General features: G+C 37.4%; 1 long non-coding RNA gene across 1 annotated transcript; it reads right to left on the reverse strand.

Annotated features, from left to right (window-relative positions):
* Positions 1-21,360: 21,360 nt before the first annotated feature.
* Positions 21,361-23,209, reverse strand: LOC139686282 (uncharacterized). The gene is made up of 3 exons (XR_011700357.1): positions 23,139-23,209; positions 22,324-22,525; positions 21,361-21,414 (listed from the first exon to the last, which is right to left on the reverse strand). It is a non-coding gene; the product is annotated as an uncharacterized lncRNA (long non-coding RNA).
* Positions 23,210-72,089: the final 48,880 nt, after the last annotated feature.

Below are 72,089 nucleotides of genomic sequence, written 5' to 3' on the forward strand. Positions count from 1 at the left end.
AGGGAGGAGCCCTGTGTTATACATCACTCCCCACTCCCTTAGGTGCAGCTGTTTTTAAGAGGAGGCCACGTTCAGGGTGTCACCAATCATGATCCTGGGAAAGGTGAGATACGGAGGCTAGGGCAAGTTGCTAGCCTCTTACAGGTTTTGACAGTAGATCGAACTTCCGTAGATTATTTGGGTCAGTGTGAATCATTCACCCATTTCATTAGTTTGTTATATCAAATTACTTAATGTGCCAATTAGTAGTTAAGTTTTGCACTTGCAACAGAGGAAAACAATACCTTTGGCAAATTGCATGTTGAATCTCTAACAATTATTAAAAATTATCCTGAATCAGATGGAAAGCAAACAGAAAACCATGGAACATCCTCCATTTGGAATGCGGTCATCACTTTCTTGCCATACTTTGCTAATAGGAATATTAAAAAGGGAAGAGAAAGTATCATGCTTGAGACAGAAAAGTTTGAGTGACAGTGTAAGTATAACTCTTTTAATATTAATTATGAATTAACATTTCCCTTATCCATTCTGTTGTCATAACTGCTCTAATGTTTTCCTAACTTCTGTTGAAAATAGAGCCATATGTAATCCTTAATAATCATTTTACAATCTTATTTTATCTTCCCTTCAAAGTTGGTTAGAAAGTATACATAACCGTTCATGGTCCAGCTAGATGATTCCATTTGGACATTTACTTTGCAGCTACATTTTATTATGGGATGCCATTAAATTTTAACTATCGCCAAATATAATAGGCAGAGAAATTTAATTGTTGCACATTATTAATATAATTTCTCTGAATAGTTGTCAATCAGAATTATAAAATTTTTTTTGGATTTTGTAACTTTTCAAATGCCTCTAATTTAGGATTAAGTAGATCGTGTTGTAAACCATCGTTCAAACTCTTGAATGGCATCATTTTTTGGTATAATATCAATCTTTTTTATAGTTATGGAAATAAGAAAAAGTCTTTTGGGCTATGATTGGGTGAATAGGCTGATTTTGGCAAAATTTCTGATCCCCATCATATTGATTGCTGGTTGCACCTTGTTTGCTTCTTAGAAGGAATCGATAGTCTTTGAACCCAGCTTTCTGACAACTTTGACATAAATAGTAATTTTTCTCACACAGTCATTACTATTTCATAACAATTTATGTGATTCCACTTTGCTCCAATGGAATGAAGTCATCAATTTTCTTAAAGTTGGCTTTATCTTCGATATTAATAATAATGTATTTACACTTAGTACTGGTAAGTTTTTGTCAGAATGAGTAGCAAAAAAAATGAAATTAAGAATATTCAAGTACGATGGCGTCTTTTCTTTTCCTTGCAATACATATTCCTTGTATTGTAACAGGGCATTTTTATAATCAATAAACATATTGGGGAACATATAATGTACTTAACTAAACAAATCCACTTCTATTTATTGAAAATATTTCTACCATACAGATGCTGCCTAAGAAAGTGATGAACTCAGGAAAGACTACTCCAAATTATATGGGACTCAATGTTGAACCCGTAATTGGAGATACTGCAACTAATTAATCATATCCCCTGACAAGGAATGGTAAATCAAGGAGTGAGGGGGCAGTGGAAAAATCTCATTATGAGTGGCTGAATACATCCCAGAAGATAGCCTCCGATCTGACTTCCTCTCAAGACACAGACTCCCATTCTACGACATTTCGGAAAAGACAAAGAAAATCACTTTTCAATTGTCTAAGTAGTTTTATATTTTGCTGCATGAGACAAGATGTTGAATCGGAAGTCTCTCTTGATGTCCAATTCAGTAAAGACATTAAAAAAAGCAATGAGTTGTTAAACAAAGGACAAGAGTTGCAAGATACAAACCTCCTGTACTCAACGTCAGTGCCATTTCTACGGTCAGCATCAACAGTTTGGTAGCTACTGAAATTTTCAGTACATGCAGGATTAGAATTTATTGAAGTCTGTTGAGTTCATAATTCAAAAAGAAAAAAATGATAGCTTCTGTATTTTATTTTTGCAAAATTATTTATTCAATTTTACTTCCTTGATAAAAATTTCAAAATTAACTTAAATATTTATAATTATACCAATTATTGTACTTATTTAAACATAGATATATATATCCCTTTATATACTTCATCTTCTATGAACACATGCTTTTTTTATGAGCAATTAAGACATAAATCTTCAAAGGAATCTGAACAAATTACTTATCTTCTGAATTAAAGGATAAGGAGATTCATAATTGTCCTTTCATGAGTAAGGCTAAGGTGACCTTGATGACTCTTACTTTGATGTTACAGATTTCATAAACAGGGAAGTACTTAGTTTCCAATTGGTATTGGATAACAACAAATTTCCAGGAGGAGTGAGTATTATTAAAACTATACTCACTTCAATTTCGGTCTTCAAATAATTCTGTGCACAACCTATAAATAGTAATAGGGTAGTCCACAGGGTTGAACATTTGATTACTAGTCATATAAGCCCAGATTCAAATTGATCTCGATCCCCACTAGAGGTGCTTTGTGGAGGGCACTTTGAGTGAGTACGCCGCCCGTCGGATGGGACGTTAAGCTGCGGACCCCATGGTGCCTTTTGTAAAGAGCAGTCTAATGCCGACGCCGGGTTTCTCTCCATCCTTCGTCCTTTCCTATCCATCCCCTATGGCGCAAATGACCTTAGCTGTCGGTCGCCTCCCCTCAAAACTACTACAACTTCAAATTGATAGGCGTTTTGGCAGCTACAATGGTACTAAATTCAGGGCCCAAACTCTTCCTAGAAAATCATCAGAGGCCTTTCTTGCTTCATAATGAAGCAAGGAAGACCTCTGATGCCCATACTTGTAGATCAGAAACAATGCAGGAGAGCTTGAGGTAGGCTCCTTCTTTAGTCATCAAACTGAACTTGTAGGCTGATGAATGTAATTTCTATTTTTTCCTCAATGTTTGAGTTTTGTAGTGAGTAACGGTTAAATTGGTTACCACTCTTATTTCAATTCAATTATAACAATGGAATATTTTGTTTTTTTGAATAGTAAATGAGTTACTTTCTTCATGGAAGCCCTTCATAGTGAGGGGTCTGAAATTCATAAATTGAACAGCATCGAATCCAAAGAAGTTTCCTAGTTGATTACACTGACAATTAGACTGGATTAAATTTGGCATCTCATATGAAGTTCCAGTTTTTAAATTTTTCCCTTCAACAGAAGAGGTACCAACAAAAATCACTCAAATATCTTCATCTTACGGGTGAGCACCTGAAGCCTCTGGGTGGTCCCAGAAGTACCAACCCCACAAAGAAAACATAATTATTTTGGAAAGAAATATATTTATTTTTCAACATAATCGCCTTTCACCTCTATACACTTTTTGCAGCAATGTTCAATAAGTTTGATACACATTTTATAATGAATGAGAACTGTCTAGATCCTCAAAATAGCCATTAAGTGCCGACATTAAGTCTTATGGGTTTGAGATCATATATAAATATATATTGTCGATCAACTGATTGACGGAGCACAACAGTATTGCATTCTTCTCTCGTCCAATTGGGAGAAATTCACCAAGCTCGAAAATAGGGCGTCATCGTGAGAAGAGCCTTCGAATATTCTGAATATTTTAAGAAATGGAAGAGTGACATTATCCTGTTATCAGGGAGCAGTTGCCACAGAAAGCATCTTGTGTGTATTTGAAAGTGGCGCCGCTCCAGCAGAGGAAACCTTAACCAGCAGAGAGAAAATTGAAATGCTTCGATTTTAAAAGAAAATTTAAGACTATATTCAATTAATATAATAAAGGGGTAACGGTCAAATGATGCCTTTTAAGACATACGAATGCCTTCCTTGAACTAATTATATACAAAAAACAGCAGTCGATAATTTGTGGAATATTGAAATTAAATGAGAACTAGGCACATCACGATGTCTAACTAATTATGAAACGTCAATTTTACCAGTTTAAGAAAGTTTAACTCTTACTTAAAATGCATTCAGACTGTTAGCTCTGCCCTCACTCTCAGTATGAATGATATTCTTATAATGTCTTAAGAAACACTCGGATTTTTTACCCCTTTTACTTCATTAAACATATGACTTTTACTTCATTAAACGACGTCACGTCTTCACCGCCCACTTTTTCCTTGTCCTTTCTCTCCAATATTACATTTTGTTTGTTACTGAGTTGACATATTTATTGACTCGCCCGTTTTACATGACTTTATACTGTGGAATTACTCTTACATTGAAACATGTTCGTGGTTTTATTTTTTTCACAAGGTTCCCCGAGGCCTCAACTTCACCCAGCAACCCTTTTCTTACCTCTACCTGACCGTTTTGACATCCATACTTCCTTTTACTTCTTTTTCTCTTCCACACATAATGTACCAATCTTTTTATATTTCAAAATGGAACGGAAGACTTTCTATGCAACAATTCAGTGTGTAAAATCAGTTGCTATGACCGAGAGCGTGGATATCTCGATGTTTGGCAGAGTAGTCAGTTGAGCCATCGAAGCGTTCTTGTTAGCTCTGAAATGTTTGGGGCTTGAAATTAGAGATATGTTGTTATTAAATACGAATACAAGGTCGCAGGCATTCACAGTTTTTACTGGGGATGCGGGCATAATCATAAAAAAGGGCCGTGGAGCAATGTTTTTTCCACTTGCGAGCGATGTTGATATGCTCGCATTTCTTTGGATGGATGTTGAGTTTCCAGGTGTCCATCCACCCCTCCATCAACTCCAGCTGTTCTTGGACGTTGTCCGCTTCAGTGTCGGGGCAGAAATATTGGGATGCTATGACTGCAGCGTCGGCGTGGAGATAGGATTGGGTTTTAGGATGGGATGAAAAAATCTTTTATATTTATGTTAAAACGGATTGGGGATAGAACGCTATTGGTTCGAAAAGTCGGAGGATTTGGTGGGTAGTGGAAGTTTTTCTCCTGATGCCTGTTTGTTCCGGCCGCAGGATATTTTGGGCGGTGGGTTCCTTTTCGAGCCGATACGGCATGATACGTATTAGGACTTTCCTATACAGGAGAGGAGGCTGATTGGTCTTGGATTTCCGTGGTCTTTGGAATCTTTACCGGGTTTAGATAATACTATAATTTTTTGCTGTTTCCAGGCGGCGGAGAAGTAGCAGAGGGAAAGGTATGAGTTTAGGATAGACAGGAGGTGATCGATGAAGAATTTGGGGAGGTTTTTGAGGTGGTTGTAGGACATGCGGTCAGGGCCGGGAACGGATTTGGCTTTGCAGTTGTTTATGATGGCCTTTTGGTCAAACAAGTTGGCCAGTGGGATAGCGGGAGGGGGTCTTAGTGCAATAGATTGGAAGTTTTGTGTTGCGGGGGAGTCAAGGTGGGATGGGTTTGGGTTAGGGAACACCGATTCTAGGATATCAGCAAAAATTTAACACTTTTCTTGGTCAGATTAGGTTATTTGACCGTTATGGAGCAGAGGAGCTTGTGACGTGGTTCTTTTACGGAGTAATCGGGCGAGCGGCCAAACCGAGTTGTCCTCGTGAGACAGGGAGCTTTTTGTCCCTGAGGGATTGCTTTTCACCGGAAGAATTAGGAATTGTCAAATAGCTCAATTTGATAAAAAAAACCCATCAAATCCGCGGGTCCAGTAAAAATACATGCTAGGGTAATAAAACATTAAGCTCCTATCATCGCCGTATTTCGTAACGACTGTATTTTCTATAGGGTGTGTTGTAGGATTCCTATTTACGTGCTATACCTCCTTAGGAAAGCCTAAGCCAAAGGATGTAATAAGCTACATTTACAAATATTTGGTCACTTCTCTTTTTCTCCAGTTTGCCGAATAATTTATTTTAAAAAATCAATCACTTACTTCGGATTTAACTCATCTAAGTAAGAATTAAACTTCCTTAATCTGATAAATAAACGAAAGTACTAACTTTGTCGTTCCACACGAAAACGATTTATTCACACGACCCGGGCTTTGAAGTAAAACTTCATCATCAGGTGAGCTCTCTATCAGAAACCCTAATTGTCTGGGCATTTGCCCTTCCTTTTTTTTACGCTGCTTCGGTGTGACAACGTCCACCCCTTCAGCGATAGTGAGTGTGCAATTTGCACCGGGAAACAATGACGAACGAAAGTGTAAGTGGCGAACGTGTACCTTTCCAGTGTTAGTGAAGGATAAATTGAAAACAAAAGACCACTAGTGGGTTGGCAATTGGCCATAACCTAATGAGAAGGACTATACCGAGATGAATTAAATAACCTTATACTATGAACGGGAACATTTTTCCCTTGTCATCGTCAACATGACGGAAACTACAACTAAGTCTTAAAGTTAAACTTATTATTATTAGTTCTGGTCTATAATCTCATTTTTTTTTCTGTTTTTTGTATGTTTTTTTTTGTTGTAATTTTTTTTTTTAATTATTATACGTGTATATATTTTTTATCATTTTTTTTTTCTTTTCATTTTTCATTATTTTTTTTTTTTTTTCTCTCTAAATTTCACATGAACAATACAATAACTTGACAAGACACTCACATATTATTTACGAAGCAGGAACCCTTGTTCGATTACATTAGTATACATTGCTAATATTTTAAGAGAATAAAAGTAATAGGAAAGAATTCGGTTTTGCTACCGAAATATAATTTCCTTTGGTAGTCTGTAGCTCGGACGGCGTTTTCTATGTAGGGAGTAATCCCATATGTTTTTTGTAAGTGTGTTATGTGGAAGGGACCTCTCGAGTCGTTTAGCTTGCGCTCGAATGAAGTCGTGTACTTTGGGTATTTTGTGTGCGTTTCTGATCTCTTGTATTGGGACTAGGTAACTTTGGTTTGTGAGGTAGCGAAGTGTTTTGTTCTGGAATGTTTCTAAGCGATTTCTGTCTGTTTTTGTCGCGTTCCCGAAAATTTCGCAACCGTACAGCATCCTGGGACGAACATACGAAATGTAAAGTCTAATTTTTTCCCGGTGCGTTAGGCGCGATTTGGTGCACAAGAGTGGGGATAGGAGTGATCTTGTGCCCCTTCCTATTTGTAAGGCATGCTGTACGTGCGTGGCCCATGACAGTCTGTAATCAAAATGTATCCCTAAGAATTTGTGTGAGGATTTCGTCGGAATACGTACGGATTGAAAGGTTAGAGGTTTTTTGGGGAAATAGCTTCGTTTCCTCCGAAAGTCGACAACAACACTTTTCTCAGCATTAATTGTGACTTTCGAGTCGACGGTCCACTTTTCAAGTAAAGACAGGTGGTTTTGTATCTTTCAGAAGGCACAAGTGCCGCTCCAAGATCTTGCCGCGATAGCAGTATCGTCGGCGAACATGAAAGTGAGGGTTTGTGGAGAAGAAGGAAGATCATTGACGTAGCAGTTGAATAGAATAGGAGATAATATGGCGCCTTGTGGCACTCCACAATTTATCTGTTTCCTGGCTGACAGAGCTCCGTTTTCGGCGACATGTATAGCTCGTGAAGCGAGAAAACTTTGAAACATCTTGATGAGATGTAGTGGTACCCCAATGTTCATTAACTTCAGTATCAGTCCATCATGCCAGACTTGGTCGAATGCCTTGGCCACATCCAAGAACAACACCGCAATGTGCTGGTTGTTCTGCATGCCGTGGCTGATATACTCTGCTAGCCTGAGCATTTGTAGGGAGGTGGATTGTCCTTCCCGGAACCCCATTTGCTCCGGTCGTATTACGTCTTTGGTCCGTAGGAAGAGGTCTAGACGGGCTTTCAAGATTGATTCAAACAGTTTGGATATACAGGAAAGTAAAGATATAGGTCTGCGGTTAAGAGGAATTGTCGGGTCTTTGCCTGGTTTGGTAAGCAGGCAAAGTTTTGCTATTTTCCAGGAGTCCGGAAAGTAGCATGAGGAAAGACAGTTATTAAATAAGCCCAGCAAATGACGAACGGCCAGCAGAGGCGCGTTCTTTAAATGCCTGTTTGAAATGTCGTCAATACCCGGGGCTTTTTTCGGGTTCAAGTATTTAATGGTCATTCTTAGCTCCGTCTCTGTAACTGGTTGGAAGGGCGGAGCCGGAAGAAAGCTTAAGCTACTTACAGCAGCCTCGGCTTCCCCGTCCTCCACAGTTCTTGGCCAGTCGGTTTTGAGAGTCATAGTTTCTTGGAACTCGTTGGCGAGGATTTCTGCCTTGTCGTTTGCGTCAAAATACAAGTTGTTATTATGCCTGATGGGCTGGTCTGGGCGGCCTTTTTTGGTCAGTTGCTTAGCAACCTTCCAAAGGGAACCGTCGTCAAAGGATAGGTTGTCGAGTTTATTTCTCCACTGATCATTAAACCGATTTTTGATCTCGCGTTTGACGCAGGACGCGAAAAAGTTATAGCGCCGTTTATAGACGCCATCCCTGGTTCGCGCCCATTGTCTGCGAGCCTTGTTGCGCTGCCTTATGAGCAATAGGATGTCGTCAGGTAGGGCGTTTGAAGGGGGAGGTGGTTGAGGATACGGGAGCGATGCAAGTGCATGCGCGTCCCGCATTGCCTCTGTGATCGCAAGGACATGAGTGTCAATGTCCTGCCGGACTGAGGAAAGTGGAATGGGGATTGCTGATAAGGCGTCTTCTGTAAGGGTGGCGAACTGTTTCCAGTTCGTTCTAACAGGGGTGGATGGAGGGTGCTCAAAAGGGACAGTCGCAATGTCGGCTTTAATCGGGTAATGATCACTGGAGAGATCGGGTAGTACCGTGGGAGTCGTCATAACTGGTAGGTTTTTAGTAAGGCAGAAATCGAGGATGTCCTCCCCTCCACTATAGTCAATGTGCGTCGCCGTTAGTGGCACTTCGACGTCTAGCATGATGGAGTTTACAATGTTGTGCAAACGCCGGCCATTACTATTCGCGGACCGGCACCCCCATTCTAAGTGTTTTGAATTCCAGTCACCGATGGCTACGACGCGTCTGTCAGTCGGGAATAAGGGACGAAATTCGTCAGAAACAATGGGCTTACCGGGAGGTTGGTAAGCTGAAAAGATGTCGATGTCACCTATGGGCGTTGGGAGTCGTATTCCGACGAATTCTAATGTACTAAGGGCGTGTGCTTTCAGTGCATTGTGTTTTATTGAGGATTTTACTGCGATAAGCACGCCTCCACCTCGAGAGTTCGGGCGGTCTCGCCGATATGTGGTATAGTTTGGTATTGTGAATGTGTGACTTGGTTTCAGATGTGTCTCCTGAAGGGCGACTACATCGAAATTGCCAGAGCTTATAAAATTTTTGAATTCCCGTTGGCGGCCGAGTATGCCGTTGCAATTCCAACTGAGAAGGCAAATGTTACGGAGCTTACTAGTCATTAAGCTCGTGCAACTCGCATAATTGTTGGAGCATAAAGATTTTCTTCTCCGTTTTTGTCTTTAAGAGACTTAGTTGGTGGTGCATGGACATAAAGTATCCAAACAGTGACTGTTCGTTGTGTGCGGAATTTGAAGCCGGAAGGTTTGGTAGGTGATTTGAAGAATAAGAAGAGGAAAGTGGAATAGCGCCGCGGGGCATTAGGGGGTTGATCACATGGGGAGGAGGGATTCTGGGTGGAGGTAAGGAAGGAAATGGGTTGGTGGCGGCTAAAGATGTTTGGTCCTGCAAAGGACCTTGGGCACGGGCTGCCCAAGCATTCCCTGCAGGAGCCGGGGCAGGTATGTATGTTTTCCCTTGGGCTGATCCTCGGGAGATTGTGTCGCGCTTTTCACGCGCCAATAGTCGTTGGTTTTCCCATTTATAAACGGGGCAACCGCGATAATTGGCAGGGTGGTCCATTTCGCAATTTACGCACCTCGCGGGCGTAGAGCGATCTCTTTTTTCACATTCGGTGGTTAGGTGTGGTCCGGCACACTTAACACGTCGGGGCCGAATGTTACAGTAATTTTTGGTGTGCCCGAAGCCCTGGCATTTGTGACACTGAATCACGCCCTTAGGTTTGGTGAATTTTGTGATATTCACCCGCATGGCCATTAAGTATTCTACTTTCAGAAGGTCGCCTGGTTGTGAGTCGTTAGTCAATATTACGTGGTACACTGGGATCAGCCTTTGGGTCCCAGTGGTTTTACCATTCTCCCTGTCCTTGTTGGTCGGTTTTGTTGTTGTCAGTTGGACAACACTTTTTGTTATATAGCCTAGGTGCTTTAGTTCCTCCTCCAATTCTGAGGCTTTCACGTCTCCCACCAGGTTTCTGATACAGAATTCCTTTAGCCTGTCAGCTGGGAGCTGATAGGAGGAGAATTCCATTTCTTTAGCTTTTAGAATTTCTCTAGTCTTGCGGTAATCGTCTGCGTTGGCGCAGGATATAGCCACAGTATTAAGACCCCTGAGGATGCATTTGGGAGGACTGATAAGGTTTGTTGTTAATTCCTTCGCCAGATTGACCCATCCTTTAACATTGTGGACTGTGATAGCCGGGATTTTAGGGGATTTTGGGGCTGACGGCTGTGTCTCCATCACCTCAGCCGTAGTTTCAATTGGCGTGAATCTATTCGATTGGGGGATTTCCGGGGAAGAAATTACCCGGCGTCTTTTAATTGGAGTTCCCTTCTTTCTGGAGACGACAGTGAAGCCATCGTCTCCCTGGCCATGCGGTGTTTGCGTAGGAAGGCCTGAGTTGTGTTTAACGGCAAGAGGGTGGTTTAAAATAGTGGTCGCTGAGGAGGTGGACGTTGTAGCTGCCGTGGCTTCTTTAGAATCACCAACGGCCAAAGAGTCGACTAATGAGTTTGATGTTTTGGACACTGACGATGTGTTTATCAAGATTTGACGCTTTCGCAGGGCGCCTATAGCTGCGGCTGCAGCAGGAGAAGGTGAAGCGAGATTTATCTGATTTGAATTGTTTATGTTAGCTTCTGTAGAGGTCACTGAAGCAGCAGTTTCAGGTTTTTGAAGGTGCTCTGCCATGTTAATTTCTGAATTGTCGCTATTGGCGTCCGCGGATTCCAATCTCAATGGTTTAGGACCGAATGAATAAACAGGCTTGAACATTCCCTGAAGCGGAAGGGCTGATGGTGCTTTATTTTCCCCGTGATTTGGTGGTTTTGTCACCGCCGGGAGAGACGAATCAGCCATTTCGGGCTTACTTTGCCGGGCGCTATGATGCCCCGAAATGGTACGATAGCCCGGATAGGGCTAAATGCGTTTTTCCGCGCTCATAAGCCGGAACACTGATTTTACACTTTTAATAACTTAGTTTAGGGGAACCCTAGCGTGGCATTTGCAGCCCTTCTTATATATACAGCCAGGGCGGGGGTGGGGTGGAGATAATCAGGAAGGTTTGGGAGGGGTAAAGTCAGGATTGGTTTGCGTGCTGGAGGGGAGGGCAGTTTGGCGTCCTCTCCGCGATGTTGATGGAATGTGGAGCGGGAGGGAGAAGTCTACATTGTAGAGCTCTCGTGAGTCAGGGGATTAGAGAGGGTTAGATTAAGGGGAGGGGGCGGTGTCATCGGCCACCGTGAGGATTGGGACTTTAAGGAGAGGAGAGTGGGAGGCATACAGAAATTCGTTAACAATATTTTCATTTAAACAAACACTATTTAAAATTTTTAAATGTTCTAAGGCGTCTAATTTATAGCCTTTGCTTTCAACATGTAAAATTTCGAAATCAAAATCACTTTTATGGTTATTATCAATCAAATGCTTTGCGAATTGAGAGTTCATCTTTTTATTTCTTGCACATGCTTGATGCTCCTTCACTCGTTCTTGGAATTTCCTCCCTGTCTGTCCTATGTATATTGCCCCGCAATCGCACTTTAGCTTATATACTCCACTCTTTTCCTTGTATGGGACTCTGTCCTTTGTGTGGGAGAGCAGGCCCCTGAGGCTTGATTTGTTATAATGGGCTATCTTAATTCTACATTTTGGAAGTTTCTGACATACTTTTTGTGAAAAATCGTCTAAATAAAGGATTCTGCGCCACTTGGCTGCGGGGTCCTGTGGCGGTTCAGTACTGTAAATATCCATCAATGCCATTTTATTCGGTTTTTTGCGGTATAGTTTCTCTACTAGCTCCTCATCGTAGCCGTTGTTTCTTGCAATCAATTTAATCGTGGTAAGTTCTTTTTTGACGTTGTTTTGCGACATTGGGACGCTCACCAACCGGTGTATCATTGAATGGAAGGCGGAGAGTTTTTGCGAGAAGCAATGTCTTGACTTGAAATGGATAACTTGATCTGTGTATGAGTTTTTCCGAAAGATAGAGAAATCAAGCCGGTTGCTTAATTTTGAAATTTTTAAATAAAGAAAATTCAGTGTATTATTTTCTTCTACTTCAAAGGTGAATTTTAGTTTTTCGTTCAAAGAATTTAAATGTGTAAGAAATAGCTGAATTTGCCTTTTGGAGCCTCTCCACACACAATACACATCGTCCACATATCGATACCAACACAACACATTATTTTTTAGTTCGTTACACGAGGAGAACAAGTTCTTTTCGAAATGGTTCAGGTAAATGTCGGCCAGAATCGGTGATAGAGGGCAACACATAGCTAGGCCATTGGGCTGTTTGAAATATTTTCCGTTAAATTTAAAATAATTTTGCGAAGCACATGTCTGTAGCAGTTGGATTAGTTCACAGATAACTGGGTAAGGCACAGAATTCTGGATAAGTTTGGTTTCTGCAATGTCTATAGCTTCTTTAAGCGGCCCTCTGGTGAAGAGGTTGGATACATCAAAGGACACTAGGAAGCACTTGTTGGGGATAGTAACTTTGGAAACACGGTTGATAGTGTCCTAGTCCTAGTTGATGAGGAAAGGTGGAGGCTACCTCAAGCTCTCCTTCATTGTTTCTGAATCTACAAATATGGGCATCAGAGGCCTTCCTTGCTTCATTATGAAGCTAAAAAGGCCTCTGATAATTTTCTAGGAAGAGTTTTGGCCCTGAATTTAGTACCATTGTAGCTGCCAAAGCGACTATCAATTTTAATCTTGGCTTATATGACTAGTAATCAAATGTTCAACCCTGTGGACTGCCCTATTACTATTTATAGATTGTGCACAGAATTATTTGAAGACCGAAATTGAAGTAAGTATAGTTTTAATAATACTCACTCCTCCTGGAAATTTGTTGTTATCCAGTACCAATTGGTAACTAAGTACTTCCCTGTTTATGAAATCTGTAACAACACAGACAGAGTCATCAATGTCACCTTAGCCTTACTCATGAAAGGACAATTATGAATCTCTTTATCCTTTAATTCAGAAGATAAGTAATTTGTTCAGATTCCTTGAAAGATTTATGTCTTAATTGCTCATAAAAAAGCATGTGTTCATAAAAGATGAAGTATATAAAGGGATATATATATATATATATATATATATGTTTAAATAAGTACAATAATTGGTCTAATTATAAATATTCAAGTAAATTTTCAAATTTTTTATCAAGGAAGTTAAATTGAATAAATAATTTTGAAAAAATAAAATACAGACTATACCATTTTTTTTTCTTTTTGAAGTATGAGCTTATAGACTTCAATTAATTCACATCCTGAATATTCTGAAAATTTCAGCAGCTACCAAACTGTTGATGCTGACCGTAGAAGTGGCGCTGGAGTTGAGTACAGGAGGTTTGTATCTTGCAACTCTTGTCCTTTGTTTAAAAACTCATTGCTTTTTTTAATGTCTTTACTCAATTGGACATCAAGAGAGACTTCCGATTTAACATCTTGTCTCATGCAGCATGATATAAAACTTCTTAAACAATTGAAAATTGATTTTCTTTGTCTTTTCCAAAATGTCGTACAATGGGAGTCTGTGTCTTGAGAGGAAGTCAGATGGGAGGCTATCTTCTGGGATGTATTCAGCCACTCATAATGAGATTTTTCCACTGCCCCCTCACTCCTGGATTTACCATTCCTTGTCAGGGAATATGATTTATTAGTTGCAGTATCTCCAATTACGGGTTCAACATTGAGTCCCATATAATTTGGAGTGGTCTTTCCTGAGTTCATCAGTTTCTTAGGCAGCATCTATATGGTAGAAATATTTTCAACAAAGAGAGGTGGATTTGTTTAGTTAAGTGCATTAAATATTCCACAAGATGTTTATTGATAATAAGAAAGCCCTGTTATAATACAAGTAATGTGTATGCAAGGAAAAGAAAAGATGCCATTGTACATGAATATTCTTAATTTTAATTTTTTTTGCTACTGATTCTGACTTAAACTAATAACATATATTTATATAAAAGGAAGAGAAAAAAAGGATCCTTCCCTCTTTTCCTTGAGAAAAATGGCTTGTACCACTGAAAATTTAAATACGGGTGGGTTTCATTTCCTTATCTTGTGTTTTACATTCCCTGGTATTAAGTATACGTACATTATTATTAATAAGGAAGATAAAGTAAACCTTAAGAAAATGAGTGCCTTTATCCCGTTGGACCAAAGGAGAACCACATAAATTATTATAAAAAAGTAATGGCTGCGTGAGAAATATGACTGTTTATGTCAGAGTGGTCAGAAAGCTGGGTTCAAAGACTATCAATTCCTTTTCAGATGCAAACAAGGTGCACCAGCAATAATTATGATTGGGATGAGATATTTATCCAAAAATACCCTGTTCTCCCAATCATAGCCCTAAGGACTTTTTCTTATTTCCATAAAAAAAAAGACTGGTATTTTATCAAAAAATGATGCCATTCAAGAGTTTGAACAATGGTTTACAACACTATCTACTTAATCCTAATTTGGAGGCATTTGAAAAGTTACGAAACACAAAAAATTTTTATAATTCTGAATGACAACTATTTAGAGAAACTCTATTAATAATGTGCTACAATTAAATACCCTCTCTATTATATTTGGCGATAGTTAAAATTTTACGGCACCCCCTGGTAAAATGTAGCTGCAAAGTAAAAGTTCAAATGGAATCATCTAGCTGGACCATGAACGGTTATGTATACTTTCTAACCAACTTTGAAGGGAAGATAAAATAAGATTGTAAACTGATTATTAAGGATTACATATGGCTCTATTTTCAACAGAAGTTAGGAAAACATTTGAGCAGTTATGACAACAGAATGGATAAGGGAAATGTTAATTCATTATTAATATTAAAAGAGTTATACTTACACTGTCACTCAAACTTTTCGATCTCAAGCATGATACTTTCCTTCCCTTTTTAATATTCCTATTAGAAAGGTTTGGAGAGAAAGTGATGACCGCATTCCAAATGGAGGATCTTCCATGGTTTTCTGTTTGCTTTCCATCTGATTCAGGATAATATTTAATAATTGTTAGAGATTCCACACACAATTTGCAAAAGGTATTGTTTTACTCTGTTGCAAGTGCAAAACTTAACTACTAATTGGCACATTAAGTAATTTGATATAACAAACAAATGAAATGGGTGAATGATTCACACTGACCCAAATAACCTACGGAAGTTCGATCTACTGTCAAAACCTGTAAGAGGCTAGCAACTTGCCCTAGCCTCCGTATCTCACCTTTCCCAGGATCATGATTGGTGACACACTGAACGTGGCCTCCTCTTAAGAACAGCCGCACCTAAGGGAGTGGGGAGTGATGTATAACACAGGGCTTCTCCCTTTAGTACTCAGCCTCCCCAGCCTTCAACCCTGGTCGTTAAATGAGCCGGAATATAGAATGAAAATTTAATAAATAAAATTGATGGAATAAGTTCTCAAATATTAAAGTTCATTTAATGAAGAGGATAAAGGTAATATTTGATTCATGCTTTCATAGTTTTCTGGTGGAAATTTCTTGAAATAAAATATCAAAAGGAATAAATTTTATTGTCTGAACTTGGTCAATTCAAAGATATTTATCAAATAATTGGTGGCACTCTAATAAATTTCAGTTACAGCAAATCTCTTCATGAAGCTTAATAGTTTTGGAAGAAGCAAAATAACTCCTGTCTAAGTTGGAGTTATTAGTTGGGGCAGGGAACGTAATTGCTGGAAAGGAAGTTTGATAATTTTTCTGCCGTTCTAAATGTTGAAGCTGAGGATAGAAAATTAGGAAAATACTTTTGCTGGAGAAGAAATGGACCACAGAAAAAAATATTTAAAAAATAGGGTTGATTTTTTTAATTTAAAAAATCACCAAAAATTACATAAATAAGAAACAAATATTATAGTTACTTAATTAAAGTTATTACAAAGTAATTATTTTCCATAAAGAAAAATTAGGTAAATACAGCATTAAACACAGAGCTGAAGATTTGAAAAAAGTTATTGATTGAAATTCAATACCCATTCTACCCTCTTTGGCAATTAATAAATGTGGGAGTAGAAAATTATAGATGGAAATCAATAGGATTGTGGTTAAGAAACTGGAGGAGTAATGGGATCAGAAGATATGTTTAAAACATCCTAGAAACACCAAAAAATGCTTAAAACAGCAGTCAAATTGAACTTTCAAATAAGAGATGAGACTCATTTCAAATTATGACAGCCTCCCAGAGAAAGCTTTCGATATTAGCATGAATAATGCAGAGAGACATCGGAAGATGAAAAACGGGCTTGAAGTCTATTGGGAGTCGCCCTTTGCTAATGATATTAACGACGAGATTGAAATTGCAAACCAAATAAGGAGTTAACTTAGAGTAAGGGTCAAACTTAGAGATCTCTCAAGGAGGCATTAATAATAATTTGAAAGGGCAATGAGGAAGACATTCATTGGTAATGATGCAAACAATAAATTTTGATGCTGATAATAAAAGCAAAAGTTTTGAACTCTAGAATTTGATTAATTCCTTCCTCTTTATATTCCTTAAATGTCAACTCATAATTTAATGACAACTATTAGAGTTCTACACCGACACAGGAGCGGTCTCTCTATGGGATGGCACTTGCATTTGTTCAAAATAGGATCCTGAATTCTCAGAATCGACATGGGAGTGTTGTTTAACCATGGAACTTTCTGAATGGAATCCATAAATCAATCTGATGTTAGCATTCGGAGCTTGCAAAAATAAAAATTGAAACGATGCATTTCTACGTCTCTTATATGACAGAGAGTTTTCATTTATCTTAAAATTTACCAACTTGGATAGTACCTAGGTTATTTTCTTTAGCTCATTTCTTTTATTTCTATCCATTGCTGTGACGATTTCTCCTAATAACATAAGATTTAATAATTGGTGCTTAACATTGGCTGTTGAAAGAAAGCCACTGCTATCATTTATCAATTATGCCAAATTAACCTTTGAATGATTAATAGCAAAGCTGATCGATATAACTATAGCAGTGAACCTTATTTAAAATGAGTACATTTTGACAAACTTACCTTACTTGTTCACTTTTATATTCGACTGAGACGAATATGAACTTTGAAGATATGGAACCTTGAAATATGTAAGCTGTTGGTAAATACCAATTATATAAACACTTCGAAAGCTCTTCCCAACGTTAGTATTAAGATAGATGGCCTTTGAAGTATTTAAGTTGTAGGCAAAAAACAAATACATAAACACCTCACTCACTCTTCCCGCCGTTAGTGTTCCACAAATTCTTAAGAAAACCATGGAAACCAACAATGAGAGAAAATTTATTCATTTTGCGTCATTCTCCAACCTTCTACAATGGCCCTTTAGTCTTTCGCCCTAAGTTCTAAGTTGAGTAAATTCATCAATTCGGCGTTAAAAACTTCTAACTCGGCAGAAATAAGTATATTTCACCTAGACAGACTGAAATTCCCCTCTTCAGCGATTCATAATAAACAAGCACACATGAAAACTGACGTTTTCACTTCATTGCATTTAAAAAATAACAAAATTAGACTAGGAATCTATGATTTAGCTATACTACGTCCATATCATAACCATTCTGTAAAAGGTCTTTTAGAAAGTTATATGGAACGGACGCAGTAGACAGTCATTGCCAAATGGCTGGTATTCATTGCAGGTATTTGGACCGGAATTGTTTCAGCTATATAGTTTCATTTTCTCTGCTTGAAATAGAGACCACGACGAGAGGAAAACTTATAAATTATTCTCTTGATAAACTTCAAAATACGAGTATATTTTTTAATGCCGCCTTTCCTATCAAGTAGTGGAGCTGCACACCCGAACGACTGAAGAGACTGGAAAGTCCAACCTTTCCACAGTTTTGAAGCGGGCTCACCGACGATTGCTTACATCGTTAGCAACATGGCAGTTATGTAACGGTTTGCGAAGGACAGAGATGGGAACCCAGGCAACCATATATTGATTCATGGTACCTTTTAGACCATCGAAAGGGAGCAGGGCAGGGGGGATCATATGCTTGACTTCTTTGTCGCAAGCCAGTAACGAGTGGTCTACCTAGCAATGAAAACACAAGAATTTCGGATAAAAATGTATTTTATTTTAACAATAACATACTTTCAGCTCTATTCGCATTTCCCAGCGGTTTTCAATGTGTGAGATAACCTTTTTGTTATGTAACTTTCTTGCTCCTCAAAATAGCTATTAACTGCCGGCATCACTTCTTCAAGGTCGGAAAATCTTTGAACACCGAGCCATTTTTTTTTTAATTTTGCGGAGAGACAATAATCCAAGGGGGCTAAACCTGGCGAATAGGGTGCATAAGGTAGCAATTGAAACTATATATCATGAATTTTTGCCATTGCAATTACGGATTTGTGAACCGGAATATTGTCTTGATGAAAGACGACTTTCTTTTTAGCCAGTGGCGGAGGGATCTGACGAACACTGCAGTGCCCCGCTCGTCTGACGTATTCCCGGCAAAATGTTTCGCCTGACACGAAGAGCCTCCGTCTTTTTCGAACGCAATGGAGTAGTCCCAAGGGTAAAAGATTTGTCTACTGGCCAGATTAGCCCAGTTTTAAATTTAGTTGATAGTGTTGATAGCTGAAATGGTGCTATTTTCTAGGCCCCAGATCTCTCTAGGAAACAACATGATAAGCTGGGAAAGCACCTGATTCTCATACTTGTAGTTGTTTTTAAAACGCACTGCAGGACAATATAAATAGCTTGCCCTTAAACCAAATTGACCACTGTAATTTTTACTATTTATTTTAATATGCAACTCTTTCAGAGAATATAAATCATTGGCCGGGATTCAAAGCCGGATCCTTAGATGTGCTTCAGTCAATTAAGCCACCGATGGGTCCCATTGCACTACGAGAAGGTACGATTTTTATGCTCCGAAATTTTTGCACTGCAATGCACATTTTATGTTTAAGCAAGATATTCAATGGTTAAATGGTTCATAACACATTTTATTCCAAGTATAACAGATGAAAGACTGGTTTCTCGGATAGGAAATGAAGGTCTTCCTCCTTGGATATCGTACGTACTAAGGTGTCTGAATTAAATGAATTGCACAATATCAAATACAGAGGAGCTTTTTATTAGGAAATTATTAATGAAAAGAATGAATGAACTCAATGAATTTTCGTAAGAAGGACATGTACGTAACATTTTTATTAAAAAGAAGATTTTCTCTGTAGCAGAAGTTCCAGCACACCGATTAGAATGCCCCTTTAACAGCTTCATCTTTGGAGAGGGTCCAAGGAACATCAGATGATCAATGGGGAATGCATGTGTGATGCATAGTGACGATATCATTTATAATATTGGATTTTATTATGAGAGTATTAAAAAATGCGAAACGGACATAATAGTGTTCGCATATATATATATATATATATATATATGTATTCATTTTTTTTATCCGAACGATTTCCGACAATAAGATTAAAGCATTATCGAATTCTCATGTGCTAATATATTACATATTTGTCATAGAATAGTTGGCCACATCTCTTATTGACCAAGGTGAGTGTGGTGGGTGAACAATAAAAGAGCCAAGATAAAGAATATTGAGAATTCAATCGGCAGGAAGAGTAGATATCCAAATTTTCATATTTACTCTGAACAGCCAGTGTTAAATATTTAATTTTGAGTAACATTCTTTTACAGATAAGCTCAATCTAGATGGACATTAATGCGATAGTCATTTGAATTAGGAATCTCAAGAGATTTTGCACCACGATCCTGCATCATATTGAAAGGAAACAGAAAAATAAAAAATATTCCATTGGCAAATACAAGCTTAACTTCTTCAGGTACGCTGGTGAAAGGGATAATAGAGATGACGGAGAAAGAATCACATTGCTTCAACTCTTTTTAAAATTGAGGGGAAGTCAAACATCCAATTCTTTTAAAATTAATTACGAAACAAAACTTTTCTTTTGGCCATATTCATGATAGATAAGATTACTAAGGAGAAGGTTAAGAAATAATTCATTCTTATTGTTAAATGTTATTATCTACGTAATAATACCCTGTCACCCACCGCAGCTGTGGCTCTCTGAATACCATGGAGAAAAAATAGAATAAACAATAGACAATTAAGGTAATAGTCATAAGTAGGATACGAGTTGCCCATCCCCCCTTTTTCCGGGGATGCACGGATTTCGGTAAAAATTGATACAGATGTCTTTGGATATATTTCGATTGATTTTCGTTGGGGAGGGGAGACTGAATGCCCTCCCATAAGTAGATGAAAAGGCCGTTTTAGACGGAGGAATATATTCAGAAAATGATCCAAACGATAAATTACTTACAAAAGCATTTTAGGGTAAAGATTACCTAATACGAACCAAATTCGAAAAAAAATTCTAATAACGAGGATTTATTTTAAAATACTGTTGGATACTTCTTGAATTGATCATTTTTATACATTTGCATAATTTAAGCGATCTTACGCATGAATGGTTTGGTTTGGAAGAAATTTGAAATGAAATTTGTCATCGGGTAGGAATGGTTTGTAAATGAACCAACGTTGAGAAGAAATGGAAAGAGCCATGAACAGTGAGGGCATATAAGGAAGATTAAGTCAAACTGGGTAGATTACACCACGCGGGAATAATGGTAGGGGATGTCAACATAAGAGAATAATGGGGAGAGGATGAAAGAGTAATGACACTGAAATAATGGAACTCAAAATAAAATAAAAGCCAAAAGAGCTAAGCGTTTGGTATAACAAAGTATATTGAAACTTTTTCGAAAAACGTACATTATTTTATAATGTACTTTTCTGAAAGCCCTAAATTATTTTAATTAATTCTCATAGTTAATATCAATCCTAATACATTGCACTGTTTGACCAGTGATTGATACTTGTTGTCCTTTTCCACTGAGGTCAATAGTGCGAAATAGCTCCCCAACGGACGTAATGAGGTAACAATTTATTGTTTCGTGTAATCCGTAGCTTGGAGTTAATCCATTGTGAAATTTCACGTAGGTTCCGTGTTATCAACAATATAAGCCGATGATTCATTATTGGTGCGTGTGTTCTAACATAATTGAATGGTAGTGGGCATATTTACAAACAAAATACATCGAATATTTTACACATGAAACGCGTATAAAATGAAATTTACAAGATAAAAAAGTGAATACAAAATCTTCTTAGTCTCCTCTTCACCCCATCCATGGAGGCCTCTGTGCGTATCGTCGGTGCGCCCCTCCTAAAATGACGTCATAACTACAGTTACTATCGAGTCATATTGCCAAATGATATCTTTTTGCACATGGAAGGTCACACATGAGTTTTCACATGAATCACTTTGAGGCCTAAAGGTTAGATATCTATATTTGAAATATATTTTGCACCAATTCATTCTTCATTTCATAGAATTTGACATATTTATGCATAACACATGATATTCTGTCGGAAATATTATTACGGAAATATTTCAAAATTATGATATTCTTCATCATAAACAATGAAAATAGAGAAAGCTCCCTGACAGTTGAAAACAAAGAAACGTGGAAAAAGTCAAATGGTGTATTTCCTTTATTCTGATAATTCCGATAAGCCTAGGCATAAAAAAACAACATAAATCAGAAAAATTCCCAGTGCTTCATTAGGATGTGAGAACATGAACGCACGCAATGTTTGTTGCCCTGCTTGCCCAGTGTCCATTATGGCGTTTGGAAATCATTTGACCAAACCAACATTTTTACATTTAGACGTAGAAGGAAGGAAGACATTTTCTTATTTTCTCTCTTTCTGAGAATCTGAATGTTTAATAAAATTAAATTGAAGAAGATCGAAATAATTAATATCTAAATTCCTCTTGATTTCAGAAAAATTCAGCCTCAATTAAAAAGTAAATGTCCAGTACTTTAAAATGGGGAAATATATTTCGTAAGAATACGTTAACGAGGTAACCATGCGTCTGAGCTCTAAAAAGTGGACTTAGCATAGTAAAATATATATTATACGATTATTTTTCAACCTAAACAAGACGTACCTGTATATGAATAAAATAATAGAAAAAGCTTTCCTTATATCAATATTAAATAAAAGATGCTAAAATATAATCAGGAAAATCCTGCATCTAGGGACGGCAAAATATTGTCTATATACTCACATACTGTAACGTGATTAAGCGAGTCCCTCGTTTCTTCTTTCCTCATTCGACGTATTGCTGGCTGACGACCATCGACCGCAATTGCATAATTACTACACCTATTCATGCTTCGCTGCTTTTGATAAGGTCCACTCTCAATTACACTGTGGTCTTGGTCCCTTATATCTTATACCGTAGACTTTGTTGCTCCATATATGGCAGACTGTAATTAAGGAAAAAGGAAAATACTAGAAATGTATTGAATATAAGCGGTTCCTTCGAACTAAACTCGCTCAAACGCAACAGCATTTTAATAACGATAGAACTTCGAACCCTAACAAAACGTGGCGGAAGAGAAACAATCGTTCCCTTAGAGCCAAACACACGAACGTAACAGGTATGAACAAAAAATTATGGTGATACCATTAATCTAAATCATAAACTATTTAAATCCCTAATGGTCCATGCTGGTGACCTTGAGTGCCAAAATCAAGTTATAAAAGATGGAAAATTTTTGAACTAAGACACATATTGTTGACACCAAAAAAAACTTTTGTATACTAGGACTTACTCATATTTTTAAGATATAAAAATAAGCGAATCTAAACTATTCCACGGAATTAATATGTGATTCATGTGTTACTTCTTAACAAGACAAACGAAATGCCAATTCAACGAGTGTACTTTCAATATAAGAAGAGACATATGAACAGCATGTTAGCAAAGGCTTTCGCAATGGAAACATACATAGCAAATTGTAAAAATTGAACTAGTTAACTGCAAAATTTATCATGAAATTAACGTTGGAAAAAGTATAACAAGAAAAAAATACTTACATTTGAAAGCGAGATGAAAGTGATGACTCCTATTTTCTTCTTTCTTCATAAGACGTCCAAGTTGGTCCATATTATCTTCGTCTGTAAGAGAACGGATTACTTCAAACAAAATATACACTTTGTGCAAGAGGTTCCAAAGATCAAAACTCCGTCAACCATTACGGAATTGGCTGCAAGACCAAATGTCGCAAGCCAATCCAAGTGATAGAGGAAGGAAAACCCATCATTCGGAGCCACAAACACAATAAATTTAATTCTAAACTCGGAAATATGCCTAACTTTAATCGAGATTCATTCCGACCCTAATGGTCCAAATCTAAACCTATCACTAGTGCTCTTCTTGACGCAGAAGCATTCTTGATTAGTTGGTATCCATGCTCCACATCAATGCGTCCTTTTATTTTCTTCTTTCTTCATGAGACCTCCAAGTTGGTCCATGTCTTCTTAGTCTGTAAGAGAACGGATTAGTTTATACAAAATATACACTTAGTGTCAGTGATTCCAAAGATCAAAACTCCATCAACCGTCACGGAATTGGCAGGACGACCAAATTTCGCAAACCAATCCACGCGATAGAGGATGAAGAACCGATTATTCGGATCGACAAAAACAATAAATTTAATTCTAAACGCGGAAATACGCCTAACCTTAATCGAGATTAATTCCGTCCCTAATGGGCCAAATCTAAATTTTACATTTCCCCGCCTATGTATTCGTGGTGTTTCTTGTCTTCTTTCTTCTTCGGATGTCTTGATACCTTTAAGAGAGCGGATTATGGCATACAAACATAAAAAGTAGCACATACAATAAGCAAAATAAACCGTTTCCTAATCATGGCTATTCTATACCCTAAAATACCATTTTTCATTGATCAATGTTTTTGTTACCATTGGGCATTTTGTTAACAGTGCACTGTTTTTTTTAAGGGTGAATTTTTTGTACCTTTATTGGTATACCTTTTTGACCCTTTATCCCACGGATCCGTGGATTTCTATATTAAAAGCACTTTGCTTTTTTAACATTGCTTAAATACTTTTCTTTACCGTTCATCTTTTTATTCCTTTTAGATGAAAGCAGTGTTATCACCGTTATACCTTAATTGGCCTTTCACTCATCAATTCCACAACAATGCATTGCAATGGAATGCATCTTTGCCATTCTTCTAAAATGGCAAGTCCGTTGCTCATAGGTACACATGCTAGCACAGAACGCATCCTGTTATGTGGCGTTTGAACTCCATTGGTTATTTCAATTAGTTTTTCTTGTGTCCTTTTTTTCTCATTAGAATCCATTTTTTTCGTCCTGCAACATATCAGGAAAAAATTTTTTAAGTTTATAGTTTTATTGATTTTACAGGTTTCTGATCCAATCAAAAATTGCAAAATACTATACAATGCTCATATCTTCTCCGTTTCGAAGTAGCATTCGATTATTTTCAGAGATTAATTTAAAATTTTACCATAAAAATAGGAGGTTAGCCGTTATATGTCCGAGTTGTAAATATCCACAAAGTGAGCACTTTTGAAGAGACCTTAAATAGTTAAGTTAGCAGTTTTGGCGATCGAAAAGAAAATGAAACTATCAGGTACGTTGCGTCTCCCAATCTGTTGCCCTATATCATACTATACAATTGTAAGTGACATGTAGATGATGTTTGATGGATGCCGTAAAAAACTGATATTCTTCATCTTAGATATGGATTGAGGGATCTTAATTGTATGGTAAATATGAGGTGCAATCTGAGTGCTTAATTTAAATTCATTGTGTAAAAATGTCAAATTGAGCCCAAAACTAGTAAAAGCTTTAGGGGAAAAAAACCCAAAACGTTCGTAGCGAAAAATTTTAGGAATAGGAGTAGTTCCCTCACGAATGCCCTCTGCGTGACGTATAACGAAAAAAAAAGGGTAGGCTTGATTGAACACTTAGGCTTGGCCCTCACTCACGGCCTCTCATGGATGAGACACTCATGCAAGTAAATAGGTGGACAGCCCAGCAAGTAATTGATATTATGAGAAGCCTTTCGGCGTAACACGACGAGGCAGCTCAATGGCAGGGTTAGGTGAAACAATTGAACCTCATTTATAACAAGGCGTCAGAATTTGAGATTGCAAAGTATGCATCATTGTGGATGATCCTATTGAATATGGGCCCAAGCTTTTTCAATATTTAAAAAAAAGGTCCATTTGATTAAGGACATGAAGGCAAAAAATAAAAATGCAAACTTAAATTTAAAGACCCCTAACGGGAATAAGTCACACTACAAACAAGAAAAATGCTGGACAAATCAGATTACAAACTTCGGCTTATCATTGACCACAACGCCGCCATCAATCATTGGCGTCAAAAACAAACTCGATCGACGCACCAAACTTATGACACGAATACGGGCTTAAGTTTAAACATCGAAATCCCAAACGTTCCACGCGTTATTTATTATTAAACTGTGGAACTCCCAAAAGTTCAATTTCTCGCAGTGGCTCGATACAGAGTATATACTACCTTGATACAAAAGTTCCCGGAATAACCACCGTGTGGCGCTCCCATCGTTCCGATTTGAGTTCTGTTTTTTTTTTGTTAAGTTGGTGCATCTGTTGTTGATATTCCCTTTAAATCTTAGTGTCATAACTTGACATTTGCAAAAGTTACGTAGCCAAGAGTACATCTATCTCTGTGTGTGTTGGCGATTTTTTACAATTTCAGAAATGGATTTAAATTTGCAACAACGAACTTGTATTAAATTTTGCGTAAAAAACGGATTTAGTGGCGCACGGACGTTGGAAATGTTGGAAAAGTGTTTCGGCAACGATTCTCTAAAAAAAACGGTCGTTTACCAGTGGCACGAGCGGTTCAGAAGTGGTCGTGAGTCAATCGAAGATGATGAACGCAGTGGCAGACCATCGACATCGAAAGTCGGTGAAAACATTGATAAAGTAAAAGAAATGTTGGTCAATAACCATCAGATAAATAGTGGAGGACTTGAACATTGCCTATGGATCCGCCCAAGACATTGTGGTTAATGATTTGGGTTTCCGTCGTGTAGCAGCAAAGTACCTCAATTTCATGCAAAAAAGAGACCGTGTTGACGTCGCAAAAGACATGATTTGCGAGGCTGAATCCGATCCCACATTCATCAAAAGGATCATTACTGGAGACGAGACGTGGGTTTATGAGTACGACACGCAATCCAGACATCAGGCAAGTGAATGGCGTTCACCAAATGAGCCGAGACCAAAAAAACCACGTCGTTTTCAGTCAAAAAAGAAGGCAATGCTGACGGTTTTCATGGATTACAACGGTGTAGTGCATCATGAATTTTTGCCAGAAGGCCAGACAGTAAACAAAGAGTATTATTTGGGCGTTATGAGACGTTTGCGTGAAGCAATTCGCCGAAAGAGACCAGAAATGTGGGCAGAAAACTCGTGGATTTTGCACCATGATAACGCACCGTCGCACAGTGCTATCATTATTCGTAATTTTTTGACGAAAAATGCAACAAATACCATCCAACAGCCACCGAATTCACCTGATTTGGCTCCCTGTGACTTCTTTCTGTTCAATCGAGTTAAAAAACCATTACGGGGAACGTGTTTTAGCAGCCGAGAGGAAGTAATGGAAAAATCGCAGGAAGCACTGATGGACATACCGAAAACCGAATATAAAAAATGTTTCGAGGATTGGATCAAGCGCTGGCATAAGTGTGTTGCAGTCGATGGGGATTACTTTGAAGGGGACAATATAGATTTAGATGAATAAACTTGTATTTTTAATTTTCTGAATAAATTCCGGGAACTTTTTGATCAAGGTAGTATATGTTCGCAGGTGGATCCACAGATACATCTGGCATCAAAAACCATTGAATTTTCCTTGTTAATTTTCAACACGTAAATCACCCTCATTATGAGATTACTTCACCCTTCGACTTTGAGAAACTATTCCATAGCGTCCGTATTTCCATCGCTCTGGATTACTTAGTCGATTGGGTAGGAATCAAGCAGCTGACTCATGTCGTTATCGAGGAATACATCACCCTCGCAAAAATGCGCAGTGGCTCAACATACTTCAAGGTCAACAAAAAAGTGTCAACTTACGGTACAGCGATGAGGGATTCCTTCATCGCCAATGTTTTATTCCAGGAATTGAAAAACGAATGTCCGGCCTTTTTCAATTATTTCCTTTAGGAAAAGAGGAAAAGTGATTTCCATAAATGTATATTAATACGTTTCTCCATTCGTCACAGAATTAGAACACGAATCTTAAAGCCGAAGTAAAAAGATGTGATGGTTGAATTATAGACAAACTGTTCACAGCCGTAAGAAAAAGTTTCAAAAAAACAATTTACTCTCATACAATTGAACAAGACAGCAAAGAAACAATTAATTACCTATTCTTTTAAACCTGAGATTACAAAAGGATTTTATAATGTGTATTTACAAAATTAGACGCTTATATCAGATTCCGAAACCAAAACGGAATTCAAAACTTATCAGGAAAGCCGAAAAACTGCAAAAACCGACTCTAATGCGCCAAACAAATTTGACGACAATCATTTCAAGGAATCACTTTAAGGAAGAAAAATTTCTGGGAGATGTATTAGGTAGGGGGAGAGTAAAGATTGGGCGAGGAAGAGAGGGAAGCTTAAATATGGCCTTCCATGGCAGAGGTCAATCCGACGTGGACGTCTTTAACACCGATCATTGTATGCATTGAAAATATATTCACAAATAAAATATTTTAAGATAATACAAAAATGTCTCAACTTACAATTATTCCTATTCGCAGGATTCTCCGAAGTTCCATTACCTAGGGAACCTTATTGCATTCCTTCACTTCCAGATATTTCCCTCTCGCACTCGCACACACAGCAGTGTCAATCCATGAAATCTTCATCCACACACACATACACAGACCCTGAAAAAGATTTTAAAAAGTTAGATAAAATAAAAACACTCCAGAATGCGCGTGACAAAGTTGACCATTTTGATAATATAATTTTATTTCAAAAAAATGCTGAACCTCTCATTTTTACGTTGAACGTTAAACCTGGTTTTTTGCAATAAAAACTATATCCAGTTACGTTTTCAATTAAAATAATTTTAAATTAAAGGGTATAGAGGAGGAAATTTCGTAATGTGTCGTTTGCCTAAAATTAATCGCTTAAAGTGAAGCTACGAGTGTTCGAAACATGGAATTCGACGATACTAATTGAGCAATTTTCCCTTAGAGTTATTTGAACCCCGGCCTGAGGCAGAGAGAGAGACTCATAGTGAAATAGGGCGCACCTCTTAGACCTTAAAAACCTTGACTTTTCTCTTGGAACGCGTACGCTCAATTAATTTGAATCTGCACCGCTTTCTTTCGACAGACTTACACACGAATTGGATTCCAGTTCTTTTAAAAATTAATTAATAATTTGGAATAACCTTTGAATGAGTATGGAAGCATAATGCAATGAGATGTGACAAGTACATCTATGGAAAACAGTACCGACTTTCAACAATCTCGAGTGGAAGAAGCGCAAATGCAGCGGGCCAACTGCAGATGACTGAATGCCATAAAATACTTGGTTAAAGTGAATTTAGGAGTAAAAAATAGACAGATTTTTGTTCCCTGGCGTCAAAAGAAGAAATCCACAATCTCAGTGAAGGAAATTCGTAACGACTCATTTAATCGCGTGCCACGATCTCTCCGTCTTCTCGGAATTAATTATATTTTGAAATCAATCGGAATGGCTCTATTTCCCGTTTCATTGTAAATTATGATGTAATTACACTTCCCGCTGGTAAACATCGAACTGATAAGTTCATAGCAATCGCACGGAAAATCAGTCGACACTTGTGTTCCATAATTACGAGGGAATTGACATATCTATCTCTGTCACAGTAATAATTAAATAATTACCTCGAACCCAACGAAATGCACCATTTTTCACAAGCACGAGTTATTACATGAAACAACCAATAATAATGAAAAAAGGCGCGAATATCAGACAAGTAATCACTCACCTCCGTCCAGCACGACGACACATGACCAACTGAACGGATTAGTTAATCGAAGGAATAGCAGGGGGCCAAAACCGTTGGATGACGTCATGCTTGAAATTTGAAAATGGTCCGTTAAGTTAGAGTATTTAAAGTAAAATAAATATACATAACAATTTCCTTTTAAATGTTGGTAATGTAATTTTAAAACAATTTTCTCTTCCTTAATTATTATTTTTTTAATTCATTTTCATTTTTTTAGTATTTTAAGTAACAACCCTAGTATGAACTATTACCACAAGATGGCGCAAAGGGAAATAGATAACCATTTGCACATGCAATCTCAGGACGTTGATTACGACACGGCGAAGGGGCGTAATTGCACAAAGACACGTACCCGAGAAATATCGGATTACATATTAGTTTCGCGGTCCATCCTTCACTTCTACCGGCAATAATGCTTACTGTCCTCTCTCCTAAGAAGAAGCATTATTATTATTTCCTCTTGAAATCATCTCGGTTGTTTAATATTTTGCAGAGATCATGCACATTACAATAAGGCGATCCACCTCGGTTTAAAACACAATCACATGGAATTCGGAACTGCCTCTTGGCGGGGCCCATCGTCGCAATGTGGATGTTATGAAATATTTTGATTGAATATAGACTGATATTTTGAAGGGCACTTTATGTTTAAATATCACTCTTTTCCATGATCGAACCAATCGTCTCCAAGTAATAATATGACATCGTCCCATGCCAGCTTTCAATCACTGCCCGTCTACGATTTGCATTCACACCGACCACTGTTAAATTTAACATTATATCGGATAATATTGTTACGGTTAATCCGGGGAAAAGGCGAAAATATTAACAAAGCACTGCTTGACAGACGTTCCTTCGAATAACAAGAGCAGGACCGTAGAGACCCTTCCAGCTGAAATTCGTGGGAGTGACTAAACGGACACTTAACATTGAACGAAGCAGGTCAAAATTCTCTCGCTCTTAGCACATAGTTTGAGTTGTAAACGGGTAAATGTCGCCATTTTACCGACACGATTTTAAGGAAACCTGGGCGCAGTAGAATTTCCTGAAAGACGTAATTTTCCCTTGCCAGCCTGAAATGTGTTCAACGGGACCTGAATAAATGCTCTTTTGGTGACTGCGAACACCTTAATTAAAACTGTTTTCTCATGGGTGCGTTCGTATGCTCTCGTGCATGTTAATGCTTGCTTGTTTTTCGTCCCTGGTGTTATCTATGTTTTTAATGCGAGAAGTACATTGGGTAATTTGTGTTTCATGAGGGGGGAAGAAATCCATAGCGCACAGTACTTAGAGCACAAAGGTGAGTTGCTTAAAGCACAATCTGGCCTCTTGTTATTTCAATGAACTTGAAAGAAATAAAACCATAAAATATCCTAAACATGGTGTTTGGAAGTGCCTTGACGTTTGTAATTATACCCATATCAGTTTTCTGAGTGATGCGCGCGGGATGATATACTTGGAAAATTGTCAAGCTAAGAAAGTGCCTTTGCCGCAGAAGGAGGGAGGGAAACAACTGAGAATAAAGTCCCAAGAAAAGAGGCAATTGAATTGGCTTGACATTCCGAGAATGGAAGGATGCATGCATTCACCCGAGAAGACGAGGACGGGAGATAGACGGAAACATCAGCTTGTTATGATTTTTCAAAGAGAGACCTTCGCACGCTCTTCTCTCAATCAATGCAGTACACCCTTGACCTTGTATAATGATTGGACTCCGTTAAGTGTTTTAATGGAAGGAGGCGGTCACTTTCCTGGTCGTAATTATGTATCGTACACATCGGTGTTATTTCATGAAAGTAAGCCCACTTACTGGTACCAGGGTGTCTATCGTTATTTGAAGTAAGGAATTCCGGCACCGGTATTATTTTTACGCCCGTATTTCAATATTCCCTGAGATACCACCGCTGCCAAATCATCCATTTGTCCCTAAAGAAGCGAATTTCCTCATTTGTCACTCATCCCCCCGCAAAATAGTTATTATTGCATTATAACCCATACATGATGTCTACTACACAATAATTTATTTTTCACTATCATAAAAATCGTTCTTGCATTTCACTCCTTCGATCTTACCTTATTAATTTCACGTTCTCATTTGGTTATTTAAAGTCGATCGGCTCATTTTCTGGTACTGCTCATGTGTACTTTAGAATGCATTGCCTTTATTGGTTATAACCTAGGGATTGGGCTTTTCTCGATTGTTAACATTATGCTATTGGTTGTATAACCTATTAAACATACTTAGTTTATCCATACTAATTACACTGTGTGTACTTTTCCGCAAATTATGATTTTCGTTCGTTTTTTTTCATTTATTTTAATAAATTCTTTTTCAAGTTGTCCGAGTTAATCTGAAGTTCTCCTTAAGATGAAGCCACTGAACCGCTCAAGGTCTTTTTACTCGTATTTTAAACGAAAGGCATGTCTCTTTCCTTTCCTCAGGACTCTTCCAATTTTTAGTTCTATCATTTCATCTGCGCGGGTGCCACACTTCGTGAATACAAAACATATATTGCCCTCCTTTGTCGAACTCAAAATAATACCCTAGGCACAAAATGCATCCTCAATATCTTTTATCCCCTTTATCGAATCATGTAAATGCAAAACAGGGTTTCAGTAAGCCATAAAACTGAGGAAAGTTTCACTTTAGCGTAAGCCAGCATAAAATAAGAGACACAGTTTAGGATACGAGGGAATTAATATTCAAAGGATGCATTCAAATGGGTGAGGTAGTAACAGTTAGACGAGGGTAATTGAAGGCCCGCCCCTTTTCTCATCCCGAGATAAGCCCATTTGACTCCCACCCACACTTGCCCCATTCAATCGCGGAATTTCATTTCAGGTCGCCCAGTAACAGCAACGAAGGAGGACCACCGCGCCCCTACTCCCTCTCTCCCCCCACCCACCATATTTGCCTCCTCTACCTCTGTTTGGCTGGTAGTATTTCACGGTTTAATGGACGCATTCACAGTTTTAATTTTAATCGCCATGAGGTGCATTTCTCGCCCAGGGAAGAAATCCATTCCCTACGTTATTTGTGAAAGTTTAACGCCGCGTGCTCAGGGCCTCCTTTCGGTTTCCGATGAAACTGCTCATATCATCGAAGGTATCAAACCGGTGCCCCCGTTCCTGGACTGAAGGGCCTGAGTGGTCGCGCGAAGAAAGTCGTAATACAGTATGCACGGAAAATACCATGGATTGTCATTTTTGACCTAAATTATAATTTAATTTTCGTTGCCGCATAGTAATTCATTAATATGCTACATGTCTTATTGTTTAATAAGTTCTCATGTTCGTCTTCAGAAGAAAATTGTCCCGTCATCACGACCGATCTGAGGGCAGGAAAGAACATCGTGGTTGGACGCTGGGTCGGTTGTACCTTGCAGAACGAAATGTAACTGATCATACGTACTATTATTTTGTTCTTATTTTTTAAAATTCATCGTAAAATAACCATGAATATAATATTCCTTACTAGAGACATAGATCATTTTTTCATTTAGAGATATTTTGGAATATGAATTTTTTTCAATTTATTTACATTTTGCATATTTAATTATAGGCCATACTGCAGAGATACATCGGAAGATGAAAAACGGGCTTAAAGTCTATTGGGAGTTGGCCTTCGCGAATGAAATTAACGAAGATATTGAAATTGCAAACCAAATAAGGAGTTAACTTAAAGTAGGGGTCAATCTTAGCAGAACTCTCAAGGAGGCAGTAATAATAAATTGAAGCGGCAATGAGGAAGACATTCATTGGTAGTAATGCAAACCATAAATTTTGATCCTGATAATAAAAGCGAAAATTTTGAACTCTAGAATTTGATTAATTCCTTCCTCGTTATATTCCTTAAATGTCAACTTATACTTTTATGGCAACCGTAGAGTTCTACACCGAAACAGTAGAGATCTCTCTATGGGATGGCACTTGCATTTGTTCAAAATAGGTTCCTGAATTCCCAGAGTCAACATGGGAGTGTTGTTTAACCATGGAACTTGCTGAATGGAATCCATAAATCAATCTGATGTTAGCATTCGGAGCTTGCAAAAATAAAAATTGGAAAGATGTACTTCTACCTCTCTTATATGACAGAGAGAATTTTCATTTATCTTAAAATTAACCAACTTGGATAGTACCTAGGTTATTTTCTTTAGCTCATTTCTTTTATTTCTAGGTATTACTGGGACGATTTATCGTAATAACGTAAGATTTAATAATAGGTGCTTATCTTTGCCCTTTGAAAGAAATTACTACTATCATTTATCAATTATACAAAATAACTCTGGAATGATTAATAGCAAAGCTGATCGAGATAACTATAGCAGTGAACCTTATTTAAAATGAGTACGTTTTGACAAACTTACCCTACTTGTTCACTTTTATATTCGACTGAGACGAATATGGACTTTGAAGATGGCCTTGAAATATGTAAGCTGTTGGTAAATACCAATTATATAAACACTTCGAAAGCTCTTCCCTACGTTAGTATTAAGATAGATGGCCTTTGAAGTATTTAAGTTGTAGGCAAAAAACAAATACATAAACACCTCACTCACTCTTCCCGTCGTTAGTGTTCCGAAAATTCTTATGAAAACCATGGAAACCAACAATGAGAGAAAACATATTCATTTCGCGTCATTCTCCAACCTTCTACAATGGTCCTTTAGTCTTAAGCCCTAAGTTCTAAGTTGAGTTAATTCATCAATTCGGGGTTAAACACTTCTAATTCGGCAGAAATAAGTATATTTCACCCAGACGGACTGAAATTCACCTCTTCAGCGATTATTAATCGATCAAATGCCATTTGAAAATGCAACATTTCAGGAACAAGACTAATCTCGGGACCATAGACCCGTATTAAAACGGTATAAATTAACATAAGAAACAAGCACGCATAAAAACATTGGATGAAAAATGACGTTTTCACTTCATTGCATTTGAAAAATAATAAAATTAGACTAGGAATCTATGATTTAGCTATACTACGTCCATATCATAAAGATTCTGTAAAAGGTCTTCACAGAAAGTTATATGGTACGGACGCAGTAGAAAGTCATTGCCAAATGGTTGGTATTTATTGCAAGTATTTGGACCGGAAGTATTTCAGCTACATAGCTTCATTTTCTCTGCTTGAAAGAGTGACCACGACGAGAGGAAAACTTATAAATTATTCTCTTGATAAACTTCAAAATATATTTTTTTAATGCCGCCTTTTCTGTCACGACGTGGAGTTGCACACCCGAACGACTGAAGAGAGCGGAACGTCCAACCTTGTCCACTGTCTTGACGCGGGCTCACCGACGATTGCTTACATCGTTAGCAACAGGGCAGTTATGTAACGGTTTGCGAAGGACGGAGATGGGAACCCAAGCAACCATACATTGATTCATGGTACTCTTTAAACCACCGAAAGGGTGCATGGCAAGGGCATCACATGCTTGACATCTTTTGTCGCAAGCTAGTACGAAGATAAACCTAGGAATAGTCTACCAAGCAAAGAAAACACAAGAATTTTGGATAAAAATAAAAACGCCTCATTGCTCTATACGCGCCTCTTTCCCTGCGGTATTCAATATGTGTGATAATCTTTTTATAATAAGAACTTTCTTGCTCCTCAAAATAGGTATTAACTGCCGACATCACTTCTTCGCGGTTGGAAAATCTTTGAACACCGAGCCAATTTTAAAATTTGCGGAGAGAAAATAATCCAATGGGACTAAATCTAGCGAATAGGGTCCATAAGGTAGCAATTAAAACTTTAATTCATGAATTTTGGCCATTGCAATTACGGAATTGTGAGCTGGAATATTGCCTTGATGAAAGAACACTTTCTTTTTAGCCAGTGGCGGAGGGCTCTGACGAAGACGGTAGTGCCTCGATCGTCTGACGCATTCCCGGCAAATGGTTTCGCCGGACACGAAGAGCCTCGGTCTTTTGCGAACGCAATGGGGTAGTCCAAAGGGTACAAGATTTGTCTACTGGCCAGATTAGCCCAGTTTTAAATTTGGTCGATAGTGTTGATAGCTGAAATGGTGCTATTTGCTAGGCCCCAGATCTATCCAGGAAAAAAACGTGTGAAGCCGGGAAAGCACCTGATGCTCATACATGTAGCTGTTTTTGAAACGCACTGCAGGACAATATCTATAGCTTGCCCTGAAACCAAATTGACCACTATATTTTTTACTATTTATTTTATTATGCAACTATTTCAGAGTATAGAAAGCATTCACCGGGATTCAAACCCGGATCCTTAGATGTGCTTTAGTCGGTTAAGCTACCCCTTGCACTACGAGATTTTATGATTTTTATGCTCCGAAATTTTTGTACTGCAATACACATTTAGCGGACGTCTCCGTTAAAAGTTACTGTTTTTGCATCTCCCGTAGTTTCTTGGAATTTTCCTTTTATGCTTATGCTAGATATGCAATGGTTCAATGGGTCAAAACACATTTTATTTTAAGTGGAACAAATGAAAGACTGGTTTCTCGGATAGGAAATTAATGACTTCCTCCTTGGATATCGTACGTATTAAGGTGTCTGAATTGCTTAATATCAAATGAAGAGGAGCTTTTTATTAGATAATTATTAATGAAAAGAATGAATAAACTCAATGAATTTTCGTATGCCTAAGAAGTGCATGTACGTAACTTTTTTATTAAAAAGAAGATTTTCTCTGTAGCAGAAGTTCCAGCACACCGATTAGAATGCCCCTTTAACAGCATCATCTTAGGAGTGGGTCCAAGGAAATGCAGATGTTCAATGGGGAATGCATGTGAGATGCATAGTGACGATAGCATTTAAAGTATTGGATTTTATTATGAGAGCATTAACAAAATGCAAAACGGACAAAATAGTGTTCGCATATACATATACATTTTTTTTATCCGAACGACCTCCGATAATCAGATTAAAGCATTATCTAATTCTAATGTGCTAATACACTACATTTTTCTAATAGAACAGTTGGCCAAATCTACATTCCCAATGTGAGTGTGGTTCGTGAACAATAATAGAGCCAAGACAAAAAAAATTGAGAATTCAATCGGCAAGAACGGTAGATATCCAAGATTTCAGCCCATCATAATTACTCTGAAAAGCCAGTGTTACATATTTCATTTTGAGATCAAGTTACCTCAAATGAGGTGGACAAGATGAAACAGATAAGCTCAATCTAGATGGACATTAATTAGGTAGTCATTTGAATGAGGAATCTCAAGAGATTTTGCACCATGATCCTGCATCATATTGAAAGGAAACAGAAAAATAAAAAAATATTCCATCGGCAAATGCAATTCTTCAGATACGCTGGTGATAGAGATAATAGAGAGGACAGAGAAAGAATTACATTGCTTCAACTCTTTTTAAACTTGAGAGGAAGTCAAATTTCCATTTCTTTTAAATTTAATAACGAAACAAAACTTTTCTTTCGGCCATTTTCATAATAGATAAGATTAGTAAGGAGAAGGTTAATAAATAATTCATTTTTATTGTTGAATGTTATTATCTGTGTCAGAATACCCTTTCGCACACCGTAGCTGTGACTTGGGGAATACCATGGAGAAAAAATAGAATTAACAATAGAATATTAAGGTAATAGTCATAAGTAGGATACGAGTTGCCCATCCCCCCTTTTACTAGGGTTGCATGGATCTCGGTCAAAATTGATACAGTTGTCTTTGGATAAATTTCTTCGGTGGATTTTTGTTGGGGAGGGGAGATATAATACCCTCAGATAAGTGGATGAAATGGCAGTTTGAGACGGAGGAATAGTTTCAGAAAATGACCCAAACGATAAAATGCTAACAAAAGCATGCTGGGGTGGAAATTACCCAGTACGAATCGAATTCGATAAAAAAATTCGAATAACGAGCATTTATTTTAAAATACTGTTGGATACTTCTTGAATTGATCATTTTTATACATTTGCATAAGTTCTTAAAAAGCGATCTAACGCATGAATGGATTGGTTTGAAAGAAATTTGAAATACGTCTGTTATCGCGTAGGAAAGATTTGTAAATGATCCAATGGTGATAAGAAATGGAAAGTGCCATGAATAGTGAGGGCATATAAGGAAGATTAAGTCAAACTGGGTAGGTTACACCACGCGGGACTAATGGTGGGGGATGACAGCAGAAGAGAATAATAGGGAGAGGATGGAAGAGTATAGACACTGAAATAATGGAACTCGAAATAGAATAAAAGCCAAAAGAGTTCAGCGGTTGGTAAAAAAAATCCATTTAAACCTATCCAATAAATTGTACATGATTTTTAAATGTAATTTTCTGAAAGCCTTTTAATATTTTAATTAATCTTCAAAGTTACTATCAATCCTACTACATTGCACTGTTACACTAGTGATTGATAGTTGCAGTCCTTTTCCATTGAGGTCAATAGTGCGAAGTAGCTGCCCGGCGGACGCAATAAGGTCAACATTTTCTCGTCCTACCCGACGGAAAGCTAGTCCCCTTGGAGTGCTCGGGTTTTTTTGTGAGTAGGTATCACCTTGCATCGTTACTGCAGTTTCGTGCTGTGTGAAGAGTTCTCTTCTGGAGGTGTGAGGTTCAGTATTCGTACGGTACAAGTATCCTACTTAGGAATGCTGGCAGTGTAATATTCTTAGGATGCTGATAATTATTCTTACCCATTAATACATATCCTCTACACATGAAAAACCGAAGATGGAAGACTGTAGTTTATGTCAGGTTGTTGACTTTATTGAAACACTCCTCATACAAATTTGAGAGCACATGTCAAAATTCTGGATTCGGTGATTACAATCCCTCATAACACATATTGTATGTATTGGTTCTGGCCTGGAATCCTATCTTTTTCATTTCAGAGATGTCCTCGGTTCGCCATATTTTCATAATACTTGCTATTTCAAGTGACTCTCATGCCTGCAGCATTGCGCCCTTTTCCATTTTATTGTTTCGTGTAATCCGTAGCTTGGAGTTAATCAATCGTGAACTGTTACGTAGCTTTCGTGTTATCAACAATATAAGCCGATGAGTCATTACTGGTGCTTCTGTTCTAACATAGTTGGGCAATGGTGGTCGTTATGTATACTGTGGACGTTTGGGTATGTAATTTCAAGTTATATAAGGAAATTAGTTATTTTAAAAGTTGATCAAGATAAGGAGATAATTTTTCTGCCACTGGTATCCCACTTAATACAAGAATTTACTATTGTCCTAAGCAGTTAAATTACCTTGACGTCAACACGTCGAATATTCTTAATAATTTTCTCATTGTCCGTCTTCAGTTACTTGATGCTGTCCCAAATTTGGTCTTCAGCCCTGAATCTTCTCTGGTGGCTTAAGTCTAGCGAATGGTGCAAATCCAAAAGGCACTTGATTTGGTTGATAGATCTCGATATCGGTGTATATTGTAATAATCAGAACTTTATTTCCTTTTTTTCGCCATTTGCCTTGTTGATGGTGTCCATCCACTCCTCCAACAACTGAAGGTGTTCTTGGACGTTGTCTTCTTCAGTGTCGGGGAAGAAATAATGGTGAAGGGGTATCCTTCTACGCTAGTGGACGTTAGAAAAAATCAACACTCGAGCGTTAAACTCAACGGGTTTATTAACGAAACGGATGTACAGAGGGCGATCGTACTGCTTGCTTCTTCATTCGCGGCAGACTGCTCTCTCGCCCGACGTCCACCTTTTTCCGTCGTACCGACGCCGTGTCCCCCTGGTGGTACTTTCCGGAACTTGGAACAAATAAATTCCGCCGTGCGTTCCGTCTGCTCTCCTTGCGCCGCCACAATGGGATGCAATGGCGGTATCGTCGGCGTAGAGTTATGATTGGGTTTTACGATGGGATGGGAAATCGTTTAAATTCATTTGAAATGGGTTGGGGATAGAACAGCACCTTGGGGGATGCCAGCAAGGATTTTTCTCGCTTTGGAGTTGTTTCAATTTACGAAGACAAAGAAGGTTCTTTTCGAGAGGAATGACCCTATAATTTTTATTAGCGAGAAGGAAATATGGGTCTGGGAGAGTTTGTGCACGAGTCCTTCTTTCCAGACGCAATCAAAGGCCCGTTTAATTTCCAGGGAGGCGACTTGTGCATGTTTTTTGATGTTGAACCCGTACGTTATTTGTTCGACAAGTCGGAGTATTTGGTGAGTATTATAAGTTTTTCTCCTGAAGTCTGTTTGTTCCGGCCGCAGGATATTTTGGGCGGTGAGTTCCTCTTCGAGCCGATAATGGATGATACGTTTTATGACTTTTTCCATAGAGGGGAGGAGACTGATTGGTCTGTGATAGCCGGGGTCATTGGGATCATTACCGGGTTTGGATATAAGTATGATTTTTGCTTTTTCCAGGCGGCGGGGAAGTAGCAGAGGGAAAGGCATGAGTTTAGGATAGACCTCTGACTCTCAACCTCGACCTAAACTTCCTCCGATATACTTGAAGGATATCCGAAATCGGCAGGAAAAATAAAAATCCCTGCGTTCGGCTTGTGTCCTCCCCCATGTGGCCACCATAGTGCGCAATGAAGTCAAAGTAAACTGCGAAACGGTTTCTGATTTTCGTGCCGTCACCTCCCTTCTCAGAACTAAGGGTTGGGAGCATTACACTAACCACCTCAAGTGCGATAAAAAACGCTACTTTGTACTTGGGGGCCTCCCGTCTAACAATCCAGTAGAAAGCATCAACGAAGCCCTAGCGGGCATCGGCTTTCCGGCGGACTAAGTCGTCCATCTAAAGACCACCCGACCTTCCCTCATTGAACAGGCGTAGAGGAATGCGATACGCTCCGTAAACCCTGAAGCTGAACTCCCAGCTATTCCTTCAAATGAACTGCCATTGTTCGAGGTCCGTCTCCAAGATCCTTCCAGACACGAGGATTTTCGGCAAAAGTCCTATCTCCTCCACCTGCACACGAGCGTTGAACCCTACCGGCAACCCCTAGGCCCCACAGTGCATGTCATGCCAGCGCTAGGGCACACACATACGCCGTCTCCAAATTTCAGCCAACTTTGCCATACTGGCTCCGGCATCGTCTACCGACTTCTCCCCAAACCCCGTAGACTTTAACATCCTTGACCTAGTCCTTACCTCCCTTCCTCCCAATTTTCACATAAAAAATTTGAAGACTGAGCATAGATCATGGCTGTATAATATATCCAAGCTAGATAGTACGTGATTTATTTGCAGTCCTCCATTTCATTGTTCTAACCGTTTGCGGTATTTAAATATTTCAATTATTTTCAGTTTTTTACTATATTTATTGTTGGTCTTATTTTCAGTTAATTATTTAATTTTATAATTTTTATCGATTTACTGCTTGTATTTTCTCCAATTTCCCCCACCCATCCATTGCCCATTTAAAAGAGTACGGCTTGGGTGAACTCTTCCCATTATATGAACACAAGATGCTTTCTGCGGATCCTTCTCCCTGATAAAAGGATATTGTCACGCTTCTATTTCTCGAAATATTCTGAATATTCGAAGGCTCTTCTCACGATGACGCCCTATTTTCGAGCTTGGTGAATTTCTCCCAATTGGACGAGAGAATAATGCAATACTGTTGTGCTCTGTCAATCAGTTGATCGACAATATATATTTATATATGATCTCAAACCGTTAAAACTTAATGTCGGCACTTAATGGCTATTTTGAGGATCTAGACAGTTCTCATTATAAAATGGGTATAAAACTTATTGAACATTGCTGCGAAAAGTGTATAGAGGTGAAAGGAGATTATGTTGAAAAATAAATATGTTTCTTTCCACAATTGTTATCTTTTGTTTGTTGGGTTGGATACTTCTGGGACCACTCAGAGGCTCCAGGTGCTCACCCCTAAGATGATGCTATTTGAGTCACAATATTTGGTTGGTGACACTTCTGATGAAGGGAAAAAGTAAAAAACTGGTACTTCATATGGGATGCCAAATTTAATCCAGTCTATTTGTCTGTGTACTCTCCTAGGAAACTTCTTTGGATTCCATGCTGTGCAATTTATGAATTTCAGACCCCTCACTATGCAGGGCATCCAAGAAGAAAGTGACTCATTTCCTAATCAAAAAAAAATATTCCATTGTTATAATTGAATTGAAATATGTTTGGTAACCAATTTAACCATTACTCACTACGTAACTCAAACATTGAGGAAAAAATAGAAATTACATTCATCAGCCTACAATTTTGGTTTGATGAGTAAAGGTGGAGCCTACCTCATGCTCTCCTGCATTGTTTCTTATCTACAAGTATGGGCATTTTCTAGGAAGAGCTGGGGCCTTGAAATATGTACCATTGCCAAAGTTACTATCAATTTGAATCTGGGCTTATTTGGCCAGTAGTCAAATGTTTATCCCTGTTGACTACCCTATTACTATATATTGGTTGTGCACAGAATTATTTGAAGACCAAAATTGTAAAAAGTATGGATTGAAAAATACTCACTCCTCCTGGAAATTTGTTGTTATCAAGTACCTATTGGTAACTAAGTACTTCCCTGTATATGAACTCTTAAACATCACAAAAAAAGTCATCAAGGTCACCTCAGCCTTTCTCATGAAAAGACTATTATGAAACTCATTCTCTTTTAAATCAGAAGATATAGGTAATTTGTTCTAATTCCTTGGAAGATTTATGTCTTAATCGATCATAAAAAAGCATGTGCTCATAGAGAATGAAGTATATAAAGGGATATATATATATATATCTATGGTTTAATAAGTAAAATAATTGGTCTAATGAAAAATATTCAAGTTGATTTTCAAATCTTTTATTAAGGAAGTAAAATTGAATAAATAATTTTGCAAAAACAAAATACAGAAGCTATCATTTTTTTTCTTTTTGAATTATGAGCTTAACAGACTTCAATAAATTCTAATCCTGAATGTACTGAAAATTTAAGCTGCTACCAAACTGTTGATGCCGACCGTAGAAGTGGCGCTGGTGTTGAGTACAGGCGGTTTGTATCTAGCAACTCTTGCCCTTGGTTTAACAATTCATTGCTTTGTTTAATGTCTTTACTCAATTGGACATCAAGAGAGACGTCCGATTCAACATCTTGTCTCATGCAGCATGATATAAAACTCCTTAGACAATTGAAAAGTGATTTTCTTTGTCTTTTCCAAAATGTCGTAGAATGGGAGTCTGTGTCTTGAGAGGAAGTCAGATCGGAGGCTATCTTCTGGGATGTATTCAGCCACTCATAATGAGACTTTTCCACTGCCCCCTCGCTCCTGGATTTACCATTCCTTGTCAGGGGATATGATTTATTAGTTGCAGCATCCCCAATTACGGGTTCAACATTGAGTCCCATATAATTTGGAGTAGTCTTTCCTGAGTTCATCACTTTCTTAGGCAGCATCTGTATGGTAGAAATATTTTCAATAAATAGAAGTGGATTTGTTTATTTAAGTACATTATATGTTCCCCAAGATGTTTATTGATAATTAGAATGCCCTGTTATAATACAAGGAATATGTATTGCAAGGAAAAGAAAAGACGCCATCGTATTTGAACATTCTTAATTTCATTTTTTTTGCTACTCATTCTGACAAAAACTTAAAACATATATTTACACAAGAGGAAGGGAAAAAAAGGATCCTTCCCTCTTTTCCTTGAAAGAGATCACTTGAACCACTAAAAATTTAAATACGGTTTGGTTTCTTATCTTTTTCTAATGTTTTACGTTCACCAGTACTAAGTATAAATACATTATTATTAATATCAAAGATAAAGCCAACTTTAAGAAAATTGATGACTTCATTCCATTGCAGCAAAGTGGAATCACATAAATTATTATGAAATACTTATGGCTGTGTGAGAAAAATTACTTTTTTATGTCAAAGTTGTCAGAAAGCTGGGTTCAAAGACTATCTATTCCTTGTCAGAAGCAAACAAGGTACAACCAGCAATCAATGTGATGTGGATCAGAAATTTTACCAAATTCACCATATTCTCTCAGTCGCACCCCAAGGGACTTTCTTATTTCCATTACTCTAAAAATGATTGATATTTTACCAAAAAACGATGCCATTCAAGAGTTTGAACAATGGTTTACAACACGATCTACTTAATCCTAAATTGGAGGCATTTGAAAAGTTACAACATCCAAAAAAAATATTATAATTCTGAATGACGACTATTTAGAGAAATCATATTAATAATGTGCAACAATTAAATTTCTCTCTCTATTATATTTGGCGATAGTTAAAATTTAATGGCATCCCAAGGTAAAATGTATCTGCAAAGTAAATGTCCAAATGGAATCATCTAGCTGGACCATGAACAGTTATGTATACTTTCTAACCAACTTTAATGGGAAAATAAAATAAGATTGTAAAATGGTTATAAAAGATTACACATGGCTCTATTTTAAACAGATTTTAGGAAAACATTAGAGCAGTTATGACAACAGAATGGATAAGGGAAATGTTAATTCATTATTAATATTAAAAGAGTTATACTTACACTGTCACTCAAACTTTTTTGTCTCAAGCATGATACTTTCTCTTCCCTTTTTAATATTCCTATTAGCAAAGTTGGGCTAGAAATTGAAGACCCCATTCCAAATGGAGGATGTTCCATGGTTTTCTGTTTGCTTTCCATCTGATTCAGGATAATTTTTAATAATTGTTAGAGATTCCACATGCAATTTGCAAAAGGTATTGTTTTACTCTGTTGCAAGTGCAAAACTTAACTACTAATTGGCACATTAAGTAATTTGATATAACAAACTAATGAAATGGCTGAATGATTCACACCGACCAAAATAATCTATGGAAGTTCGATCTACCATCAAAACCTGTAAGAGGCTTGCAACTTGCCCTAGCCTCCGTATCTCACCTTTCCCAGGATCATGATTGGTGACACCCTGAACGTGGCCTCCTCTTAAGAACAGCCGCACCTAAGGGAGTGGGGAGTGATGTATAACACAGGGCTCCTCCCTTTAGAACTCAGCCTCCCCAGCCTTCAGCCCTGGTCTGTAAATGAGCCGGAATATAGAATGAAAATTTAATAAATAAAAAAGATGGAATAAGTACCTAATATTAAAGTTCATTTAATGAAGAGGATAAAGGTAATATTTGATTCATGCTTTCATATTTTTCTGGTGGAAACTTCTTGGAATAAAATGACAAGAGGAATAAATTATATCGTCTGAACTTGGTCAATTCAAAGATATTTATGAAATAATTTTTGGCACTCTCATAAATTTCAGTTACAGCAAATCTCTTTGATGAAGCTTAATAGTTTAGGAAGAAGCCAAATAACTCCTATCTAAGATGGAGTTGTTATGTGGGGCACGGAATGTAATTGCTGGAAAGGAAGTTTGATAATTTTTCCAAATTTTAAATGTTGAGGCTGAAGATAGAAAATTAGTAAAATACTTTTGTGAGAGTAGAAATGGACCACAGAAAAAAATATTTAAAAAATAGGGTCGATTTTCTTAATTCCACAAATATTCCAGGTACTTAATTGAAGTCATCTCAAAATAATTATTTTCCATAAAGAAAAATTAGGTAAATACAGCATTAATCACAGACCTGAAAATTTGAAATAAGTTAATAATAGAAATTCAATACCCATTCTACCCTCTTTGGCAATTAATAAATGTGGGATTAGAGAATTAAAGATGGAAATCAATAAGACTATGGTCAAGCAAAATGGAGGAGTAATGGGATCAGAAGATATGTTTAAAACATCCTAGAAACACCAAAAATGCATAAAAAAGCAGTCAAATTGAACTTTCAAATAAGAGATGAGACTCATTTCAAATAATGACAGCCTCCCTGATATAGCTTTTGATAGTAGCATGAATAATGCAGAGATACATCGGAAGATGAAAAACGGGCTTGAAGTCTATTGGGAGTCGCCCTTTGCCAATGATATTAATGAAGAGATTGAAATTGCCAACCAAATAAGGAGTTAACTTAAAGTAAGGGTCAATCTTAGCAAAACTCTCCAGGAGGCAGTAATAATAAATTGATAGGACAATGAGGAAGACATTCATTGGTAGTGATGCAAACAATAAATTGTGATGTTGATAATAAAAACAAAAGTTTTGAACTCTAGAATTTGATTAATTCCTTCCTCGTTATATCCCATAAATGTTAGCTTATACTTTTATGACAACTGTAGAGTTCTACACCGAAACAGTAGGGATCTCTTTATGGGATGGCACTTGCATTTGTTCAAATTAGGATCCTGAATTTTCAGTATTAACATAGGAGTGTTGTCTGACCATTGAATTTGCCATATGGAATCCAAAAGTTAATAAGATGTTAGCCTTAGGAGCTTGCAAGAATAAAAATTTGAGCGATGTATTTCTACCTCTTTTCTGTGACAGAGAGTTTTCAATTATCTTAAAAATTACCAACATAGATAGTGCCTAGCATTTTTTCTTTAGCTCATTTGTTTTATTACTATCCATTGCTGTGAGGATTTCTCCTAATAACATAAGATTTAATAATTGGTGCTTAACATTGGCTGTTGAAAGAAAGCCACTGCTATCATTTATCAATTATGCCAAATTAACCTTTTAATGATTAATAGAAAAGCTGATCGATATAACTATAGCAGTGAACCTTATTTAAAATGAGTACATTTTGACAAACTTACCTTACTTGTTCACTTTTATATTCGACTGAGACGAATATGAACTTTGAAGATATGGAACCTTGAAATATGTAAGCTGTTGGTAAATACCAATTATATAAACACTTCGATAGCTCTTCCCAACGTTAGTGTTAAGATAGATGGCCTTTGAAGTATTAAAGTTGTAGGCAAACACCAAATACACAAACACCTCACTCACTCTTCCCGCCGTTAGTGTTCCACAAATCCTTATGAAAACCATGGAAACCAACAATGAGAGAAAATTTATTCATTTCGCGTCATTCTCCAACCTTCTACAATGGCCCTTTAGTCTTTCGCCCTAAGTTCTAAGTTGAGTTAATTCATCAATTCGGCGTTAAAAACTTCTAACTCGGAAGAAATAAGTTTAATTCACCTAGACAGACTGAAATTCCCCTCTTCAGCGATTCATAATAAACAAGCACGGATGAAAACTGACGTTTTCACTTCATTGCATTTGAAAAATAACAAAATTAGACTAGGAATCTATGATTTAGCTATACTACGTCCATATCATAACCATTCTGTGAAAGTCTTTTAGAAAGTTATATGGAACGGACGCAGTAGAAAGTCATTGCCAAATGGTTGGTATTCATTGCGAGTGCAACAATTTCAGAGCGTAAATATCATTCGGCTTGACTGGGACTCGCACCCAGATGTTCGACTACGAATGCATGTGACATTGTACGTACGGTATTTCGTCTTAACATCTAGTTCCTTTAAAAGCCCCAAATTTCAGAGTGTAATAGGACGCCTCGGTAGCTTAAGTGGCTAAAGCACTCGACCGGATATTGAGGGATCTGGGTTCGAGTCCCAGTCAAGGCGAATGATTTTTACGCTCTGAAATTGATACATTGAAATGCACATTAGCGGATGACTCCGTTAAAAGTTACTGTTGCGGCATCTCCCGCAGTTTCTTTGGAATTTTTCATTGCGAGTATTTGGACCGGAAGTATTCAGCTATATAGTTTCATTTTCTCTGCTTGAAAGAGAGACCACGACGAGAGGAAAACTAATAAATTATTCTCTTGATAAACTTCAAAATATATTTTTTAATACCGCCTTTCCTGTCAAGAAGTGGAGTTGCACACCCGAACGACTAAAGAGACTGGAAAGTCCAACCTTTGCACAGTTTTGAAGCGGGCTCACCGACGATTGCTTACATCGTTAGCAAAATGGCAGTTATGTAACGGTTTGCGAAGGACAGAGATGGGAACCCAGGGTACCATACATTGATTCATGGTACCTTTTAAACCACCGAAAGGATGCAGGGCAGGGGGGATCATATGCTTGACTTCTTTGTCGCAAGCTAGTAACGAGTGGTCTACCAAGCAATGAAAACGCAACAATTTTGGATAAAAATGTATTTCATTTTAACAATAACATACTGTCAGCTCTGTACGCATTTCCCAGCGGTTTTCAATATGTGTGATAACCTTTTTGTTATGTAACTGTCTTGCTCCTCAAAATAGCTATTAACTGCCGACATCACTTCTTCAAGGTCGGAAAATCTTTGAACACCGAGCCATTTTTTTTAATTTTGCGGAGAGACAATAATCCGATGGGGCTAAACCTGGCGAATAGGGTGCATAAGGTAGCAATTGAAACTATATTTCATGAATTTCGGCCATTGCAATTACAGATTTGTGAACCGGAATATTGTCTTGATGAAGGAACACTTTCTTTTTAGCCAGTGGCGGAGTGATCTGGCGAAGTCTAGTGATTCGCTCGCGTGACGAATTCCCGGTAAATGGTTTCGCCTGACACGAAAAGCCTCCGTCTTTTGCGAACGCAATGGAGTAGTGTTTGTAAGTGTCCATTTTTTTAGCGATGCCTGCTGACCCATAGGAAAGTTTACTTTAAAGAGTAATTTAGGTTATTAACAGAAATTTTAGCGGCGTGGCTCCTAAGGCTGACTCTGGTGTCGCTACTGTCTACGTCTATAATTAAAAACGCCTGTATTTCTTAAACGGTAAGAGATAGTGCCGTTTGGACGAAAGATTTGGAGCTAAAGTAGAGAGTAGGGGAGATCAGTCACCCTCGCTACAATACACGACCATTAAATCCCAAGGAAGTTGCCTTGGAAAAAATAATTACAAAAGTACTATGGTTTGGAGATAGTGCCGGTGGCTGAAACTTGTGTCGACGCCGACAGCGTCTTATGGAAAGGAAGGCTATATCTCGGGAACGGTGAGAGATACAAGTAGCTCAATTTTTACGAAGGATTTCAATTCAAAGTGGGAGGAGGGGGGATCAAACGTCCACACTACCTAAGCCACCCTGTGGGAGGTAGTAGGTCGCGTTTGAATAACGTCTTAAAGAAAAAAAAATACAGGGTCGTACCCAAAAGTGGTAGGACTGTTTTTTCACAAGAATTTCATTGACGATGTACTTACATCGACTTAATAATCTTCAAAGTATGCTCCTTGAGCTGCTACCCACTTAGTATAACGTTGCTCCCATTCCCCGTAAGCCCGCTGGAAATTTTCTTTGGGGATGCCGTTGATGACCCTCGTCGAAGCCTCTTGAACGGCCTTTATCGAGTCAAAACGTCGTCCCTTGAGCTGTTTTTTCATCAGGGGAAAGAAGATGAAGTCTGGTGGTGAAAGGTCAGATCGGGAAAAAAAGGGCGGGTGCGGCAACGTGGCAACGCCGTATTTGAGCGCTCCGCAAGCGGGCACAGCAGGTCCGTGCCAAGGCGCCGTCCCGCCCTAATGCCCTAAGAAGTGGACCCGCCCGGGTCCCAGTGGCAACGGGAGAGAACTCCCTTACAAAGGTAACCGGACGAGACATCCAATAAGGCACAAAGCTCGAGCGCCTCCGGAGGTTGGGATGGAGGGACTAGTTAGCCTCCACCCACCGGAGCTACAGCTTAGAAGGACTCAAGTCTCCTGAGTGTGCGTGTGTGTCTATTTATATGTGTGTATTCCTATAACTTATTTCCTATATTCCTAAAACCTATTTTCGTCACCAACAACAAACTCAAAACACTTTTAGGAAACCCAAAAGATGCCATTGGTCCACTTCAAAAATCAGGCATATACGAGATAAACTGTCCCGAATGAGACCAATCCTACATAGGACAAACACGTAGAAATATCCTCACACGATTTAAAGAACACATGGCTTGCTACAGACTAGGACATACCGAAAGATCGGCGGTTGCGGAACATATGCATCAACACTCACACAAAATTGATTTGAAAAATTTTAAACTCATTGGCACAGCACCGAACCACTTATTAGACTATCACGAAAGCATCCACATCCACTGCTCAAGAAAGAAACTGATGAACCATGACCAGGGCTCTATCTCATCATCCTTAATCTCCTTAACAAAACACCATAACCTTTCAACTCGAAAAATCACCACTAATGACTAGGCCTCCTTTGTCACCCGCACACGGCTTATCGCCCCCTCCCACCCACCCTTCCCTGGTCCCCAAAACAACTCATATTCCTGACATAACCATTCCCCACACCCCCTCCCCATCTTAAACGACTTTTCATCACAACTCTCCCCCCCCCCCAATCCCCTTTTTGACCGTTACACTACACACAGCATATATAAATCACCACACATGAGAGGAAATCATTCCTTCTCTGAAGAGGACTGCTTGGCAGTCGAAACACTTGTGTCAGCTTCTGGGCACTCCCTTCACCCTTCCACCAAGTGCGAGTCACAGTACTAACGTCGGAAGAAATTCCACGGTAGACCTGTGATTGAGTCTTGCTAGGGTTAAGGCGTCTTCGCATACCTAAGCAAGTGAGTGATTGGCGGGCCACTGCCGCAGAGGGAAACCTCTCGTAACCCCTGATAGAGTGGGAGTGTATGCGACTAGCAAGGATCACTGCTGCATAGTACATCCAAGCTAAAGTGTGCGTGATTCTTGTTGCTTTTATTATTATATTACGTGTGAGTGACGGGCCACTGGCGCAGAGAGAACCTCTCCTAAGACCTGATTGAAGGTGAGTGCTTGTTACTAGCGACGATCAATCCTATATAGTAGATCCGAGCTAGAGAGTGCGTGATCATTTTTCGTTTATTATATTTCTTAATTTTATTTCAATACGTGTGATTGGTTAGCCCCTGACGCAGAGGGAAACCTCTCGTAAGCCCTGATAGAGTGAGAGTGTATGCGACTAGCAAGGATCACTGCTACATAGTACATCCAAGCTAGTGAATGCGTGATTAATTTTCACTTTTTTAGTATTCAAAAATTTTTGTATTATTCCAAATTTTAATGCGTGCGTTTGAGTGCTTGAGACTAGCATAGATCAATGCTTTATAGTATATCCAAGCTAGATAGTACGTGATTTATTTGCAGTCCTCCATTTCATTGTTCTAACCGTTTGCGGTATTTAAATATTTCAATTATTTTCAGTTTTTTACTATATTTATTGTTGGTCTTATTTTCAGTTAATTATTTAATTTTATAATTTTTATCGATTTACTACTTGTATTTTCTCCAATTTCCCCCACCCATCCTTTGCCCATTTATAAGAGTACGGCTGGGGTGAACTCTTCCCATTATATGAACACAAGATGCTTTCTGCGGATCCTTCTCCCTGATAAAAGGATATTGTCACGCTTCTATTTCTCGAAATATTCTGAATATTCGAAGGCTCTTCTCACGATGACGCCCTATTTTCGAGCTTGGTGAATTTCTCCCAATTGGACGAGAGAATAATGCAATACTGTTGTGCTCTGTCAATCAGTTGATCGACAATATATATTTATATATGATCTCAAACCGTTAAAACTTAATGTCGGCACTTAATGGCTATTTTGAGGATCTAGACAGTTCTCATTATAAAATGGGTATAAAACTTATTGAACATTGCTGCGAAAAGTGTATAGAGGTGAAAGGAGATTATGTTGAAAAATAAATATGTTTCTTTCCACAATTGTTATCTTTTGTTTGTTGGGTTGGATACTTCTGGGACCACTCAGAGGCTCCAGGTGCTCACCCCTAAGATGATGCTATTTGAGTCACAATATTTGGTTGGTGACACTTCTGATGAAGGGAAAAAGTAAAAAACTGGTACTTCATATGGGATGCCAAATTTAATCCAGTCTATTTGTCTGTGTACTCTCCTAGGAAACTTCTTTGGATTCCATGCTGTGCAATTTATGAATTTCAGACCCCTCACTATGCAGGGCATCCAAGAAGAAAGTAACTCATTTCCTATTCAAAAAAAAATATTCCATTGTTATAATTGAATTGAAATATGTTTGGTAACCAATTTAACCATTACTCACTACAAAACTCAAACATTGAGGAAAAAATAGAAATTACATTCATCAGCCTACAATTTTGGTTTGATGAGTAAAGGTGGAGCCTACCTCATGCTCTCCTGCATTGTTTCTTATCTACAAGTATGGGCATTTTCTAGGAAGAGCTGGGGCCTTGAAATATGTACCATTGCCAAAGTTACTATCAATTTGAATCTGGGCTTATTTGGCCAGTAGTCAAATGTTTATCCCTGTTGACTACCCTATTACTATATATTGGTTGTGCACAGAATTATTTGAAGACCAAAATTGTAAAAAGTATGGATTGAAAAATACTCACTCCTCCTGGAAATTTGTTGTTATCAAGTACCTATTGGTAACTAAGTACTTCCCTGTATATGAACTCTTAAACATCACAAAAAAAGTCATCAAGGTCACCTCAGCCTTTCTAATGAAAAGACTATTATGAAACTCATTCTCTTTTAAATCAGAAGATATAGGTAATTTGTTCTAATTCCTTGGAAGATTTATGTCTTAATCGATCATAAAAAAGCATGTGCTCATAGAGAATGAAGTATATAAAGGGATATATATATATATCTATGGTTTAATAAGTAAAATAATTGGTCTAATGAAAAATATTCAAGTTGATTTTCAAATCTTTTATTAAGGAAGTAAAATTGAATAAATAATTTTGCAAAAACAAAATACAGAAGCTATCATTTTTTTTCTTTTTGAATTATGAGCTTAACAGACTTCAATAAATTCTAATCCTGAATGTACTGAAAATTTAAGCTGCTACCAAACTGTTGATGCCGACCGTAGAAGTGGCGCTGGTGTTGAGTACAGGCGGTTTGTATCCAGCAACTCTTGCCCTTGGTTTAACAATTCATTGCTTTGTTTAATGTCTTTACTCAATTGGACATCAAGAGAGACGTCCGATTCAACATCTTGTCTCATGCAGCATGATATAAAACTCCTTAGACAATTGAAAAGTGATTTTCTTTGTCTTTTCCAAAATGTCGTAGAATGGGAGTCTGTGTCTTGAGAGGAAGTCAGATCGGAGGCTATCTTCTGGGATGTATTCAGCCACTCATAATGAGATTTTTCCACTGCCCCCTCGCTCCTGGATTTACCATTCCTTGTCAGGGGATATGATTTATTAGTTGCAGTATCCCCAATTACGGGTTCAACATTGAGTCCCATATAATTTGGAGTAGTCTTTCCTGAGTTCATCACTTTCTTAGGCAGCATCTGTATGGTAGAAATATTTTCAATAAATAGAAGTGGATTTGTTTATTTAAGTACATTATATGTTCCCCAAGATGTTTATTGATAATTAGAATGCCCTGTTATAATACAAGGAATATGTATTGCAAGGAAAAGAAAAGACGCCATCGTATTTGAACATTCTTAATTTCATTTTTTTTGCTACTCATTCTGACAAAAACTTAAAACATATATTTATACAAGAGGAAGGGAAAAAAAGGATCCTTCCCTCTTTTCCTTGAAAGAGATCACTTGAACCACTAAAAATTTAAATACGGTTTGGTTTCTTATCTTTTTCTAATGTTTTACGTTCACCAGTACTAAGTATAAATACATTATTATTAATATCAAAGATAAAGCCAACTTTAAGAAAATTGATGACTTCATTCCATTGCAGCAAAGTGGAATCACATAAATTATTATGAAATACTTATGGCTGTGTGAGAAAAATTACTTTTTTATGTCAAAGTTGTCAGAAAGCTGGGTTCAAAGACTATCTATTCCTTGTCAGAAGCAAACAAGGTACAACCAGCAATCAATGTGATGTGGATCAGAAATTTTACCAAATTCACCATATTCTCTCAGTCGCACCCCAAGGGACTTTCTTATTTCCATTACTCTAAAAATGATTGATATTTTACCAAAAAACGATGCCATTCAAGAGTTTGAACAATGGTTTACAACACGATCTACTTAATCCTAAATTGGAGGCATTTGAAAAGTTACAACATCCAAAAAAAATATTATAATTCTGAATGACGACTATTTAGAGAAATCATATTAATAATGTGCAACAATTAAATTTCTCTCTCTATTATATTTGGCGATAGTTAAAATTTAATGGCATCCCAAGGTAAAATGTATCTGCAAAGTAAATGTCCAAATGGAATCATCTAGCTGGACCATGAACAGTTATGTATACTTTCTAACCAACTTTAATGGGAAAATAAAATAAGATTGTAAAATGGTTATAAAAGATTACACATGGCTCTATTTTAAACAGATTTTAGGAAAACATTAGAGCAGTTATGACAACAGAATGGATAAGGGAAATGTTAATTCATTATTAATATTAAAAGAGTTATACTTACACTGTCACTCAAACTTTTTTGTCTCAAGTATGATACTTTCTCTTCCCTTTTTAATATTCCTATTAGCAAAGTTGGGCTAGAAATTGAAGACCCCATTCCAAATGGAGGATGTTCCATGGTTTTCTGTTTGCTTTCCATCTGATTCAGGATAATTTTTAATAATTGTTAGAGATTCCACATGCAATTTGCAAAAGGTATTGTTTTACTCTGTTGCAAGTGCAAAACTTAACTACTAATTGGCACATTAAGTAATTTGATATAACAAACTAATGAAATGGGTGAATGATTCACACCGACCCAACTAATCTACGGAAGTTCGATCTACTGTCAAAACCTGTAAGAGGCTTGCAACTTGCCCTAGCCTCCGTATCTCACCTTTCCCAGGATCATGATTGGTGACACCCTGAACGTGGCCTCCTCTTAAGAACAGCCGCACCTAAGGGAGTGGGGAGTGATGTATAACACAGGGCTTCTCCCTTTAGTACTCAGCCTCCCCAGCCTTCAGCCCTGGTCTGTAAATGAGCCGGAATATAGAATGAAAATTTAATAAATAAAATTGATGGAATAAGTACCTAATATTAAAGTTCATTTAATGAAGAGGATAAAGGTAATATTTGATTCATGCTTTCATATTTTTCTGCTGGAAACTTCTTGAAATAAAATGACAAAAGGAATAAATTATATCATCTGAACTTGGTCAATTCAAAGATATTTATGAAATAATTGGTGGCACTCTCATAAATTTCAGTTACAGCAAATCTCTTTGATGAAGCTTAATAGTTTAGGTAGAAGCCAAATAACTCCTATCTAAGATGGAGTTGTTATTTGGGGTACGGAATGTAATTGCTGGAAAGGAAGTTTGATAATTTTTCCAAATTTTAAATGTTGAGGCTGAAGATAGAAAATTAGTAAAATACTTTTGTGGGAGTAGTAATGGACCACAGAAAAAAATATTTAAAAAATAGGGTCGATTTTCTTAATTTTAAAAATCACCAAAAATTACATCAATAAGAAACAAATATTCCAGGTACTTAATTGAAGTCATCTCAAAATAATTATTTTCGATAAAGAAAAATTAGGTAAATACAGCATTAATCACAGACCTGAAAATTTGAAAAAAGTTATTGATAGAAATTCAATATCCATTCTACCCTCTGTGGCAATTAATAAATGTGGGAGTACAGAATTAAAGATGGAAATCAATAGGACTGTGGTTAAGCAAACTGGAGGAGTAATGGGATCAGAAGATATGTTTAAAACATCCTACAAACAGCAAAAAATGCATAAGAAAGCAGTCAAATTGAACTTTCAAATAAGAGATGAGACTCATTTCAAATAATGACAGCCTCCCTGAGATAGCTTTCGATAGTAGCATGAATAATGCAGAGATACATCGGAAGATGAAAACGGGCTTGAAGTCTATTGGGAGTTGGCCTTTGCCAATGATATTAACGAAGAGATTGAAATTGCCAACCAAATAAGGAGTTAACTTAAAGTAAGGGTCAATCTTAGCAAAACTCTCCAGGAGGCAGTAATAATAAATTGATAGGACAATGAGGAAGACATTCATTGGTAGTGATGCAAACAATAAATTGTGATGTTGATAATAAAAAAAAAAGTTTTGAACTCTAGAATTTGATTAATTCCTTCCTCGTTATATCCCATAAATGTTAGCTTATACTTTTATGACAACTGTAGAGTTCTACACCGAAACAGTAGGGATCTCTTTATGGGATGGCACTTGCATTTGTTCAAAATAGGATCCTGAATTTTCAGTATCAACATAGGAGTGTTGTCTGACCATTGAATTTGCCATATGGAATCCAAAAGTTAATAAGATGTTAGCCTTAGGAGCTTGCAAGAATAAAAATTGGAGCGATGTATTTTTACCTCTTTTATATGACAGAGAGTTCTCATTTATCTTAAAAGTTACCAACATAGATAGTGCCTAGCATTTTTTCTTTAGCTCATTTGTTTTATTTCTATCCATTGCCACTGCTATCATTTATCAATTATGCCAAATTAACCTTTGAATGATTAATAGAAAAGCTGATCGATACAACTATAGCAGTAAACCTTATTTAAAATGAGTACGTTTTGACAAACTTACCTTACTTGTTCACTTTTATATTCGACTGAGACGAATATGAACTTTGAAGATATGGAACCTTGAAATATGTAAGCTGTTGGTAAATACCAATTATATAAACACTTCGATAGCTCTTCCCAACGTTAGTGTTAAGATAGATGGCGTTTGAAGTATTAAAGTTGTAGGCAAACACCAAATACATAAACACCTCACTCACTCTTCCCGCCGTTAGTGTTCCACAAATCCCTATGAAAACCATGGAAACCAACAATGAGAGAAAATTTATTCATTTCGCGTCATTCTCCAACCTTCTACAATGGCCCTTTAGTTTTTCGCCCTAAGTTCTAAGTAGAGTTAATTCATCAATTCGGCGTTAAACATTTCTACCTCGGCAGAAATAAATATATTTCACCTAGACAGACTGAAATTCCCCTCTTCAGCGATTCATAATAAACAAGCACGCATAAAAACTGACGTTTTCACTTCATTGCATTTGAAAAATAACAGAATTAGACTAGGTATCTATGATTTAGCTATACTACGTCCATATCATAACCATTCTGTGAAAGGTCTTTTAGAAAGTTATATGGAACGGACGCAGTAGAAAGTCATTGCCAAATGGTTGGTATTCATTGCGAGTGCAACAATTTCAGAGCGTAAAAATCATTCGCCTTGACTGGGTCTCGAACCCAGATGCTCGACTACGAATGCATGTGACAATGTACGTACGGTATTTCATCTTAACATCTAGTTGCTTTAAAAGCCCCAAAATTTCAGAGTGTAAGAGGACGCCTTGGTAGCTTAAGTGACTAAAGCACTCGACCGGATATTGAGGGATCTGGGTTCGAGTCCCAGTCAAGGCGAATGATTTTTACGCTCTGAAATTGTTGCATTGAAATGCACATTAGCGGATGACTCCGTTAATAGTTACTGTTGCGGCATCTCCCGCCGTTTCTTTGGAATTTTTCATTGCAAGTATTTGGACCGGAAGTATTTCAGCTATATAGTTTCATTTTCTCTGCTTGAAAGAGAGACCACGACGAGAGGAAAACTTATAAATTATTCTCTTGATAAACTTCATAATATATATTTTTTAATGCCGCCTTTCCTGTCAAGAAGTGGAGTTGCACACCCGAACGACTGAAGAGAGTGGAAAGTCCAACCTTTCCACAGTTTTGAAGCGGGCTCACCGACGATTGCTTACATCGTTAGCAACATGGCAGTTATGTAACGGTTTGCGAAGGACAGAGATGGGAACCCAGGCTACCATACATTGATTCATGGTACCTTTTAAACCGCCGAAAGGATGCAGGGCAGGGGGGATCATATGCTTGACTTCTTTGTCGCAAGCTAGTAACGAGTGGTCTACCAAGCAATGAAAACGCAAGAATTTCGGATAAAAATGCGTTTCATTTTAACAATAACATACTTTCAGCTCTATGCGCATTTCCCAGCGGTTTTCAATATGTGTGATAACCTTTTTGTTATGTAACTGTCCTGCTCCTCAAAATAGCTATTAACTGCCGACATCACTTCTTCAAGGTCGGAAAATCTTTGAACACCGAGCCATTTTTTTAATTTTGCGGAGAGACAATAATCCAAGGGGGCTAAACCTGGCGATTAGGGTGCATAAGGTAGCAATTAAAACTTTAATTCATGAATTTCGGCCATTGCAATTACAGATTTATAAACCGGAATATTGTCTTGATGAAACATCACTTTCTTTTTAGCCAGTGGCGGAGTGATCTGACGAATACTGTAGTGATTCGCTCGCGTGACGCATTCCCGGTAAATGGTTTCGCCTGACATGAAAAGCTTCCGTCTCTTGCGAACGCAATGGAGTAGTCCAAAGGGTACAATATTTGTCTACTGGCCAGATTAGCCCAGATCTCTCTAAGAAACAACGTGATCACCTGGGAAAGCACCTGATGCTCATACTTGTAGTTGTTTTTAAAACGCACTGCAGGACAATGTAAATAGCTTGCCCTTAAACCAAATTGACCACTGTAATTTTTACTATTTATTTAATTATGCAACTATTTCAGAGAATATGAATCATTGACCGGGATTCAAACCCGGATCCTTAGATGTGCTGCAGTCAATTAAGCCACCGATGGGTCCCCTTGCACTACGAGATTGTACGATTTTTATGCTCCGAAATTTTTGCACTGCAATGCACATTTAGCGGTCGACTCCGTTTAAAGTTACTGTCTTGGCATCTACCATAGTTTCTTGGAATTTTTCTTTTATGTTTAAGCTAGATATTCAATGGTTAAATGGGTCATAACACATTTTATTTCAAGTGTAAAGGATGAAAGACTGGTTTTTCTAAAAGGAAATTAATGACTTCCTCCTTGGATATCGTACATATTAAGCTGTCTAAATTTCATGAATTGCACAATATCAAATACAGAGGAGCTTTTTATTAGATAATTATTAATGAAAAGAATGAATAAACTCAATGAATTTTCGTATGCCTAAGAAGTACTAGTACGTAACTTTTTTATTAAAAAGAAGATTTTCTCTGCAGCAAAAGTTCCAGCACACCGAATAAAATGCCCCTTAAAGAGCTTCATCTTATGAGAGGGACCAAGGAATATCAGATGTTCAAGGGGGAATGCATGTGAGATGCATAGTGACGATAGCATTTAAAGTATTGGATTTTATTATGAGAGCATTAACAAAATGCGAAACGGACATAATAGTGTTCGCATATATATATATATATATATATATATATATATACTTATATATATATATATATATATATATATATATATATATATATATATATATAATATATATATATATAATATATATATATTTTCATTTTTTTTATGTGAACAATTTCCGATAATAAGATTTTTAATTGATTAAGAAGCATTATCTAATTCTAATGTGCTAATATATTACATATCTGTCATAGAACAGTTGGCCACATCTTATTGACCAATAAAAGAGCCAAGATAAAGAATATTGAGAATTCAATCGGCAGGAAGGGTATATATCCAACATTTCATAATTACTCTGAACAGCCTGTGTTAAATATTTAATTTGAGGAACATTCTTTTACATATAAGCTCAAACTAGATGGACTTTAATGCGATAGTCATTTGAATTAGGAATCTCAAGAGATTTTGCACAATGACCCTGCATCATATTGAAAGGAAACAGAAATATAAAAAATAATCTATTGGCTAATACAAGCTTAACTTTCTTCAGATACGCTGGTGAAAGGGATAATAGAGATGACGGAGAAAGAATCACATTGCTTGTACTGTTTTTCAAATTAAGAGGATGTTAAAGTTCCAATTCTTCTAAATTTAATTACGAAACAAATCTTTTCTTTCTTCCATATTCATGATAGACAAGATTAGTAAGGAGTAGGTTAAGAAACAATTCATTTTAATTTTTAAATGTTATTATCTGCGTTATAATACCCTGTCACCCACCGCAGCTGTGGCTCTCTGAATACCATGGAGAAAAAATAGAATAAACAATAGACAATTAAGGTAATAGTCATAAGTAGGATACGAGTTGCCCATCCCCCCTTTTTCTAGGGATGCACGGATTTCGGTCAAAATTGATACAGTTGTCTTTGGATATATTTAGGTAGATTTTTGAGGGGAGGTGAGATATAATACCCTCAGATAAGTGGATAAAAAGGCAGTTTGAGACGGAGGAATAGTTTCAGAAAATGGCCCAAATGATAAATTACTTACAAAAGCATTTTGGGGTACAGATTACCTACTACGAATCGAATTCGATAAAAAAATTCGAATGACGAGGATTTATTTTAAAATACTTTTGGATACTTCTTGAATTGATCATTTTTATACATTTGCATAAGTTAAGCGATCTAACGCACTCATAAATATGTTTGGAAGAAATTTGTAATGAAATTTGTTATCGGGTAGGAAAGGTTTGTAAATGAACCAATGTTTAGAAGAAATGGAAAGTGCCATGAACAGTGAGGGCATATAAGGAAGATTAAGTCAAACTGGGTAGGTTACACCACGCGGGACTAATGGTATGGGATGTCAGCATAAGAGAATAATGGAGAGAGGATGAAAGAGTAATGACACTGAAATAATGGAACTCAAAATAAAATAAAAGCCAAAAGAGCGATTGGTATAAAAAAGTCCACTGAAACTTTTTCAAAAAACGTAGGTTTTTTAATGTAATTTTCTGAAAGCCCTAAATTATTTTCATTAATTCTCATAGTTAATATCAATCCTAATACATTGCACTGTTTGACCAGTGATTGATACTTGCAGTCCTTTTCCACTGAGGTCATTAGTGCGAAGTAGCTGACCAACGGACGCAATGAGGTAACAATTTATTGTTTCGTGTAATCCGTAGCTTGGAGTTAATCCATCGTGAACTGTCACGAAGGTTCCGTGTTATCAACAACATAAGCCGATGATTCATTAATGGTGCGTCTGTTCTAACATAATTCGGCAAGGGTGGTCGTTATGTATGTTGTGGACGTTTGGTAATGTAATTTCAAGTTATAAAAGGAAATTAATTATTTAAAAAAGTTGATCAAGAAAAGGAGATAATTTTTATGCCACTCTTATCCCATTTAATAAAAGAATTTACTGTTGTCCTAAGTACATCAATAATATTGACGTCAATGCCTTAATTATTCTAAATAATGTTCACATTGTCCTTCTTTAGTTACTTGATACTGTTCCAAAATTAATCTTCAGTCCTGAGTCTTGTCTGTAGGCTTGAGTCTTGCTTATGGTGCGGATCCAATTTGCAGTTGATTTGGTTGATCGATCTCGATATTTTTGTCTAACCGGTGCAATAACGAAGCATGTTATTCTCCATTTACCGCTTTCTCTTTTTGCATGTGATTTACGCAGATGATACCCCGACTATCCACAAAAAAACTGGGTCCATCATCTGCTCGCTGGAATTAACCTACTTCGCCATTTTCGGCGCCTTTAGATCACCTTTCGGTACCCACTGTTTCGACTGTTTGAATGCTTCTGGAGTGTATTAATGTGTTCATAGTTCATCCACAGCAATGTATGCACGCGGAAACTCAACGAGTGAATCAGAGAAGCACCAAACCAGCCTCCGAATTAGCCACTGGATTGCTTTTACCCACCACTGAGAACAAACGAGACACTCATGTCGCCCAGATTTTTCACACCCGGTTATTCGCGAAAATATAATAAAACTGTACCATTCACTGAAAACTGCAACGTGGATATAGTCGTTCTTTTCGGAGGAAGTAACTTCCACGGGACTTTCTGAACGATGTCAATCATTTTTGAAATTTAAGCCGCGTGTTTAAACTAATTTAGCAATTCGTAAATAGAAAAAATAGGAGTGGATGTGCCGTGGACTTCATCCAACACAACTTTAATCTATTTGGAATATTCAGAGCAGGTGTGCTCGAAGTGGAGGGAGTTTGGTAGTTGGGATCCAGCTAGTGGAGGTCTTCCCGTCTTTCCTCATTGTGGTCGTCATCGGCTTGGAAGTGTGCATCTGGATGACGTCATTGATATGTAGGCAAAAGGCAACAAAAGAATCGCGGATGCTTTGGGCTGGGGTGGCTTTGCCCAGGGACCACTGGGAAGGGATTTTTGTCCACTTCTAACTGGGAGGTGAAGCGTTCCCAGCTTTTTCAGAGAGAATACAAATAAGCGCTTGGAGTCTTTTTTTTGCGCTGCCGAGAGGCGGCAGATCGACGGAGTCTCTAGGGAAACGGTGATGGAACCAATTTATAAGCGGCCAATCCTTCGTGTCTTTCACGGATATCTGCAGTTCGGGGCTTAATAATTGGTTCCTGGGCGAATGAGGGGTATGCTGGCGTCATTGTTAGGGGGGGTTTGAGGAGCCGGGTCAACTAGGTCAGAGAAGAGTTGCTGGTAGAGGTAGGTTTTCGACGAGAGACAGGGAGAGAGGCGTCCCGTTTTCTACTTGTGATGCGTGGTCGAGTCCGTCGTATTGATAGTTCATGATTCCGGTAAACATTATCAGTCGAGCCATCAATGGGTGTATATACGGTCTTCTTCTCATCGGCAGGACTCCAGTCTGTTCGAAGAGGAAAGGAGGAAACTCGATTTTCCAGGATGTAGCATAAAAGTTCGACTTCTAACCCTCCGAAGGACCGGCATAATATTCGGCAGCGTGGTCGTGATGGGGTGGATTAAATCATGGTTCTTTGCATATTTAAAAGATAAAAAGACACTTAAACCGTAACAAAATTGCAATTGGAAACAGGAGATGGATTTATACTGGGAAAGATTGCATACGAGTGAGTACTTTCTTTCGCGTGATTAAAATTTATCGAGACAAAAATATTTTTGTGGAGGTAACATGTTTAGGTTTTGCATGTGGTTTTATTTTATTTTACGGGTGGTGACCTAAATACCCCCGCCACATGCCCTCGCAGCGGCTTGCGGGGTAATATGTAGATGTAGATAAGGAGATGTAGATTGGGAGGGAGAGAAGAGTGAAATGAGAGGAGTTTTCCACATCATCTCTCGCCGAGTTTCCGTCGGAGGTGGGCGGTGCTTGAGTCAGCAGGGTGTCGCGTTCCGGCCGTAGGCGTGCAAGGAGTCCATGTCAGAGATATAACTCGTCGCAGTCTGCATCACCCGAAGCATAACCGAGAGATTCCTGGTCCATCGGCGACATCAGCGGAGGAAAACCATCGAAATGTCGACGCAGCATAAATATTTTTAAATATCGTAATTCGCAGTCCATAAAAGAGCCAGAGGTCCTTTTTTCTCTGTCCATTTCTGGCCACTCTTAAGTCTCCAAAAATGAAAAATCACCATTTTCTGTGTGCGGAGGACTTTATTCCCGAAGATATGAAATCGATAAACTTTTGACGCAGAATAATTCTCTAAATACCCACGGCGGCAAGGCACTTATGGAAATAGGATTACGTGGCGTGAATATCTTTACATTGTTTGGCTTCTACGGTGTGGACAGGAATCCTCGAATTCAATATCGAAGAAAAATCGAACTTAGTAAAAGTAATTATTTTAAAGTATTAATATTAAGAAAGTATTAATATTTTTATACATAAGGTGTTTACTTATGGCTGTAATACATCAAGAATACTTGTTTTGATGCTCAGATTAGTTTCAGTCGAATTTTAAACCGAAAAAAGTACCGTATTTTCCAATCGATAACGAAAGCGATAGCTATGCAAAAATGTTCAGATGGCCGCAAAAAATTACGACGCGCGTTATGCAATGAACATTGAGAAAATCCAAACATAGACCTATTTTTACGCACACACACGCACACATCGTATATTGACGTATTTTTACACACACTAAATATAATTTTTACGCACTTATATAAGTCTATATACTAATGCGTGGCATCTTTACGCGTTCAAGATATAACTATGAAGCCCTGGGCGCGAGCTATCTACACAAATTCATAAGAACTACAAAGCTCTTGGTTCGCGTTATCGTTGGGAAAATACAGTAAGTTAATTTAAATGTCCCTAATATTGACAAGGTAAAATCTTCTCTCATAAAGATAAGTGCCTTTCACCAAAGTAAAATTTGGAATGGAAAGATACACGTTATATTAACTTCAGTAATAATTAATTTCCACAAAGGTAAGCCAGAAAACATCGAATATAAAGCTTTTATTTATTGAAATATATGTTCTAAGAAAAATTATGTTACTAAATTTTTATTACCCTACTATCACCTCTTTCACAAACATTGACAATATCATTTCTTCTTCCCAAGATATGTTCTTTAACTAATAAAGCTCTTAACAAATAATAATTTCGAATTTTTTACATCTATAACACTAAATGAAAATAAATAAATATTGTGAAATATATGTAAAAATCTACTACAATTGCAAAGATTACACATCGCTTACAGAACTCTACACTTAGTTGAATATATGTACTGATTTCCTTTTGACACCCTAAAAGTCCCTTAAGAGTTAAATGTCCTTGTTGCTAGAACCCCTTTCCTAAAGTACCTTGTTGAATAATTTGCTGAAGCCAAAGGGAAAATATTAATGCCTGAATGATCAATGAATATAATGCTAATATAATCAGATAAAAGAATTTTCAAATTTTAATGAGATAATGAATTACATTTTCCTCATAGGTCATTAAAACCGGTTGACCCAAACTTAATGACAATTGTTAAGGTTGTGTATAAACAATAGTACAGCCCAAAAATTCATGCGGAAAAAGAGTTGGCATCTAACATTGCAGCCCCTGATAATAATTCTGCAAAGCCAGTGTTAGAAATTCAAAGTGGGGATCAAGTGACCTCATTTAGAGATAAACCGAATGGCTCATTCAACTTCTGCAGTCAAGACAAGTGATGACCGTATGCAGATGGACATGAATGCGATTGCCATATGCATGTGGAATCTCAAGAAATTTTAAAAACTTATTTTGAATCAGATTGAAAGGAAACAGAAAGACATAGAACATCCTCAATTTGGACTGCAGGCTTTACTTTCTTGCGAAATATTAGTAATCTTAAGCGATTTAAATATATTATCCTGAATCAGTTATTTGTTTTTGCAAAATTATTCGTTCAATTTTACTGCCTTGATAAAATCATGAAAAATCAACTTGAATATTTATAATGAAACCAATTATTGTACTTATTTAAACATATGTATCAAGGGATCGGAACCCACATATAGGAAGAGTTTCTTGTTTATTAATCCTTTGCTGGGTGAAACAGCTCCCTTACGCCATCTCTTGGCCAAAGAATAAGGGCACATGCATGCATAAAGAATCGCAGATCTCAACGTATAAAACGTTTCCTGGAAAGCTGAAATGATTAAGAGCCTCCACCCGGAAAATGGAAAGATCCAGAGTTTGAATCCCGGTCTTGGAAATATTTTTGCATTCGTGATATTCTTGATTCCGCCTTCCCCATCTCTCCTTTGTTCGTCCATTATGTGTTCATGTCCCTTTTCCTAACATCTGTTTCTATATAAATGAATATTTGCTCGCCGCATGGCGGGATTTCGCGTTTGAATGTGTGTGTGTGGGTGTATATATATATATTTTTTTTTAAAGTAATCTACCGGTTAAGGTAGGTTTTTGGACTGACACAACTACCAAACAAATATTTTATTACTCCTAACAAAACACAAAATCAATCATCCTACTCTATATCAGGTCCCTCTTCATCTCTGAGTACTTCCTTCCTCCCTTCATCCCGTCCAACAACCCTATCCTGTTCCTTCCCTTTCCTCTGGTATATATATATATATATATATATATATATATATATATATATATATATATATATATATATATAAAACATTTTAAGGACTTCATCCGCTATGAGCTCATGATTTTTCCGAGCAATTGAGGCATATTTTTTTCAAGGAATCGGAATAATTCACGTATCTTCTAATTCAAATGAGATTCATGATTAGCTTTTCATGAGTGACACTGATGACACTATCTGTGATGTTAAAGATTTCATATACAGGGAAGTGCTTCGTCACCAATTGGTTCTGGACAACAACAAATTTCCAGGAGGAGTGAGTATTATTCAATCTATACTTGATACAATTGCGGTCTTCAAATAAAATTTGTTCAGAACCTATAAACAGAAATGCGGAAGTCCGCAGGGTTGAACATTTGACTACTGGCCAGATAAGCCAATATTGAAAGTGATAGTCACTTTGGGCAGCTGCAAATGTTACCATTTTTAAGGCCCCAGCTCTTTCTAAAAGATCACAGGTGGAGCAAGGAAGGAATCTAATGCCCATTCTTGTAATTTCGGATACAATGCAGGAAAGCATGAGGTAGGCTCTAACTCTACTCATCAAACCAAACTTGTAGGCTGATGATTGTAATTTCTTTTTTTTACTCAACGTTTAAGTTATATAGTGAGTTATGCTTGAATTGGTCACTATATGTATTACATTTCAAGTATAACACATGGAATATTTTGTTTTCTCGAATAGGAAATGAGTAACTTTCTCCTTGGATACCATGCATAGTGAGGGGTCTGAAATTCTTGAATTGCACAGTATCAAATCCAAAAAATCAGATGTATCCTTCGAAATAAGCGTGTTATAAATTCAGTCCTGTCTTGTATTGATCATAACTTTCATTTCCTTGTGCCTCTCAGACGTATGGCCACATCGTTTTCGGTTTCTATTTCAAATTTTCTGATAATTCTGTCCTTCGCATAACACCCTCTTCAATTCCGTCTTGGCTTTCACCCTTGATCTATCGTAATTATAAGTGATCTTATTCTTTTGATGCTAGACATCATTCTTTACATTTTGAACCTTGGCGTATAATAGCATTTGACTTCGTATTGATTTTCCAACATTCATGCGTTAGATCGCTTTTCAAGAACTTGTGCAAATGAATAAACAGGATCAATTCAAGAAGTATCTAACAGTTTTTTGAAATAAATCCTCCTAATTCGAATTTCGAACATGCTTTAGTTAGAATTTTATTGGTTGGGTCTTTTTCTGCAACTATTGCTCCGTCTAAGAAATCCTTTAAATCCACTCATCTGAGGGCATTCAGTCTCCCTTTTCCAAACAAATCCACCGAAATATTTCAAAGACTCCCGTATCGACTTTGGCTTACCTCCATGCATCCCTAGAAAATAGGGGATGGGGAGCTCGTACCCTGATGTTACATGTAATGTATTAGCACAATGGAACTTACACTGTAATCTGTTTATCGGAGATCGGTCTGATAAAAAAAATGAAATTTTATATGCGTACACTATTGTGTCCGTTTCGCATTTTGTTAATGCTCTCATAATAAAATCCCGTATTTTAAATGACATCGTCATTATGCATCCAAAAGGCATTCCCCATTGAACATCTGCAGCTCCTTGGACCCACTCCTAAGATGATGCTGTTTAAGTGGCATTCTAATCGGTGTGCTGGAACTTCTGCTACAGAGAAAATCTTCTTTTTAATAAAAAAAGTTACGTACATGTACTTCTTAGGCATACGAAAATTCATTGAGTTTATTCATTCTTTTCATTAATAATTCCCTAATAAAAAGCTCCTCTGTATTTGATATTGTGCAATTCATTTAATTCAGACACCTTAATACGTACGATATCCAAGGAGGAAGACATTCATTTCCTATCCGAGAAACCAGTCTTTCTACCGTAACGATGTAGGGTGATACCTACTCACAAATAAACCAAAGCACTACAAGTGGAGTAGCAGTTCGTCCTTTGGGACGGGAAAATGTTAACCTCAATGCGTCCGTTGGGTACCTTCCTCGCACGATTGACCTCAGGGGAAAAGGACCGCAAGTATCAATCACTGGTGTTACAGTGCAATGTAGGAGGATTGATTGTAACTTCGAGGATTAATTAAAATAATAAAAGCTTTTCAGGAAATTACATTTAAAAATCATGTACAAATTAATGGATAGGTTTCAATGGATTTTTTTTTACCAACCGCTTAACCCTTTTGGCTTTTATTCTATTTGAGTTCCATTATCTCAGTGTCTATAGTCTTCCATCCTCTCCCTATTATTCTCTTCTGCTGACATCCTCCACCATTAGTCCCGCGTGGTATAACCTTACCAATTTGCCTTAATCGGCCTTATATGCCCCAACTTATCATGGCAATTTCCATTTCATCTCAACATTGGATCATTTACAAACCTTTCCTATGCGATAACGGACGCATTTTAAATTTCTTACAAACCAATCCATTCATGCGTTACATCGCTTTTCAGGAACGTATACAAATGTATAAAAATGATCAAATCAAAAAGTATCCAACAGAATTTAATATAAATCCTCGTTACTCGCATTTTTTATCGAATTCGATTCGTAGTAGGTAATCTGTACCCCAAAATGCTTTGGTTAGCATTTTATTAGTTGGTCTATTTTTAGCATTTATTTATCATTTAACAATAAAATTGAATCGTTTCTTAACCTTCTACTTACTAATCTTATCTACCATGAATATGGCCGAAAGAAAAGATTTGTTTCGTTATTAAATTTAAAATAATTGGAACTTTGATTCCTCTGAAGTTTAAAAACATTTGAAGCAATGTGATTCATTCTTCGTCATCTCTATTATCTCTTTCACAAGAGTATCTGAGGAATGTTAAGCTTGTATTTGCCAGTGGAATATTTTTTTATTTTTCTGTTTCCTTTCAATATGATGCAGGATCATGGTGCAAAATCTCTTGAGATTCCTAATTCAAATGACCATCGCATTAATGACCATTGCATTAATGTCTATCTGAATTGGCCTTATCTGTTGAAGAATGTTCCCTTTTGTCCATTTCAAATGAGGTCACTTGATCTCAAAATTAAATATGTAACACTGGCTGTGCAGAATAATTATGAGGGGCTGAAATGTTAGATATATACCGTTCTTGCCGATTAAATTCTCAATTTTTCTTTATCTTGGCTGAATTATTGTTCATCCACCGCACTCACATTGGTCAATAAGATTTGGCCAAATGTTCTATGACAAAAAAGTAATGTATTAGCACATTAAACATTCACACATCAGGGTAGGGGGGCCAGTTCCTTTCCCTGTGCCGGATATGGTTCCCCAGGAAGACCTGGTACCCGAAAAATCACTTCAGCTTGGGTGGAGCTGATTGTGCCCAGAGTGCCTTGCCCTGGAATCGAGCCCGGGACCCTCCGGTCAGCAGTCAAACGCTCTGCCCACTGGACTACCGCGACCCCGGCTAATAAATGGTAAAGAATACAGTGGTCAATTTGGCTTCAGGTCAAGCTATTTATATTGTCCTGCAGTGCGTTTTAATAACAACTACAAGTATGAGCATTAGGTGCTATCCCAGCTTCACACGGTGTTACCTATAGAGATCTGGGGCCTAGAAAATAGCACCATTTCAGCTATCAACACTGTCACCCAAATTTAAAATTGGGCTTATCTAGCCAGCAGACGAATCTTGAACCTTTTGGACTACCCCATTGCGATCGGAAAACACGGAGGCTCTTCGTGTCAGGCAAAACATTTGTTCGAGAATACGTCAGACGGGCGGGGCACTGCAGTCTTCGTAAGATCACTCCGCCACTGCCTAAAAAGAAAGTGTTCTTTCATCAAGACAATATTCCGTTTCACAAGTCCGTAATTGCAATGGCCAAAATTCATGAAATATAGTTTCAATTGCTACCTTATGCACCCTATTTGCCAGGTTTAGCCCCATCGGATTATTGTCTCTCCGCAAAATTAAAAAAAATGGCTCGGTGTTCAAAGATTTTCCGACCTTGAAGAAGTGATGCCGGCAGTTAATAGCTATTTTGAGGAGCAAGACAGTTATATAACAAAAAGGTTATCACACATATTAAAAACCGCTGGGAAATGCGTATAGAGATGAAAGTATGTTATTGTTAATATGAAATGCATTTTTATCAAAATTCTTGTGTTTTCATTGCTTGGTAGACCACTCGTTACTAGCTTGCGACAAAGAAGTCAAGCATATGATCCCCCCTGCCCTGCACCCTTTCGGTGGTTTAAAAGTTACCATGAATCAATGTATGGTAGCCTGGGTTCCCATCTCTGTCCTTCGCAAACCGTTACATAACTGCCATGTTGCTAACGATGTAAGCAATCGTCGGTGAGCCCGCTTCAAAACTGTGGAAAGGTTGGACTTTCCAGTCTCTTCAGTCGTTCGGGTGTGCAGCTCCACTTCTTGACAGGAAAGGCGGCATTAAAAAATATATTTTTGAGTTTATCAAGAGAATAATTTATAAGTTTACCTCTCTTCGTGGTCTCTCTTTCAAGCAGAGAAAATGAAACTATATAGCTGAAATACTTCCGGTCCAAATACCTGCAATGAATAACAACCATTTGGCAATGACTTTCTACTTCGTCCGTTCCATATAACTTTCTAAAAGACCTTTTATAGAATGGTTATGATATGGACGTAGTAAAGCTAAATCATAGATTCCTAGTCTAATTTTGGTATTTTTAAAATGAAATGAAGTGAAAACGTCAGTTTTCATGCGTGCTTGTTTATTATGAATCGCTTAAGAGGGGAATTTCAGTCTGTCTAGGTGAAATAAACTTAATTCTTCCGAGTTAGAAGTTTTTAACGCCGAATTGATGAATTAACTCAACTTAGAACTTAGGGCGAAAGACTAAAGGGCCATCGTAGAAGGTTGGAGAATGACGCGAAATGAATAAATTTTCTCTCATTGTTTGTTTCCATGGTTTTAATAAGAATTTGTGGAACACTAACGGCGGGAAGAGTGAGTGAGGTGTTTATGTATTTTGTGTTTGCCTACAACTTTAATACTTCAAACGCCATCTATCTTAACACTAACGTTGGGAAGAGCTATCGAAGTGTTTATATAATTGGTATTTACCAACAGCTTACATATTTCAAGGTTCCATATCTTCAAAGTTCATATTCGTCTCAGTCGAATATAAAAGTGAACAAGTAAGGTAAGTTTGTCAAAATGTACTCATTTTAAATAAGGTTCACTGCTATAGTTATATCGATCAGCTTTGCTATTAATCATTCAAAGGTTAATTTGGCATAATTGATAAATGATAGCAGTGGCTTTCTTTCAACAGCCAATGTTAAGCACCAATTATTAAATCTTATGTTATTAGGAGAAATCGTCACAGCAATGGATAGAAATAAAAGAAATGAGCTAAAGAAAATAACCTAGGTACTATCCAAGTTGGTAAATTTTAAGATAAATGAAAACTCTCTGTCATATAAGAGACGTAGAAATGCATCGTTTCAATTTTTATTTTTGCAAGCTCCGAATGCTAACATCATATTGATTTATGGATTCCATTCAGCAAGTTCCATGGTTAAACAACACTCCCATGTTGATTCTGAGAATTCAGGATCCTATTTTGAACAAATGCAAGTGCCATCCCATAGAGAGATCCCTACTATTTCGGTGTAGAACTCTATAGTTGTCATTAAAGTATGAGCTGACATTTAAGGAATATAACGAAGAAGGAATTAATCAAATTCTAGAGTTCAAAACTTTTGCTTTTATTATCAGCATCAAAATTTATGGTTTGCGTCATTACCAAGGAATGTCTTCCTCATTGTCCTTTCAATTTATTATTACCGCCTCCTTGAGAGGCCTCTAAGATTAACCCCTACTCTAAGTTAACTCCTTATTTGGTTTGCAATTTCAATCTCTTCGTTAATATCATTGGTGAAGGCCGACTCCCAATAGATTTCAAGCCCGTTTTTCATCTTCCGATGAATCACTGCATTATTCATGCTAATATCGAAAGCTTTCTCAGGGGGGCTGTCACAATTTGAAATGGGTCTAATCTGTTATTTGAAAGTTGAATTTGACTGCTTTTTAAGCATTTTTTGGTGTTTATAGGATGTTTTAAACATATCTTCAGATCCCATTACTCCTCCAGTTTGCTGAACCACAATCCTATTGATTTCCATCTTTAATTCTCTACTCCCACATTTACTAATTGCCAAAGAGGGTAGAATGGACATTGAATTTCTATCATTAACTTATTTCAAATTTTCAGGTCTTGTGTTATTGTGCAATGACTTTAACTAAGCACCTATTTATTTTTTCTTATTTTGGAAATTTTTGGTGACATTTTAAACTAAGAAAATCGACCCTATTTTTTGTATATTTTTATTCCATTGTCCATTTCTTCTCCCTCAAAAGTATTTTACTAATTTTCTATCTTCCTCCTCAAAATTTGGAACGTGAGTAAGATTATTAAACTTCCTTGTCAGCAATTACATTCCCTGCCCCAAGTAACAACTTCATCTGAAATTTATGAAAGTGACACAAATTATTTGATAAATATCTTTGAATTGATCAGGTTCAGACGATATAATTTATTCCTTTTGTCATTTTATTTCAAGAAGTTTCCGCCAGAAAAATATGAAAGCATGAATCAAATATTACCTTTATCCTCTCCATTAAATGAACTTTAATATTAGGTACTTATTCCATCAATTTTATTTATTAAATTTTCATTCTATATTCCGGCTCATTTAAAGACCAGGGCTGAAGGCTGGGGAGGCTGAGTACTAAAGGGAGGAGCCCTGTGTTATACATCACTCCCCACTCCCTTAGGTGCAGCTGTTTTTAAGAGGAGGCCACGTTCAGGGTGTCACCAATCATGATCCTGGGAAAGGTGAGATACGGAGGCTAGGGCAAGTTGCTAGCCTCTTACAGGTTTTGACAGTAGATCGAACTTCCGTAGATTATTTGGGTCAGTGTGAATCATTCACCCATTTCATTAGTTTGTTATATCAAATTACTTAATGTGCCAATTAGTAGTTAAGTTTTGCACTTGCAACAGAGGAAAACAATACCTTTGGCAAATTGCATGTTGAATCTCTAACAATTATTAAAAATTATCCTGAATCAGATGGAAAGCAAACAGAAAACCATGGAACATCCTCCATTTGGAATGCGGTCATCACTTTCTTGCCATACTTTGCTAATAGGAATATTAAAAAGGGAAGAGAAAGTATCATGCTTGAGACAGAAAAGTTTGAGTGACAGTGTAAGTATAACTCTTTTAATATTAATTATGAATTAACATTTCCCTTATCCATTCTGTTGTCATAACTGCTCTAATGTTTTCCTAACTTCTGTTGAAAATAGAGCCATATGTAATCCTTAATAATCATTTTACAATCTTATTTTATCTTCCCTTCAAAGTTGGT

This window comes from Hetaerina americana, unplaced genomic scaffold (assembly GCF_022747635.1).
Source record: "Hetaerina americana unplaced genomic scaffold, ioHetAmer1.1.p SCAF_14, whole genome shotgun sequence".
Classification (NCBI taxonomy): Eukaryota; Metazoa; Arthropoda; class Insecta; order Odonata; family Calopterygidae; genus Hetaerina; species Hetaerina americana.